The sequence below is a fragment of the Cynocephalus volans genome, chromosome 5 (genome assembly GCF_027409185.1).
Source record: "Cynocephalus volans isolate mCynVol1 chromosome 5, mCynVol1.pri, whole genome shotgun sequence".
Classification (NCBI taxonomy): domain Eukaryota; kingdom Metazoa; phylum Chordata; class Mammalia; order Dermoptera; family Cynocephalidae; genus Cynocephalus; species Cynocephalus volans.
In genome coordinates, this window is record NC_084464.1 from 42,031,458 (window position 1) to 42,088,083 (window position 56,626).

Consider the following 56,626-nt stretch of genomic DNA (forward strand, 5'->3'; position numbering starts at 1 on the left):
TAGAGTGTGGGACTGATAACATCAAAGTCAAGAGTTTGGATCTCCTTACTGGCCAGTTGCCAAAAAAACAAAACAAAACAAAATTTAAAAAACCAACAAAAAACCCCCAACCTCAGGGCCGGGACATGGCTCACTTGGGAGAGCGTGGTGCTGACAACACCAAGTCAAGGGTTAAGATCCCCTTGCCAGACATCTTTAAAAAAAAAAAAAAAACCCAACTTCAACAGGTCAAAAGTGAAACTTCAGAGGAAAGGAAAAGGCTTTTAGAACAAGAAGCCCCTCAAATTATGTAGCTGGCCCTAGTACACCGATAATCATTGTCAAATTATCAAAACCACGCTTTAACCTACTAAGCTAACCAGCCAGCCTCTTTGCTAAATTCTAAGAGAGAAGAGGTTGAAAATGATGGCCTGATACTCATTGACACGTGCCCTTGGGTAACATATAACTGCAATATAACTTTCACGAAGGCCGAGAATCTTGTCTGCTTCAGAGCCTAATATAAAGCGTGACACATAGCATTTGCTGTTAAATATCTGTTAATTTAAATTAATTGAAAACATTTTTGTTGCAATATAATAAAATAGATATTTTAAAAATTGAAGCAACCTAAATGTTCTGGAAAACTAGGTAAATAAGTATGTTACATTTATGCAATAAACTATGGTGTCGCTGTATAAAAGAACGAGGATGTTCTTTAGATACTAAGGAAGAAAGATTTCCATGATAAGTTGTTATTTATGTAAAAAGAAGGGGTGGGGGAACCTGTAAGTGCCATCTTCAGTTCTCACAAGCAGTGACTTTCTCCTGGAGCTCCCTCTAGTGGCCTATTTGCATATATGGAAGGTTTCAGAGAAAATAAAGGTTGGCTTTGGATGGCTGGGATATTTTCAAGGTGTGTTATTTTATAAGAATCAATTTTTTAAAGTACAAGAGCATTGAAGTGGACAACACAAGAAGCAGAACAATGTGTCTATTATTATTTGTGATAATGAACAACTAGTGTAAAAGTATATATTTTACACATATCTAGAAAAGTGTTTACGGGTAGTATTACTGGGTAACTACGTGGGTAAGCTACCATTTATTGAGCTCTTACTATCTCACATATGGACAACATGTTAATTAACATACACATTCAGTGTATTCAGAATATGTCACTTTGCATACATAACTGTGTGCATGGCCTGTTATTATACAGAACAAGAGATGCAGATTAAACTGAAATTGTTTAGGAGAGCAATTAGTCACACAAGAAGGCACTTGAGAACACTCGCCAGATCGCATAACATATGTTACACAAAATCAATTAAAATGGCATTTAAGTGCTGAAAGAAATGACCAGCTCTGATCAACACAGGGTGTTTCCACGTCTTAGACATCCACATCATGCTCCACACCCAGCAAAACCTGATGATGCTCCTGCACCCCGAATCTCGTAAATGGCAACACCATTGGCTTCATTTTGCTGGCAGCCCCTCTCCCTTTCCCTTGTGTACATCATCTTTGCCCAAAGACCATTTCATCCACAGGACTGCTTGCCACAGCTCCAGGGACCCACCTCTTTCAGGAGACTTGAGGCAGTTGAGGGCATGGAGGTGAGTAAGGGGAGCTCATCAGAGGCCGTGTGTGCTGTGGTTACAAGTGCCGGTTCTGCAGCTAGAAAGCCTGCTTTGAAATCCCACCTCTGCCACTCCATATCAGCGTTACCTTGAACAAGTTACTTTACCTCTATAAAACAAGGGTGGTAATAGTTTAACATTTGTTTTACTGATGGGAGGATTAAATGAGTTATGTGTGTAAACCACTTAGAACCATGGCCCATGGAAGCACTTAGTAAGAAGGTTGATTTTTTGCTTTTGTTTTTGTTTTTGTTTTTTAAAAATGCTGTGATTTCTCCAAAGTGGCTTTGATTGGCCAGCTCCTGACCCTCTCTGCTTCTCCGTCCCTCCACCCCCATCATAATCTCCCATGCAGCTTTTGACAGCTGGCCTGTTCCTGGACAACTGCAGTGCCCTTTGGCCCTGAAACCCTGCCCAAGAAAGCCTTTCATGCATACCTCTCCTACCTGAATTTGTGTCCTGGAGGAAGAGTGTCCCAGGATATCTCAGGTTCTGGAGAGTACCACTTGAGAGAAAGCCAGGGATGCACAGTGGCTCCTTTTCCCATGGGACTTATCGCTCCAACCTTGCCTTTCACCTACACAGCTCCAATGTAGAAACCCTGCATGTGCCCAAACTCTACCTGCCTTGCAGGGAAAAAGAATAAGAAAGCCCCAGACTCATCTGACTGGAATCTGTCCTTCTAGTCCCTTATGCCCATATAAGGGACAAAAGCAGAAATGTATATCCCAGTCGTGTTCCTACTCCTTGCTACCCAATCTAATTTTTTGTGTTGTCTAATATAATTGTTTGTGCTGATGAAAATGCTCTATACTGGTGCTGTCCAATGCAGTAACCACTAGCTGTGGTGCTATGCATTTGAAACATGACTAGTATAATCAAAACACTGAATTTTTAATTTTATTTAATTTTAATTAATTTTAACTTAGATGGCCACTTGTGGCTGGTGATTACTGTATCGGACAGCACGGCTTGAAATTGTTCATCCTTGTCCTTTTTTTCTTATTTGGTGAGGCATCCTTGCTATAAGATTGGGAAATATATTTTTGAAACTTGGTGCCAATGCTGGTCTCACCCTTGCAGTTCCCGTCTAGGGGTAAGAGAAAAGGTCATATTTCCATTCCAGATCTCCCTGTTAACACTGGAGGAAATCGGAGAAAGATGCCAAGACTGGGGACGTGTCCTGCATGCTGGCCTGTGTTGACTGACATGCTGCCGCCCTTGCCGATCTTCCTTCCTCCAGGCTTTCCTCTCTGAGCACAGGTGGCCATTGACTCCTGATGCTCCACTCATGACCTCCCTAAATGCATTCTTCAGGGGTAAGAAACTAACTAAACCCAAGCAACTTGTCACATATGTGAACATAAGAAAGGGAGTTTGGGTGTGCTGTAGGAGAGAGGGAGATTAGACATCAAGAAGGATGGTCTGGTAATCACAGTTGTGATACAATAGAAATAGGAAACAAAATCTAAATTTTCTTTCTTTTTTTTTTAACAGCCAACAGTTAAAGGAACTTTACAGATTCCATGAACGAGCCTCATCCTGACGTCCTCATTGATCAGTCCCTAGAAACCCAGTCAAAGGCTGGATCACCGGGAGGGAGTGGGGGAGCAAGGCCCAGTACCAGGCAGCCACTGCCCCGTGGCTCTGAGGGGGTGGGGAAGGCAAGCCCTGGTCATCCCCTTAGTCTGTAGCCCTTTTGTGTATGTGCCTGGCAAGGGCGATGTGGGACTGTTCCTGCAGGCACAGCTGCAGCAGTGGCCAGGGTGGAGGCAGGGCCTGGAGAGCACTGCCCTCCCAGATCCGTCCTCAGGCTTTTTCAGTGATAGGGGATATGCACCCCAAGCGCCTCTGCTTGGCCTGACCCCACTGAGGGGTCTCTGTCCCCAGTAACAGCAGAGATGGCAAGTTTATCGAACTCCTCTCTGCCCAGCTGCTTCCTCTCCCTCCTCTTCCTCCTCCTCCACCTGTCTTCCAGCTATGCAGGTAAGACATGTGTTTATTCTTGCCCGGGTGAGACTCAGAGGAGAAAGGCTAGTTCCCCAGGGCTCACTTCCTTAAATTGTCCTCAAATTGCCATGTGAGTTCTCTTTCTAAAACTTAGGTCTGCTGACATGGTTCCCCTTCACAGAAACCTTCAGTGGCTCCTTACAGCCATCAAAATAGAATCCAAACTCTTTAATGTGACTTTAACTCAAGGTTCTCCTTGAAGCAGCTCTTATCTGGCTTTCCAGTTTTGGTTTTTCAACTCTCAAATGGGGATAAAATACTAACAACCTCTTGGAGTTGCTGTCAAGGTTAGATGAGATGAGGTATGTAACATGCTTAGCAGTGCCTGTGCATACTAAATCTCAATAGTGTTTGTTGAATTATATTGTCCTGTCATGTTTGAGAGTTTGCTTGGCATAATCAGGCACCAATAAGTTTTTATAGGGGAGCCCTGCTTTCATGTGCAGAGGAGAAATAAAAGAAACCTGATTGATAGAGACAGCCCAGTCCATCCACTCTCCCTGGGGAAATCTTTCCACATACCACATGGGAAAAAGACTGGGAACATGGTCAGAGCAGGGTCTAGGAGCTGCAGTGAGGTTGAATGTACAGAGGGAAAGAGCCATCCCCAGGGTGGAAGATCTCAGAGGAGAATTTGGGGAAACAGTGTAAGCAAGGACAGAGGGCTGAGAAGTGGTGGAGAGGCAGTTTAAGTGGATGGAGTGACAACAGTAAGACCTCTGAGGGGAGAACAGGGATTGATTTGGGTATATGCTCAAGAGGAAAAAATTTACCCCTCCCTGGTTCTAGAATTTCATTTAAAAATCGAGGGTCTTCTTTCTTCCCTGTTTTGAAGCAATTATTTCCACGACATGCTTGTTTGTCAAGTCTTCCTCTAATCTTGTCTCTTCTCTTTGGTGTCTTGGACAGGACAGTTCAGAGTGATAGGACCAAAGCACCCCATCCGGGCTCTGGTCGGGGATGAAGTGGAATTGCCATGTCGCATATCTCCTGGGAAGAATGCCACAGGCATGGAGGTGGGGTGGTACCGCCCGCCCTTCTCTAGGGTGGTTCATCTCTACCGAAATGGCAAGGACCAAGATGGAGAGCAGGCACCTGAATATCGGGGCCGGACGGAGCTGCTAAAAGAGACTATTAGTGAGGGAAAGGTGACCCTCAGGATCCGGAACGTAAGGTTCTCAGATGAAGGAGGTTTCACCTGCTTTTTCCGAGATCATTCTTACCAAGAGGAGGCAGCCATGGAATTGAAAGTGGAAGGTAAGGAGTGTCACATAAGGTATTATCTGTCGGGTGGCCAAGACCTCCCTCTGAGACCTCAATCATTCTCTCAATTGAGATGAGATCCTTCAACCCAAACATCTCACTCCTGGGAATCAATTCCACAGACATAGGAGAGTACTCCAAAAAGTTCATGGAAAAACAGAATTAAAAGATAATATGAATCTTACCATGAACTCTTTGAAGACCACTCATATATGCATCAGTAAACAGTAACTTACATGCTCATGGCTGTCTGTTGCATCATTATTCAGAGTGAAAGGAGATTGGAATCAAAGTCAGTGCCCGTGAGTAGGGAAGTGGCTACATGAATGACGGTATCTATACCATAAATACTAAGCAGCCAGTAAAAAGATGGTTTCAGAGCTATCTCAGATGGCTTTGAGGCATTCCATGAAGTATTGTTGCGTGATAAAAGCAAGCTACAGAATGCAGAGAACAAAAGACCGTGTGTTTGTGAGCGTATATATCAGAGAAAAATATGAAAGGCCATCCATAGGAAAGTAAATATGAAGAACTTTGCAGGAAGAGGAGAAAGGAGGGAGGATAGGAGTGTGATCTAACCAAAAAATAAAAAAGAAGAGCTCATAATTATCCATATGATCATAGTTATCCATTCATATGAAAGCATGCATAATACGTACATCTGTGGGTACATGTAGAGAAATTCTTTTTTTAACTTTAAAAAAGGAAAAGAGGGCCAGCCCGTGGCTCACTGGGAGAGCGTGGTGCTGACAACACCAAGTCAAGGGTTAAGATCCCCTTACCGGTCATCTTTTTAAAAATAAATAAATAAATAAGTAAAAGAAAAAAGAAAAGAAAAACCAAAATGGAAAAGGTGAGAAATGAAGGCAGCAAAAATGCAAGAGTCAATTTCATGCCATGAAAGATAATTAAGTATTCAAGTGGACTTTTTCCCTTCTGTGTTTTGCTTTTTATTTGTTATAAACAAGGATATTATCCCTCCCAAGTCAAATTGATCAAATCCTGTTACAATGAATTCCTCGGTTGGTGGTATTTTGTTAGAAAGGGAATATTACTGAAAAGCACATTCCTGGTAAAGCACAGTCCAAGTAAATAAACAAGTAAAGCAAATGTCTGAATATAATCACAGAAAGAAAGAGATGTCACCTGTAGGTTTTACATCTGCTGCTTTCGTTCTCCAGAATTTCATTTTCAGTATGTTTTATGTGATATGTGATTTGGGAGTTTATTTTTTCTTCTATCCCAGGATGGTTAAGAAGCGGACAAGGTGGAATGGACAGGGGTGGGGGAGGGGGCAATATTGAAAGTTCATTGCTATTTAATTGAAGAACAAAAATGTTCTGAGGGCCGGAGCCTCAGATCCTTTCCTTTCTCTCCTCCCTACCTGCAGTGCAAACACCAGACAATCCATCACTTCTGTATCTCTGGGGTGAGGGTGACTGCTGCAGTGTTGGGACCAGCAGAGGGCATTGTATGCAGAATAACAAAGCACTGTTTCTAGAGACAGACTGCATATGAAAATAGCTTTGTGTGTCATGGAAAGTTCTTCATACAGCAGTTCACACTGGGGAATTTTTACCATAAAGAAGTCTGATAGTGAGGACCTTGCCGGTTTGTAGATTTACCTCCCTCCTGCTCAACTATTTTCTAGTTCAACAACTGCCTCAGGGGAGAAAGTTTTCGCTTGGGTTGGTTTCTACATTCCAACCCCCTCCGCCTATCTCTTAGTCTGCATGCCTAAGAATCTAAAAAAAAAAAAAATACTCTTTTACAAGTAAACAAGGGACCACTTGCCTAGCCTGGGGAGCCAGGAAGCTGAGACAAATATAGAATAAAATGCCATAACTGTATTATTGTAAGTTTCAGGTGTAATTACCTCCCCTCTTTCCCTAAAGAGTTTCTGATCTCTCTCACACCTTTTTTTTTTTTTTGTCATTTTTCTGATTTTATTACTAGTTGTCTCTAATCCTTTCTTTAAACTCTCCTTTATGGGCCGGCCCGTGGCTCACTCGGGAGAGTGCGGTGCTGATAACACCAAGGCCCCGGGTTCGGATCCCATATAGGGATGGCCGTTTCGCTCACTGGCTGAGCGTGGTGCTGACAACACCAAGTCAAGGGTTAAGATCCCCTTACCGGTCATCTTTTTTTAAAAATAAATAAACAAATAAATAAAATAAAATAAAAATAAACTCTCCTTTATGAAACTTAAATTCATATACAAAAGTAGAGAGAATTTTATAATGAGATGCCAAGTACCCACAGTGGCTGCAGCAGTTATCAAACCAAGGACAATCTGTCTCAGCTGATCCCCCCATTACCACCCTCCCTTACTGATTTGCTAAGGCAAATTTTAGGCAAAATTATCATTTCATTGCTAATGCTCAAGAATGTGTGACTCAAACATAAGAACTCTTTTTTAAAAAAATAAATGAATAACCACAACACTATTATCACATTTTTAAAAATTAACAAAAATTCCTCATTATCATCAAAGATCCAGTCTGTGTTCAAATTTTCCTGATTGTTTCATAAATATATTTTTATAATTGGTTTGTTTGAATTGGATCCAAACAAGATCCACCCATTGGTATTTGCCCTCAGGCTTTCCTACAGTCTGAATTTTGCTGACTGCACTCCCAGATTCCCAGTTCTCCACGTTAAATACAAGGTCTTGTATTTCCTGTAAATAGATAGATCTGGAAGCATGTTCAGATTCAGGTTTGATTTATTTTGACAAGTATACTTCATAGTTGATACTATATGCTTCTTATTGCTTTACATCGGGAGGCTCTTAATGTCTGCTTTTCTCTTTATTTATGATCTAGTCCTTTGTGAAAGTATATAATTTGTGCAAAAAAGAAAAGAAAAAAAACCACCTTAAGTATGTATCTGCTAAATCACATTGCTACAGGTAAATTCCAGCATGAACTTAAAAGTAAAGTTTGCTGCATTTTCTTCTGGGGAACACAATAACGGAGAAGAGCCTTAGGCTGCAGCTTGAAGTATACCTGAGAAACCCACCTAGACCAGATTAATGTGGCTAGCTGTGATTTAATCCCTACCTTTGGTGGCAATATCCTTATCTAGCCCCCCTAAAGCAAAGAACAAAATGAAAAGGGCTGCAACAGCAGCATGGTACATCGAGATCAGACAGATGGAGCTTTTGGATACTGAGGAGCAGATCTAGAGTGGGAAATGGATGGGAGCCAGAGCTGAAGATCATCCCTCCCTCATTGCCTGTCCTACTACACATCTGGTCAGTTACCAAGTCCTATGGATCTACCTTCTTAAAGGCTCCAGAAGAGGGGTGCTTAACTTTTTTTATGTGTCATGCACCCCTTTGGCAGACTGCTGAAATTGATGGGCCTTTCTCAGAAGAATGTTTTAAATACACAAAACATTTATACTGAATACCACTATCAAAATATTAAATTACAAGAGATAGAGTGGCCCTAGTAATTAATGTGACTTCAAAATAGTGATAAAAATAAGTGATATTTTGAGATTTCTCTAACAATTCTAATGTGATATGAAAATATTTGTGATTTTATGGGCTGGCCAGTTAGCTCATATATTAAAGAACAGCCTTGTAACACTGAAAGTCGAGGGTTCAGATCACTGCACCAGCCAGCCATGAAAAAAAGAAAAAGAAAAAATACATATATTTGTGATTTTTATTGATGATAAAAGTCAGTTTCTGTTCATTTTATTGTGGTGTTTTGCCTACAAACTACAAAGGTAGTTAAAAGAAACACTAAATTTCAGTTTAAAGGTTACTGAGAATTTATCCGTATTTTTTTTTCCCAATTTTATTTTATGGATCCCTTGACTTCCTACACCACTGCTGTCTGAGTTCAGGTTCATGTTGGTTTTTTACCTGTAACTGTTACCATGGCCTCCCCTCCCTCCCTCCCTCCTCCAGACTAGTCTTGCAATTGGTCGGTAAATCTGATCTGTCACTCCTCAGGTTGGAATCCTTCAGAGCACCCCTATGGTTTTGAAGACCAGATCTAAGTACCTTAACTGGGTCTCAAAACTCCCCAAGCCTCGACCAATACATAACCTTGACTTTAAACCACTAGCCCTTCCTAGAAACAAACCCACTTTTCCTTCAAGGCTAAGCTCAGATGTCAATTCTGTGTCACCTTCTTTGAATTTTGGTGATATCCATTCCTTTATTCAACCCGATTTACTAAGCCCCTGGCTGTGCTGGGTGTTCAGAGTACAGCTCTGGGCAGCATCGGTTCTGCCTTTCAGATCCCTTCTACTGGATCAGCCCCGGGGTGCTGGTTCTCATCGCGGTGCTGCCTGTGCTCCTCCTGCAGATTGCTGTGGGCCTCATCTTCCTCTGCCTGCAGCGCAGACTGAGAGGTATGGGGCAGAGGGTGGGTGGATCAGGGTCTTCCCCTAAGTGAACTGGCCTCTGAGAGCTAGGTCAGTTAACATTGATTTTTGAGTGACTTCTGGGTTCCAAACTCCATAGCGACAAGTTTTACATTTTACTGAATGCTTTCATATGGATAATAGGACCTTGCATTTCCCTATGAGGTACCTCTGATATAAAATAGCCCCACTTTAAAGAGGAGGCAACTGAGGTCGGGAGTGTTTCAGTGACTTACTGAAAGTGACACATGTAAGCATCAGAGCTCAGGCCCTGCACCATACCTAGCAGCTTCATGCAACTGGGAGAGTGTGAGCTTCAAAGTCAGACAAGTCTAGGCTTTTAGGAGTTTTAAATATACTGAAGTGAAAGTCCCTCCTGTTACAGGGGGACAGTGCTCAGCTCCTGGCTGAGGCTCCCCAAAATTGATATCAAATTCACAGGTCCAGCCGCCTGCCCCCAGACAAAAGAAAACCACTGAAAAGCCAATGTTGGTGAAAATGGAAGTCAGTCTTTATTCAGGAATACCAGTGACCTGAGGAGAGATGTTGAGCTAACCTTATCTCTGGTAAACCTGAAGGACAATGGCCAAGCTACAGCCATCTACAAGACAGTTTACCAAAAGGTTTATAAAGAGGGGGATGAGAGAACGGACTGTGAGAAAATGAAAAGCAGGAGGAGGGGCACGTGAGCAGTGAGGGCCTCACGCAAGGTCTCAGGTGCAAAGTCCCACCAAGACTCCATCTGGTTCCTGCTCCTGTCCTTATCTTGGAGTCTGGGTAGTACATGCAAGTCTGCAGCTTCAAACTGGCTGGAAAACAACTTTACATTCATGCAAATAATGTCATCTTGCCCCATAACCAAGGTCCAAAATATCAAATAACCATGGGAAAAGAGGGAACTCAGAGAAATACATGCCAAGGGGGGGGGGGAAGCTGTCTTTTTAAAATCTTTTAGAGCACATGTGGTTTTAGGTCCCAACATGGCTTCAATCCTGCTCACTCCAACACTACCACAGAGTAGGTGTTCAAAAATTGTTTCCTCCTTCTTTTCCATTCAACACTGAGGACTCCAGTTCAACTGTCCGTGAAGCTCCTCTTTTGTGCCCAGAGTTTCCATTTGGAGCCTTTTTCCCCCACCAAGTGTTCTCCCCGACACCAAAACATGAAGGACCTTCACTCTCCTAAGAGCTTAAAGCAGCAGCGAGGGCTGGGGCATGTGGGAGGGGGCAGGTATTGATGGGATCAACAACGGGGTCCTTTCTCTTGCTTTGATTTCATCCCAGATGCTTGGTTACCTATTTCTCCCACATGAAAAAGTCCTTTAGCCCATATGGCCAAGTAGAAAAAACCTGAATGATGGAGTTAGGTAGACTGGGTTTGAATCCAATCTCAGGCACTAAACTCTGAGCAAAATTCTTAGGTTCTCCACTACTTAGCACCTTGTCTGTCAAGTAGAGATAACATCCTCCCTCCTAAATTGTAGGAAGGATTAAAGCAGATAATGCTATGCAAAGTGCCTAGTACAGAGCCAGACACAAAGTAGCTGCTCACTAAATATTTCTTTCCTCCCTTCCTCATTCAGCTAGAAAGTGGCTTTAGATTTACAAAGTGACAACCCAGCAGGGAGGAGTGGCAATGGGAATAGAGAACCAAGAAAAGGAGCTTAGAGCAGTGGGGGAGAAAATAAGATCTTATGATGGTTTGAGGTGCTGCTATTTACTGAGGCTCTTGGCATTCTTTATTCCAGTATTTAATTCAGAAAACCGCCAGGAAAAGAGCCTGAACTCTTGGCTCCAAATCCAGTGCCCTTCCAACTCTCTCCTAAGGATGCTCCCAGGTTGCAGAGAAGTAACCTGCACAAAGGCCTAGGGCGCTGGGTTTGGAAGGGTCCCCACCTAGTGCCAGTGCAGGAACTAAAAATGTTGCCTTTTTCTATTTTAGGAAAACTTCGAGCAGAGATAGGTGAGTTCCACACACCCTCCACCCTACCCCCCAATTCTTCCCTTTTGGTCTTCGGTATAACTATATAGACATTTTCTCAAACCATCTCTGCCTCTCTCCCAATACCCTGAGCTCCTTTCGGGTGAGAAATTCACTATTTAAAATTCCTCCAACCAGCTGAGAATTGTAGACATTCTCAGTGCTCTCCTGCCTTCAGCCAGGGTAGGGGTAAAGTCCTGCAGCTTCCCTTCCTCTAACGTCTATCAGGACTAGAACCAATTTTAACAAAGACTCAGAGGAGAAAGAATCCCCTTTGACTGCCCCACTAAGTCCATTTTCATATGTTCCTCTTTCAGAGAACCTCCACCGGAATTTTGGTAAGTGCTGGTATATCCTGGCCCTCCTGGGTCAACTTGGTGTTTCACTCAGGTTCCAGTTGCCTGCGGGAACAAGGACCCCTGGCTCCAGGTTGGTCCCCTCCCTCCCTTCCTCTCTTTTTCTTTCTTTAAATAAGTTGTCATTTGCATCTAGGATTGGTAAGATAATAGCAAATACTTATATACCCCTTTTATGTGCCAGGCACTTTACTAACAGCTTTACAAATGTTAATTCCTTATGCACATTATTTCTTTTCGGGAATTACGAAAACGAGGTAAACAGATCCTTTGCACATAAACTTGGTGTCTAGTTGGAGAGGTGAAATATATACTTGAAGTAACAGAACAAAGCATATATATATTATCTACTGTATGTGCATGACGGAATGAGTTTTACACACAACTAATCAGAGAAGGCTTCTTGGAGGAAGAGTGAAGCCACCAAGCCCCACAAGAAAGTTGACTTTTCAAGGATATGGTCTCTGCCTTTTTTGTTCACTGCAGATTGCCCAGTGCCTACAACAGAAGGGCACTCAAATATTTGTTGAATGAAAGTTGCAGAAGAAATTATAAGAGGGAATCAGGCAGAGCACAGATAGTCCTTGCTCTGAGCAATCTTTCTGAATGGCCTGTCCCCCTGAGGCTGTAGGTGATCCTACTCTGCTCTCCAATTTATGACATTGGATCAGCATGCAGACCCCCCCCCCCCCACACACACACACAGTCTTTGAGCACCCAAAGAGGAGGAACAGAATCTTTTGTTTTGGAGGATTTGAATATCAAAGGTCTTAACTCTCTTGTACAATGATCTCTTCGGCAGTCTGGTAAAGTCTAATGGACCCCTTCCCAGAATAGTGTTTTTAAATGCACACATAAAACATATAGGATTATGGGGGGGGAACACATTGTATTGAAATAGTTATCAACATATAAACAAGTTTGTGATAGAGTAACCTATTTCTTTAAATAACAAAAGAAATGCATCACATAACAAAGTAGCAGCAAGTCTAATAACTTGTAATTTCAAAATATTGATTAAACATAAAGTTATTTCAAGATTTCTGTAACAACTCTAATGGGAATCAAAGCATCTGTGGTTTCCATTGGTGATAAAGTCCCAGGTGCTGCTGTACTATGGTTTTTGCTTATATTTTTAATGGAAGAAAATGCTAAATCCAGTTAGAGGTTAGTGAAAATAAAGATGTAGTGCTATTCTCATCAAGGCTTTCTAGATTCTGTCCCCAGAGTCCTTTGGGTTCTTTAACCGAAGGTTAAGAAACTCAGTAAGAAGGGTGGATGGGGCAGGAGGGCAACACATGTTAATCCTGTTTGTTCTGGATTGAACAATTCAGATCCCCACTTTCTGAGGGTGCCCTGCTGGAAGATAACCCTGTTTGTAATTGTGCCGGTTCTTGGACCCCTTGTTGCCTTGATCATCTGCTACAACTGGCTGCATCGAAGACTAGCAGGTGCAGTGGCTGGGCACTGAGCAGTTGGGGACCAAGTCAGCCTGGGAAACAGAGAGGAGCCTGGATTTCCTTCCTTCTCTGTCACCCTGCCCAATCCCAGTCCTTAGAGAAAATGTGAAGAGAACCACTTACTGAGATCTGTGGGGTTCCTCAGTGGAAAGGGACAGGTGGTCAGTTCGAATGTCCAGAGCGAGGATGTGGGGGAGGGAGCTAGTCCTCTTCCACTGACCACTTATTTGTTTCTTTGTTTTCAGGGCACTTTATTGAAGAGCTAAGTAAGTTCTCTTTTCTTTCTATAAGCTGAAAACAAAAAGCCAGGAAAGGGAGCAACAAGCAACAAGAGGAAGAGGGAGGCTATTGAGGAATCACAATCCCAAATGAGAGGCGGGAGAGCCTGGTGGAGGGAGGACCACTCCAGCGAGGTAGACGGGAAGGAGGTCAGCTGTTAGGGACAAGTTCACAGGTGGCAGAGAGGGAAGCTGGCGACGCACCCCCACCTCCTGCCTGATTCGCTCCACCTTCAGTGCCCCTCGGCAGGAACCCCGCTCCAGGCGGCCTCCTCCCACTCTCTATAGCAGCCGCCCTGTGCCTTTCCCCCAGGACTAGCCACTGAGGCAGGCACAGAGGCAAATGACCCCAAAGGGCTTTTTGTCTTCCTGGTTCAATGGTTTCACAATAGAAACTGCTGACATAGATTTTTCAGGTTATTTTCTCCTTTTTCTAGGAAACCCCTTCTGAGTGACGTCGCATCTTCGCAGGGCTGGAGAGCCTGGTTGTCTCATCCATCAAGTTGCACACTCACTGGCCTCTCTGCAATGGGACATTCCAATCTGCACTTCCAGGAACACTCTGAATTCCAAATAGAATTGATTTTCCATCTTCTATGTCTACCTTTTCTCTTCTTTGTCCTTTCCTCCTTTCCCCCTTTTGCTACCCACATCTTTCCACTCCTTTCTCTAATCTTCCATCTGGAAGCCCTCTCTGGCTAAGTTCAGGTGGGTGCCCCTCTCTCCATTAGAGGACCCCTGTGCTGGAGAATAACAGACAGGAGGGTCTGCCATGAACTGGACACCAGGAACCTCCTCACTGCAAATTACAGCACACCAACTTTGCAAATGCTTGTTTCTTCTTCCAAAACCCCAGCAGTGACTGGGCAGAGCTGAGAGCTGTGGAGGGTAGAAAGAATAGAAAGAGCCCAAACATGAGAGAGAGCTGAGTGAGCTGCAGAGAGATGATATGCGGAGCCCTAACCAAAACCTGGAGATGGGCAGAAACCCACCAAAAACTGGCCAGAGCTCTATCTCATCTTGGCAGCCAACTAGAAACTAGGGAAGCAAGGGATTTAAACTGGGCAGCACATCTGTTTCAGAATGTTCTCTTTCCCCTTTTTGGCGGGGGGTGACTGGCTGGTAAGGGGATTGGAACCCTTGACCTTGGTGTTAGGACACCTCACTCTAATCGCCCAGCCCCCTAGAATGTTTCCCTTCTACTTCCACATCTTCCGGGGGTCCCCCAGTCTCTTCTCTTACCCTTTTTCTCCCATCTTCTTACCTGTCAGAGCGCCACTCTTTCATTCAACAATTACTAGTTGGTGGTCTTTCAGACACAAAGAAACAAGCTAGGTGCTAATTAACAATAATATAAATATCCATGTACACATTTCTTTTCCCTTTTCTTTTTCATATTTCCTTCATTATCCACTCACCTCTCTCCCTCTATCCCAGCCTCCTAACCCTGGAGGCCAGTCCTCAGGAAAACCTAACACAAAGACCTCAGCTGGAAAGGTCATTTACTTAAAGACCCTCACTGCCTCCTTTGCCTTCTCCTTTGCATGCCTTCTCCCTCACCTCCCCTCTCCTAGTGGTATAGATCCTCGGAGGAGACCCCTTTCCTCCATGCTTCTGATCCTTCCCAGCCACAAGGGAGGCATCATGAAAGAAGCCAAGCCACTGACTCAGGGTCACCCAGCATTCAGGGGTGCTTCCCAGGCATAGTTCTTTGCTTTTATAGCCCTTCCAGTGATCCAAAAGGCCTTCCTTCTCCCCAAAGCAGAGGTCACAGACAGGGCAACAGTAGATCTTCTCCTTCCACTGGGTCTGCTGGTATCTGACCAGCCTGGGGAATGAGCTGAAGGGCTTGCCACAGTGGAAGCAGTGGTTGGGCTGCTCCATGAGATGTGCCTTCTGGTGGCTGGAGAGATAAGCTTTCTTGCTAAAAGTCAAGGGACAATGGGGGCAAGAGAAGACCTTGGGTCCTGAGGGCTTCACTGGATGAGAGTTAGATCTGGTATCCAGGCAGGAGGTTCTAGTGTTGGGTGCCTGGGTCCTGGTTACAGGCCCCGAGGTTGTAATAATGGGCTCCTGAGTTCTCCCAGTGATCACCTGGGTCCTGGCCATAGGTGCTTGGTTATTAAGTACAGGTGGCTGGATCTGGGCCACAGGGCTCTCAGTTCTAAATATGGCTTCTGGGTTCCTGATCACTGGTGCATAGTTCACATCCATGAGCCCCTCAGTGGACCTCGGGCTCCTGAGGATGGGTGTCTGGAATGCAGCTGTGCCTGGAATCCTCACAATATGCTCCTGGTTTCCAGCCTCTGGCTCCTGGTTCTGGTGTACCTTTTGGTGGCGTTTGAGCTCAGACTGGTCCCGGAAGCCCTTCCCACAAACGGGGCATGAATGGGGCCGGTAACCCAGATGGACACGGCGGTGACGACTCAGTCCAGAAGCATCACAGTAGGTCTTGTCACAGAGTGAGCAACAGAAGGGCCTCTCCCCAAGATGCATGCGTCTGTGGTAGCCGAGGGTCTTGGGGCTCCGAAACAATTTCCCACATTGGCTACAGCTGTTAGTCTGCTTGGGGCTGTGAACAAGCTGGTGGCTAAGGAGGTAGGAGCGCTTGCTGAAACACCTGCCGCAGGTGTGGCAGGAAAAGTTTGGCCCAGCTTGGGATGCTTGGAACACTGAGGTCTTGTCCACAGAGCCAGCTAGAGCAGAGGGCGGGCTTTGACCTGCCCCTCTGCTAGCAAGGGAGAAGACTTTGTCATCACTGGTCCTCTCATCTCTCAGTCTCTGACCTTGATCTCGAAGTTTCTCTTTCTTACCTCCTTTCGCAAATGAGGAAGAATAACATAAGATTCACTATGAAATCGCCAACACAAGCTCTCTGTCCAGCCCAAGCCACTTTCTTTCTTCCTGCCCTCACTCCCCCACCCAGTGCATTCGACCTCACTCTTGGACTTCACAGGCTAAAGATAAGAAACTTAGTTTTTCAGATTAAAAGCAAATAAAAATTGTGCTGGAGTCTTTCAAGAATGTCAGCAATCTAAATTTTAACTGTTTTTCCTGAAACCGTTTCCTCTCATTCTCAATATTGCTCACACTCCCACAGACATCCCAGACACCCAAAGGTGACCACATAATATGTCATGCAAATTGGGACATTTGAGAGTGAAAAGAGGTATTATTAATAATCAAACTGGGGGCCGTCCCGTGGCTTACTTGGGAGAGCATGGTGCTGACAACACCAAGTCAAGGGTTAAGATCCCCTTACCAGTCATCTTTAAAAATTAATTAATTGATTAATTAAATAATCAAACTGGGATGATGCATATAAACCAGGACTGTCCTGAAAAACTGGGAAGTGTGGCAAGCCTGGCCTGTTCTCACTCTCAGCTTGTTACTCTACTCCCAGAAACATGTCTCCCCTACTCTAACCTAGCATCAAGCTTATCTCCCTTGCTTCTCTTTTCTCTTGGACAGAACATTTTAATCAAAGCAGAATCACTGACATAAGCAACCTAAACATAATCTCACAATCCCTAGAAACTGAAAACATTCACTTGTCCTGAAAGGCTTAGATATTCATCTAAGTCAAGGAACTTGAGCCTGTGATCTCAAGGTCTCTTCCAGCTCCAAGTCTGACCAGGCTGGAAAGGTGTAGGCTAGGAGAGGTCATAGGGAGCCTTGATCCTCTCAATCAGCTCTCCATCCTTCCAGGGGTTGTGTGGGACCCTTTTTATCTTCCCCTCTCCTTTGCAATTCTTACCTGAAGGGAGGTCCTCTCTGCTTGGGGGATGCAGATCTGCTTTCCACCGTCCCTCTTCTTGCTCAAGCTTACTGACCAGATCTGGTTTATGCAGAAAAATTCTGGCTAGGGAGTAGGAATGAGAGAAAGAGTTGAGTTGGCCTTGGGCTTGGCCCCTTCACACCTGATGGGGATAACAGGCTACCTCTTATATCATTGGTTTAAGAACCATAACCTGGGATACTTAAGTACAGGGACAAGATATTCAAAAGGCCAGCTCCTAGCAAAGTTCCTGGCATACAGGAGTGACTTAGTAAATAATTGTCAAATGAACAGGTAAAGCTGCATATTTTAAGAACACTGTCACCATGTGTTATCTTTGCCTTCATGCAGGCTTTCATTTCTTTTCCTTTTTACCTCTGAGCTTAGTGCCCAGATCTTCCACACCTGGGAGGTATAAATCCAGGGGTCAGTGAAGCTAAATGTGAGCTAATCTACCTGTGCAGGGAAACCAGAGGATCCAGGGCCCTAGAACAGGGGGCTTGCTGAGGGACTCCAGCCTCTTACCAACAGACACCAGGTTCCTGAAGGTCTCCGCCATGACATCCTCATAAAGGACCCTCTGACTGGCATCTAGACAGTCCCACTCATCCTGGGTGAAATTCACTGCCACATCCTCAAAGGTGACTGGCTTCTGGAAGAGCAGGAGAGACTCAGTGAACCTATATATACAGAAACTGACATCCAGTCTCAAGGTTCAGAGAACTGAAACCTAAGAGAAAAATGAAACCACGAAAGAGAGAAATATAAAAAGACAGGCATAAAGCCAGCAACTGTAAAGAAAAGACAGCAAGGATAGAGAGAAAGAAACATGTAGGGGGGAAGGGAGGGAGATATATCGAATATAAATAGGAAAGAAAAGCAAAGGAAGAAAGGCTGCCACTCTGACATTTCAGGAAGCACTCCACAAAGGATGCCAGGGGGGTCCAGCAGCTACTTTTCCTGGTTTCGTTCAGCTTGGAACAATCTGAGGCTCCATTTGACCTGCAGGCAGGGGAATGGATGAAAGAGCCACTGGAGTCTGGGGCCTGGTCCCTCCCTCTCTCTAGCATGGCCTCCTCACCTTCACCCATGCCTTCTGCCAGCAGTCTCTTTCCATGGCTTCCTGCAGGGCAGCTGCCACTGTGCACACCTGAGGGAGCTGCTGCTGTACCGGTTCAATTGGCTTCAGCTGGTCAAACACCGTCTCTTCTGTGATGACTCCTAGCTTTATTTCCTCCTGGCCAGGCCCCCAGGGATGACTGGACTCTCCTGGGGCTATCTAACTTCCAGTAACTGGGAAGATAAAGAGGCCCTGCAAAGGTCCCAGGTTCGGATGTGGTTTACTGTGACAAATGTATCTACTCCAAGATGCAGTCTTCCTTTTTTGTTCTGCTGTCCAAATTCTCCTCTTTCACAACTGAGAATACCTTTGTTCCCTCAAAGCCTGGGCCGTGGATCTCAGGGCTCTGGTCACCCTTGGCTCAGCTACTATTGTCCAGAAATGCCAGGCTGGGGTAAGCGTCTGCCTTCTCGTCCACTCTGCTTCTAGCCACTGGATGGTGCCCACGTCTAGGAACCTGAAGTCAGAGAGAAACAAAACACATCAGCAAGAGGGAGAGTAAGAAACAACGGCTTTCTTATTTGGCCAAGAAATGCATGCTCTGTGTTGTTGAATCCTCTCAGCAGTGCCACATGAGGTACAAATTACTGGCAGAGATGCTGAGTAACTTGTACAAGGTCATTCTTGATCCACAGGAGAGTTGTGTTTAAATCTTAGACTAGGTACCACTGAACTGCACGTGCCTGGGGTAATCAGGCCTAAATCTGTCAAGAACACCTTGAATGAGCCTGACTTTGTTTCATAAGAAATGTGAGAATAAATTTTTAAAAAAACTCTGTAAGATCCCTACCAGGACCAAATATATATGATTCCGTGACCTGGATTTTTAATCTTTTTTTTTTTTTGGTGGCTGGCTGGTATGGGGATCCAAACCCTTGACCTTGGTGTTATCAGCACCATGCTGTGGATTTTTAATATATATAGACAGATCCTTGTAAAAAAATACTAACAACCTAACAGCAATCACTTACCCAGGGCTCACAATGAGCCCACACCACAGTTCCTGCTCACCCTTGGAGAGCTCCTGCAAACGCAGCTGAACTCCCGCCTCTTCCTGGAGACAGCCACTCAGCCTCATCTCCCCTCCCTCGAGATGGAAAGAAAAGAATAAAGACAAAAACCTGTTGCCTTTTTCCTCTCACTTTTTTGTAGCGGTAGTGGAATTGAAAACACCTGCAAGGAAAAAGGCATTTTTAAGAATAGAGTTAATTGGATCCCCAAAAAGTTGTCATGAAAGCTGCACTCCTAGGATCTGAAATTGATTTTCTTATTTTCTCTCTTCCACCCTTCTCTCTTCCCCTCCCTCCCTCTCTTCCTTTCAAGATTGACTATTCACAATCATTTTGTGAGGTTGTGCAGAGCCAGAATTATTCTCCCATTTTCTGGCCAACCACACATCAAACAGTCTCAATAACAGTGTCCTCAAGGACCTGGCCTTCCAGTTCCCGGACAGGGAAGACCTACTGCAGTCACTAAGTCCTCGGGGTGGCATTTGCTGAGGGTAGTAGGAAGAAGCCCCGCCCCACCCCCACCCATACTCACATGCACAATTACCTCCGATGGTTACTTTCTTCATCCTAAGGACTTCAGAGCTCAACCGGGCTGGAGGATGGAAGGACGTTGGATATAACTCCTCAGACTTTTGGTTAGGGGACTGGAGGTCGCATGTGGGCTATCTGTACCCAGGCCTGTCCCCACCCTTCCAGAATGTAAATTCCCCGAAGGAATGTGTCGCCATCTTCTAGTCCTCTGAGTCCACCCAATCTCTCTCCAACCCCAAACCCTCCAATGGTTCTTCACAGCACTTTTGAGGACGGCCTTTGAAATCCCCAACACACCTGCAGAGCCTCGCGGGGTCCACCCTCGACGCCCCCAATCCCGGTACTCCAGCCAGGTGAGTTTTCCGCCCCTCCGCCAAGCAATCCTATATTCGCCCCAATCACTCTGCCTTTAGGTTTTTGCTCAGGGCCCCAAGGACCCTCTCCAGCCATTGCCCTGCCCATGCTGACCAGATCGCGGGCCCTGATGGTCGCTCCGGGCCCGGGTCCTAAGCGCTTACCGTTTGTCATTGCGCGCCCAGCTCCCGCACCCCAGCCTGGAAGCTTCCCGCGGGCAGGAACGAAGGCTGTTTCGCTCACTCTTGCGTGGCACAGCGGCGCTTACCAACACCTACTGAATGGCCTTATGTGCTCAGAAATGGTCCCATGGGCTGGGACGGCACTGCCCGATGCCTGTCTGCCCGAAATTCCTCCTCTGGGATCCCGACTCTCTCAACACATGCTAGAAGCCCCTCCTGTGCGTCGAGTCCCCAGCGTGGCCACAGTGGACCGGGCACTGGGCCACACCCTTGACTAACCCAGGTTTCCCGAGGGACCCCAGAGGTCGGAAGCCCCTCCAAGGTTACAGACGCAGTCTCCCTTCGCCTGCCGAGGTGAGGGGCGGAGGAGTACAAGACAAACACAGCCATCAGCCTTTGGCATCGCAAGCGCGACTTCCCGCCGTCCCACTCACCAGCCGCACGCCGGGGACCCCGACTTCTGGGCGTAGGGTCTGCTGGGGGCCAGTGGCTGGCGAGCTCCAGCCCAGCGCACGCCGTCCGGGGTTCCCGCGGCCCCGCCCCGGCCCCGCCCGTTTCCGCTCCTCCCAATCGGCCGACCACAGCGAGCCCTTCTCGGTGACCCTGCTAAAGTGGTGGCCCCGCAAGGTCAAGAGTTCTCATCTGAAGAAGCCTAAAACCCAGAGAGCCCCGCCATGTGCCACCAGCTCGCCCCTCCTACCAATGATGATTGCTGGTCCCACCTAGCGCTGGGATTTTCCCTTATTCCCAATTTTAATTTGCTCTTGGAAAAAATGAAGACAAAATTACCTCTGATAAAAATACACACCTAGAGCCAAAGGAAAAAATGAGATCTTCGCAGACCCCCAGAATAAGTGGAAGAAACAGCATTTTAGGAAAGCAAAGGCAAAGGAAAACTTAAAATGATACTGAAATGACGACAGACACCGGATAGAGGTGAGGGAACACAGAGGACAGTGTCCAGGTAACGTCCGACCAGTTAGTCCTTGCGACTTCTCCAAACTCAGTTCAACCCTTTTCAGGGACGTCTTTGTTGTTGTTGTTGTTGTTGTTGTTGTTGTTGTTGTTGTTGTTGTTGTTGTTGTAATCAGATCAGCTGAAATCACAATATTTATTTTCTTCCCCCTTAATTAGAACTTACCATATTTCGTTTTGTATTGTGATCTTTTTTTTTTATATTTTACCTTTGCATGGGGGCTTACAATTTACAAAATGCTTTGGTAAACATAGGCTCTGTTAAATCCTGACAACCACCTTGGGTGGGAGACATTGCTATTCTGTCTTTTTGCAGGTGAGGAAACAGACCCAGAGGTGTTGAGCCTCGCCAAAGACCATGTCCCACTGCACCAGGACTGGAAACCAGACTCTGCTTTCAAATCTTTCAACTTGTGTCTTGGCTCCACAGTAAGCACGGGTTGCCTGGCAGGTGCAGGTTTTAAATCTCTTACTGTTTCCACGGTACTTGGGACAGTGCTCTGCAACTCGCAGGCAGACAATTCATGTCTGTGGGCTGAGGTGGCTCAGAGTCAGAGCAAGGTAGTGGAGATGAGGAGGCGGTGGGAAGTGCATGAGAGCTAATTCCAGAAATCCCAAAACCAGTGCAGAAAACTCATCTTTAAAATTCTGTTTCTCTAGAACCACTCCTGGTACCCGAATCTGTATTAGTCAGGGTTCTCCAGAGAATCAGAATTGATATGATGTATATCTGTCCCACCATTGTATATTGGGTGTTTTAGGGACAGATGACTTGTCTCTACTTCACAAATCTTCAATCCATGAGGAACTGTACATAGAGCTGTACTTAATTTAATATATTTAAGGAGCCTCATCTGCACCTGGACCTGATTCAGGTGTTGAGATTCTGGACTTCATTATGATTTCACGATATAATGAGATTTTTAAGGGCTTTGAGTAGAAGTTTATTTTGCATAAGGGAAGAATATAAACAATTTGTGTGGGCCGGTCTGTGGCTCACTCAGGAGAGTGTGATGCTGATAACACCAAGGCCACGGGTTCGGATCCCTTATAGGGATGGCTGGTTAGCTCACTCGGGAGAGCGTGGTGCTGACAACACCAAGTCAAGGGTTAAGATCCCCTTACCAGTCATCTTTTAAAAAAATAATAAATAAATAAATAATTTGTGGCCAGAAGGTGGACTGTGGTGGTTTTCAAATGTTCACAAATTCTTTTATAGTCAAGAGGTGGAGACTTTCCCTCCCAATGAATGTGAGCTGGACATACTGACTGACTTGTAGTGAACAGAACTAAACAGAAGTGATGGTGTACATGCTCAGAGAATAAGTTTTCAAAGGCACTGTGATTTCCTGCTTGGTCTACTCTCTTGGATCACTCATTCTGGGGTAAGTCACTTGCCGTGTTGGGTAGACACTCATCTAAGGAGGTACACACATGGCAAGGAACTAAGGCTTTTTGCAACAGACACATGAATGAGCTTGAAGCAGATCCTACCATGCCACTCAAGCCTTCCAATTCTGGCTGACATCTTGTTTGCAACCTCATGAGAGACTCAGTTAGAACCACCAAGGTAAGCCATCCCCACTCACAGAAAATGTGTAGGATAATATATCTTTGTTGTTTTAAGCTGTTAAGTTTTTGGAGTAATTTGTTACAAACCCATAGATAACTAATGCGAGTGAGAACAGCAATGCCATTAATGGCTGATTTCTCATTAGAAACACTGGGGGCCAAAAGAAATTGGAGTGATATTTTCAAAACCCTGATAGAAGAAAAGCTGCCAAAGAAGAATTCTGTATCCACTGAAACTGCCCTTCGAAATAAGTGATTTAAAAAATTATTTATATTGGTTTTAGAATTCCACTTGAATTTTCCTGTTAGCTTTTGTTTTGTTTGGTTTTTTTTGTTAATTTTGTAGTGGTTGTCTTAGGGATTATAATACACATCCTTACCTTTTCAGTCTACTTCGAGTTAATCATGTACTAGTTCACCTAAAGATAGAAATCTTGCAACCATTTAAACCTCTATGTCATGCCCATCTTTTATGTTATAGATGTTATATGTAAGGCATCTATGTAGTTACAAACCTTACAAGAAAATGTTATAATTTTAAAGTTATTTATTCATTAAGAGGAAAAAAATCACTCTCTCCCCAAAAACAAGAGACACTCTTTTTTATTTTATTTGTTTTTTTATTTTTTGCATTTAGCCATATATTTGCCATCTCTGGTGCTCTTCATCTTTTCTGAGAGTCTGAGTCCTCATCTAGTATCATTTGCCTTCAGCCTGAAGAACTTCCTTTACTATTTCTTATAGTACAGGTCTGTTGTTTTTTTTAAAAAATGCTCTTATTTTTGTCTTATCTGAAAATCTCTTTATTTTACCTACTTTACCTTCATTCTCTTAGTCTTTTTTTTTTTTTTTTTTTTGTGGTCTGGCCAGTAAGAGGATCTGAATCCTTGACCTGGGTGTTATCTATCAGCACCTTGCTGTAACCAGCTGAACCAGCCAGCTAGCCCCTACCTTCATTCCTGAGAAATATTTTTGCTGCATATAGAATTCTGGTTTGACTTCTTTTCTTTCTTTCAGGATTTTAAAGGTGTTGTCCCACTTTTTTCTGGTTCTGTGGTTTCTGATGAGAAGTCATCAGACAGGAAAGGAAGAACAGAAGAAAAAAACTAAAATAAATAATATGGCAGACCTAAAGCCTATCATAACAACTACAGTAAACCTTATGTATCACACTCCAATTAAGAGGTAGAAGAGGCTGGCCAGTTAGCTCAGTTAGTTGGAGAGCTGTGTTAATAACACCAAGGTCAAGGGTTTGGATCCCCATACCCGCCAATCTCCAAAACAAACAAACAAAAAAGGTAGAGATTGTCAGAACAGATTAAGAAACAATTCCCAACTATATGCTGTTTATTAGAGATGCATACTCAATATAAAGACATAGAAAAATAAATGCCATGCAAAAAAATAAGCATGAAGTGGCTGGTGTTGCTATGTAAATATCGGGATAAAAGAGATTTCAAAGCAAGATGTATTGCCAGAGGTAAAGAGGGACATTTTATAATGATAAAAGGGTCAATTTGACTGGAAGACCCACTAATCAGAAATAAATATAGGCCCAATAACAGAGCTTCAAAATATGTAAGGGAAAGTTGACAGAATTACAGAAAGAAATAGAAAATTAAATGAACATGGTCAGAGACTTCACTGTGTCCTCTTTGTGACTGAACAAAAACTAGAAAAAAAATTTAGCATGGACATACAAGAGCTGAAAAACACTATCAATAACCAAGACAACTGACATTAATAAAACCTATGTATATCAACAGCGGAATACTGTTGTTTCAAATGCAAATGGCACATCTATTGGGCTAGATCATATTTTGGAACATAAAATAATTCTCAATAAATTTGAAAAATATTATCCGCACAGAATATAGTTTGTTACTATAATGGAATTAAATTAGAAATCAGTATCAATAAGATAATCAGGAAAAGCCCAAATATTTGAGAATTAAACAACAAAATTCTAAATGAATATTGGGTCAAAGAAGAAATCACAAGAGAAATTATATAATATTTCAACTGAATAATAGTGAAATATAGCATATCAAAATGTGCGGAATAGTTTCAAATTAATAACTTAGCTTTAATCTTAAGAAACTAGAGACCCAAAGCAAGCAGAAGGAATGAAATAAATAATAAAGACAGAAACAATTAAAGCAGAAAACAGGAAGAAAATAGAGACAATTAATGAAACCAAAGCTGGCTGTATGAAAAATAAAATTTTATTAACCTCTACCTAGATGTATTAAGAAAAAAAAAGACACAAATTACCAATATTGGTAATGAAAGAGGAAATTACTACACTTTTTAGACATTAGAAAGCTAATAAGGGAATATTATGAATAACTTTATACTAGTAAATTTGACAACCTAGATGAAATGAACAATACCCTTGAAAGACACAAATTACCAAAACTGACTAAAGAAGAAAGAAAAAACTGAATCTGCTAGATATCAATTGTAGAAATTGACTGTGTAATTAAAAACCTTATAGAGGAAATTTCAGGCCCAGATACCTTCATTGGTGACAAACTTATAATTAAAACGTACTATCAATTTTATATAAATTCTTTTAGAAATAAAGGATAGAGCCTTTCCCAACTCATTTATGAGGCCAGCATTACCCTGATTCCAAAACTAGGAAAACACATCATAAGAAATGATAAACACAGATCAATATTCCTCATGGACATAGACACAAAAATCTACACAAAATGTTAGCAAATCAAATCCAAAAATACATAAAAAGGAATACACACCACTCCAAAATGGGTTTATCATATCATGGGAAAGCAAGATTGATTTGATGTCTTCAAATCAAACAATACATTCACAAAATTTGTAGAAGAAAGGACAAATGCTTCATTACAAGAGATGCAGAAATAGCATTTGTCAAAATTCAGTGTCTTAGAGTATAGGCTCTTATTTTTGTCTTATCTGAAAATCTCTTTATTTTACCTATTTTACCCTCATTTTTTTAGTCTTTTTTTCTTTTTTCTTTTTCTTTTTTTTTTGTGGTCTGGCCAGTAAGAGGATCTGAATCCTTGACCTGGGTGTTATCTATTGGCACCAAGATAACAAGTTTAGATCCCCTTACCATCCACCAAGAAAAAAAAAAATTCAATTTCATGACAAAATCTCTCAGCAAAATAGTAATGAAAAGGAACTTCCTCAACATAGTTAAGGGCTTGATGAAACACTTACTGCCAACATCATGCTCAATGATGAAAGGTTCAGTGCTTTCTTCCTAAGGCCAGCAAGAAGGCAAAGATGTCTGTTCTCATCATTTTATTTAACCTTTTTCTGGATGTCCTATCCAGTGCAATAAGGCAAGAAAATAAAATAAAAACCTATACATAGGGGAAAAAAAAGTAAAGTTACTCTTAATTACTGACAGCATAATTATGTATATAGAAAACTCTAAGAATCCTTCACATTTTAGAATTAATACATGAATTCAGTAAGATCACAGGATACAAGGTCAATGTACAAAAATCAATTGTATTTCTATATATGAGCAACATACACTGCACTCTGACCAACTGAGCTAACCAGCCTGCCCAGAAACTAACTTCCCCCCACTCCAGAAATTTTCTGTTAAGCATAGCTATTATGGATTTAATTGTGTCCCTCCAAAGTTTACCATGTTGGAGGTTTGGTCCCCACTGTGACAGTGTTAAGAGGATGGGAAATCCTATTATGATAATTGAAAGGTGGGGCCTTGAAGAGGTGATTAGATTTTGAAGACCATACCCTACTGAATGGATTAATAATGGTGGTCATGGGCGTGGTTCTCCAGGCTCCAAGAGGCAAGGGTCCACACTTGGCTTCCAGGGGGGTGGTGTTTGGACATCTGGTTTCTGGAGGTCTGGGGAGTGGTGTAAGGACCACCCTTGGGGTGTTGGGGATTTTTGGTAGACACCTGGCCTGCTCTTAGTACTGACCTCATTGTAGCACATGATAGTCACCAGCCTCCACACTACATCCCACCCTCCCCCTCTAGGAACACTGGTTCCCGGGCTGGCAACAGTCCAGCCAGCTCTCAGTCAGCGACCCTGGTGCCACTCATTAGCACAACGGCTTCCTCTTGGAGATGGAGATGTCCTTCAGGTAACTGAGGACTGAGAGCCAGGGCTGGGGACAGGCTGAGAAGTCTTAGCACAGGGAGTGGACCCCTGGAAACCCCAGAATCAGGGACCAGGGCTGGCCACTCCAGAGGCGGCACAGGCTTCTCTGCTCCTCTCTGATTCTTGATTCTTCCTGCCACCCTGGCATTGGGGGCCTGGGGGTTGGAGGAGGAGGTCTGGCTCTGGAAGAGGAGATCCCTTTAACCACCTCTCTTCCTCTCATCTTCTTTTCCCCTTTCTTCCTCTGTGTATGTGTGTAAATTATATATATCATCCCTGTAAGTACAGAAAATTGGCTAAAACTTAAGTGTAGTTTACTGTTTAATTATCCAGCCAACGCCTGTGTAATTACCACCCACGAAAAACAGCACCCAGCAGAAGCCCCTGCGCCTGCCACTAACAGAGCCCATGCCTTCTGCACAGGTGTCCACCAAGCTGACACATTCCCATCCCCCTTTCCTCTCTGGCTCCTTCCCTTCCACTCCTTTTAGCCTCCCTCTTCCTGGTGTCCCTATTTTCTCCCTCTCCTCATTCCTCCGGGAGATACCCACCTCCATCTTCCTAGGCCATTGCCCTGGGGATCTCCCCCTCGTCCCATCCTAGGGATAGAGAATCTGAGATTGATTCCCAAAGGAGGTGCCTGCATTCCTGCAAACAATATCAGGAACAAGTGACAGGGAACAAGTGTCAAGTGAGGTTGGACTCCCAACTCCCATGCCAGGAGACTAAAAGCACCCAGTATGTTTGTGGGGCCTACCCCAGACCTGGAAATCAGTTGTTATGGCCTGAAGACCTGGATGTGCCCTGAGGTCAGAGTTCATGGTCACTTAATGGGGAGGAAACATCTGTGTCAGTGTGGGTTTCAGGAAATACTTCTTACCCCAAACATATAGGGGATGGGGGCTCCCTGTTATAGACTGAATGTTTCTGTCCCACCAAAATTCATATGATTAAACTCTGTCCCCAAATGTGATGGTATTAGGAGGTGAGGCCTTGGCAAGATAAGTAGGCTTGAATGAGGTCATGAAGGTAGAGCCCTCATGAATGGGATTAGTGTCCTTATAAGAGTGAGGAGAGATCTTCTCCTCTCAGCTTCTGCCATGTCAGGATACATCAAGAAGACCATTCTGTGAACAAGGAAGTGAGCCCTCACTAGATGTTGGATCCACCTGTGCTTTGAGTTTGGACTTCCCAGCCTCCCAAACTGTGAGGGACACCTCCATTCCTTTGCTTCCACTCTTTCAGGAACCCTCCATGGTTTTTAGTTTAAATTAAAGGAGTCATTATTGTGGTGGGAATGTGAAATAAAGTGAAAGAAAACCACCACCACCCCCATGAGAAATATGAAAATGTTTATTGTTTATTGTTTATGCCACCCACTATTATATTTTTGTTATAACAGCCTAGAGAGACTAAGATACGCCTCTTTGTGTGCAGAACTCTGTCTGACTTCTGAAAGCTCAGGGAGACCCTGGGGAGGTCCCAGGAGAAATGAGGAGAAAGAGCACTCAGGTCTCCTGTCCTCAACTCTATGGCCACATGAGAGTGAAACTGCTGTAGTTTCTAAGACGCAAACTGACACCCCAGAGAGGACTGGGGTGTCTGTTGAGTTGGGCAGAAGCAGCTGACCTGGAGCCTGGGCATTGATGGGGGAATGAAGGTGATTTCTGAACAGCCCTAGTCTACATGGGAGTCAGAAGAGAGATGAGCTCTGGAGCTCTGCTCTGTGAAGTTTCCATCTCTTCTTGCCACAATTCCTCTTTCCAGCCCCTTGATGGCAAAACCCTGGAAAACTGAAAATTAGATACTTATTTCTTTGACTCCCTATGCATTTTCTGAGGGCTTTTTTTTTTTTTTTTTTTTTTTAAGATGACCGGTAAGGGGATCTTAACCCTTGACTTGGTGTTGTCAGCACCACGCTCACCCAGTGAGCTAACCAGCCATCCCTATATAGGATCCGAACCCGTGGCCTTGGTGTTATCAGCACCACACTCTCCCGAGTGAGCCACGGGCCAGCTGAGGGCTATTTTTTAAAGTAAGCTATTTTGTTTTAGAATACTTTTAGATTTACACAAAAGTTGCAAAGTTAGTGTAACCTAGGGTCCAGGGTCTCCTAAACACCCAGGTGCTCACCACCACTAAAAGGCCCAAAACAGGAAGTAAACCAGTCATAACCCTTTGTTCTGAGTTTCTGTTTTTACAGAAGGCAGCAGGAAGTCTGAGCCATGAAATACTAGACTGCCCTCAAAATATATCAGCTGAAACTGAAATACAGGCCCCAGAGATTAACTGTGGTGAAACTCTGCCCAAGGAGGAGCCGGGACCTCCACACCTACCTGCCTCTGTTTTATGTCATGAGTCAGCCATGACAGGAAGTGTCAATTCACCACGTGTGGACTGTAACTGTACTGGCCAAGGGCTCAAGGTTTAGCCCATGTGACAACTTCCTGAGGTCCCAAAGGCCACATTCTTGCCCGGGTCCAAACACAGATTTGGCTTCAGAACTGACCACTGAAGTATGTCCCATAGTCGACCAATCCAAATTGAACAATCGTGTATCCTTCATTTGCATGAGAGGACCTAAATGAGAACTTGGGCAGGAAGATAGGCAGGAGCTTTGTTTATATAAGATGACCCCTTTCCCTTGTTCAGGGAGATATTGCTTTGGGAACTATCCCCAGTGTTCTCCTTACTTGCTAGTAATAAAGCCTTTTCCTCCTACCCTGGTCTTGGTTGTGCTGTGTGAGAAACAGACCCTTGTAGTTCACTATCAGCAATGAGTAGTACATAGTTCCTGTACATCCCATACTCAGTTACTTATTGTTAACCTCTTACTGTCATTCATTTATTTGTCACAGCTAATGGAGCCATATTGATACATTATCACTAAACTCCATACTTTACTTGGATTTCATTAGTTTTTGCTAATGTCCTTCTGTTCCAGGATTTCATCCAGGATATCACATTACATTTAGTCCCAATCATATCTTCTTATTAAGGCTCCTCTGGCTTGAATCTGGTTCTTTTTGATGATCTTGATAATTTTGAGGAGTAATGCTCAGGTATCTTATAGAAAGTCCATCAATTTGAGCTTGATTGACTGGTACTATGGGTTTTGGGGAAGAAGACCAAGAGGTGAAATGTCATTCTCAATACAACATAGCAAGGGTACATAATATCAACTTGGCTTACCACTGGTGATACTAACCTTCATCACCTGGCTAAGGTAGAGTTCCCAGATTCCTCCCTGTAAAGTTCTTTTTTTTTTTTTTTTAACTTCTCCACATTTCCATACTGCAGTCTTTGGAAGAAAGTCACTGTGTGCAGCCCACAGTTAAGAAGTGTTTTGCTATAAACATTTGTGTTCAGGGTTTTGTGCAAATGTAAGTTTTCAAATTAGTTCAGTAAATATTAGGAGTGTGATCACTGGATTGAGCCTTATAAGAAACTGCCAAATATCATCCATAGTGGTTGTGCCATTTTGCATTCCTGCCAGCAGTGAATGAGGGTTTCTGTTGCTCTGCATTTTCATCAGCACTTGGTATGAGCAGTGTTTTAGATTTAGCCATTCTAACAGGTGTGTAACAGTATATTATTATTTTCATTTGCATTTCCCTAATGACAAATGATGTTGAGCATCTTTTCATATACTAATTTGGCATTTATATTTCTCCTTTGGTGATGTGTCTGTTCAGACTTTTGCCATTTTTCAATTGGGTTATTTGTTTCCTTATTGTTCAGTTTTAAGGTTTCTTTGTATACTCTAGATACACGTCCTTTATTAGATATGTGATTTGTAAGTATTTTCTCCCAGTCTGTGGCCTGATCTCTTTTACTGACATAACAGCATATTGATGCACAGATATATTTACCTGGAAAGAAAAATGAGAAATTGCTAACTGTGATGGTCTCTGGATAGAGGACCTGGCTGACTGGGGTTGGAGAGTGAGGACAATGTGACTTAGTTATCTGTGCATATCCTTGATTATCTTTTTAATTTTTAAATTTTTAACTTTAATTGTCAAAAAATGTATACATTTATCATTTACATGTTCTTAAATATGTTTACATTGTGGAATGGCTAAATCAAGCTAATTAACATGCATTACTTCACATGCTTGTTTTTTGTTTCTTTTTATTTTTCTTACGTATGCATTATGTTTTCAAAAAACATTTAAAACCCCTTCCACTTGTAAAACACTTGACAGATAATGTCTAGATCATGTGTTGAGACTCAGATTCTGATCCTCTACTCTAAGATCTTCTCCCTGAACTACTTTACCTTAGAATTTCCATTTCTGGAAAAGGTGAGATAGATCATGTGGACAAATCTTTCCACTAAAAAAAGTTTAAAATGCCATGTAAAAGAGGAAAACCATCTTCTTAAAAGCATTAAAGAGCTCACTGGGGCTGGCTGGGTAGTTCAGTCAGTTAGAGCAAGATCCAGGGTTCAATCCAGGTACTGGCAAGTGGCAAAAAACAAAAACAAAAAAAAGCTGACAGGACAGTAATAAATGACCACACCACAAAAAGAAAGAAATGATGCTGCTTGGCTTCCATAGAGAATAGTGTTCTGAGAAATAGAAAAAGGCTCTGGAATTTTACTGTTCCAGAGCCCAGACATGGAGACCCCACCCTTCCTGCTCTTTGTTCCAAGCTCTTGACTTTTTCTATCCATCTTCCTTCCCTCTTAAAATTGCAGATATAGCTTTTCTTTTCTGATTATAATGTATATTCACTGTAGAAAAATTATAAAATGCTGAAAATGATAATTGACAAATTAAAAATAATCCATAATCCTTACACCAGAGATATTTTGTTGAATTTCTTCCTAGTCCATTATGTATCCTCCTGCTGCTGAAACACTCTCTCTCTCTCTGTCTCTCTCTAAGTTGATGAGCACAGTCCTCAGTGGCCCCCAGCCCGGACTCTCTAGATGCCATTTCCTGGGTCAGTTCACTCTCACACCTCCTGAGGGGGCTATTTCTCCCGTTTTCCTCCCTCCTCACACCCCCCTCCATTCCTGGCTCTTATGTAATGAATTGATTTCTTTTTTTACCCCCCAGAAAAGGACTCAGGTGAGAACTGCATCATCATCTCCCCACAACCCCGGCATCTACACCTGTCTCCTCTTCCTTTCCAACAGTGATGATGAATGGTCCTCTCTCCTGCAGGCCACCCCTACACTCAGGCACAGGATTGGGTTCCTCCCTCCCCTGCAAGTTCATGGAAAGATTTGCATTATCTTTCAATTCTATTTTTCCATGAACTTTTTGAAGTACCTTCATATTTCTACTCTCTGCTGGCTCATTCATTCCAGCATACAAACATGATGTAATGTCTCCCATTAAAACAAACAAAATTAAATTCAATAAAAACAAAACCCTCCCATAAAAATCCACCACTTGATCCCATGTCTTCCTCCAACTACTGCCCCATTTCTATGACACTCCTTATATAACAGTTCCTGGGACCATTTTCTCATTTACTATGTTTTTTTTTTTTTTTTTTTTAATCAAATAGATATATGCACATAATTTTAAAAGTCAGATATTTCTACAAGGCTGCTTATAAACACAGCTGTTCCCAATCTTCCGTGCACCCCTATTCCCTGAATCCCAGAGGCAACCAGTCTTACTTCCTTTAGCTGATTCTCTAATTGTGACTTCTGTGCCTCTAAATAACACACTTACAGGGCTCCTTCTTTGTTTTTCAGTATTATGTGTCATCTTTAGTGGATTAGCTATCTTTCATACTTTCCTATCCTCCCAATGTACTTATTTTATAACTTTCAATGTAAAGTGTTTACATTATTATGACCATGTGTATGCAAATTATGACTGGGCATGTGGTAGACAATGATTACTTTTCTATTATTGAATCAATTTTTTTTTAACATTCTCTGTAGTTACAAATGTGTTATTCCTTTATTTGCTTAATTCCTGTTGCACTCATCATGAAATCACTTTCAAATTCTTCCAGGGGGTCTACTACAACCCGAGCGAGGCCGGTGAGTGACCCCGGATCCAGGTCGCAGGTCGTGACCTCTCCTCCTCCCCACGGACGGGACGGGGTCGCCCGGAATCTCTGGGTCCGACCTTCACCCCGAGGTTGCAGGACCCTCCTGGACCCTCGACCCGGGAAGAGCCTGCTGGGATTAGTTCCGAGTTTGTTTTCAGTTTTATCTAAAAGTCTCTGGTCAATCACCGCCCGTCGGGTCGGCAGCCGGGGCGGGGCTGAGCGCGGGGCGGGGCCAGGGTCTCACACCCTCCAGTGGGTGTCCGGCTCCTCCTCCGCGGGTACAGTCATGCGACGGCGTATGAGCCCATTACATCGCCCTGAACGAGGACCTGCGCTCCTGGACCGTGGCAGACGCGGCGGCTCAGATCTCCCGGCCCAACTGGGAGGCGGCCAGTGTGGCGGAGCAAGAGCGGGCCTACCTGGAGAGCAGGTGCGTGGAGTGGCTCCACAGATACCTGGAGACCGGGAAGGAGACGCTGCAGCGCGCAGGTAGGAGAGACTACGAAATTCCCCCTTGATCTTCGCTCCAGCTGAGGCTGGCGTCCCATGAGGAGGGGAGGAGAGTAGGACCCATGCCAGAAAACCTCCTCTTTCCTTGTTCCAGAGAGGTGGGAGTCCTCCTGGGTTTCCAGTCCTGTACCACAGAGTGACACGCAGAAGTCCTATCCTTTTCTGAGGAACAGTTAAAGGATCCAGTCTTTTCAGAAGTGGAGGAAGAGACTATGCCTGAAATATCTGAATAGTAGTTATCATTGACCATGACAGCAACTTTCTCTCAGCCTCTCAGCCCCACACCTAACGTCTTTGGAGGTCTGACTCCAGCTTTTCTGAGCCACTCAGCCTCTATCCAGGTCAGGCCCAGAAATCCCTTTTCTCCTCAGAGACCTGGAGCCTCCTATCCTGGGCCGTCTCATCCTGATTCTAAAACTTACCAAGGAATAGGAAATCATCCCAGATGACTTGTGTCCGGGCTGGTCTCTGGGTTTGCACTCCCTCCCCCACGGCGACTGTCCTGTCTGTTCAGGATGGTCACATGAGTGCTGCCGTAGTGTCCCATGAGGGATGCACAGTTCCTGAATTTTTTGACCCTCCTCCTCAGACCCCCCAAAGACATATGTGACTTACCATCCCATCTCTGACCATGAGGGCTTCCTGAGGTGCTGGGCCCTGGGCTTCTCCCTGTAGAGATCACCAAGACCTAGCAGAGAATGGGGAGGATTAGACCCAGGACACAGAGTTTATGGAGAACAGGCCTGCAGAGGATGGAACCTTCCAGAAGTGGATGGCTGTGGTGGTGCCTTCTGGACAGGAGCAGAGATATACATGCCATGTGCAGCACGAGGGGCTGCCTGAGCCCGTGACCCTGAGATGGGGTAAGGACAGGGATGAGGGCAGAGAATCTTAGGGAAAGCAGGAGGCATTCTAGATACCTTCAGCAGGGCAGGGGTGAGACTTGGGGGCCAGGGCCTCTCACCTTCCCTTCCTTTCCCAGAGTGGTCTTCCTAGTACACTGTCTTTATTCTGAAGATATTCGTGGCATGGTTCTTAATGGAGCTGTGGTTATTGGAGCCGTGCTTACCATGGTGATGTGGAGGTAGAAGTGTTTATGTAAGGAAAGGAGGTTGTGTGGGTTTTCTTGTCCCATTGGGAGATTTCAAGCCCAGGTAGGAGCTTGCCTGTCTCTTGCCTCGTAGTGAGACACCATCCACACATGTGCTTACCCAGTCACAGGTCCTGTTTGCCAACATTTACTCATTTGTATAGCACATGTGAAAATGAATGACAAATTTTTCACCTTGATTCTATTGATGGGGACCTAGTCTCTAGCAGTCAGAGGTCAGAGGGACAGGTTCCTGTTGATGACAGACATGTAAGAGGGTGGTTGGTCCAGTCCCTGCACATCTCCTTTCCTCATGTCTCCTGATTCAGCCCTGGGTCTGCAGTTTGTTTTGGAAACTTCCTGGGGTCCAGAACTACTCATTTCTTCTAGAACCTCATATCCCTGCCTCCTCCCTAGCCTCTCACTGGAGTTTTCTTCCCATAGGTGGAAAAGGAGGGAGCTATGCTCAGGCTTCTAGTAAGTGGAGGTCAGGGGGCGGTCCCTGAGACCTTTGGGACAGTGTAGACAGGAGCCTATGGGAGAGCTCACCCACCCCATAATCCCTCCTTTAGCTGTATCTCCTGTGGGCTCTGACCAGGTTCTGTTTTGTTCTTCCTAAGGCAGCAACAGTGCTAGGGCTTTGATGTGTCTTTCATGGCTTGTAAAGGTGAGATCATGAAGTTGGAGGAGGGGGACAGAGGGGATACTACTGGGTTATGTGAGTTCTTTAGATTTGGACATTTTGAGCATGTGGTGGGCCATTCAGTGTGTCAAGACTTACAGTGACTGACCTGATTTTGTTCCTAGTTATTTTCTTCTATAGTGTGAGCCAGCTGCTTTGTCTGGAACTGAGTGGTGCAAAACTTGTTCACAGCCCCATGTTGTGACTTCAAGAACCCTGACTCTGCTTTCTACAAAGGGAGTCTGAATGTGTCTGCCTTCCTATTAGGATAATATGAGGGTGTGGGAAAACCAGCCCACTCCCTACCCCCCATGACCTCTCTGCACACTGGCCTGTGTTTTCTTCCCCCCATGAATGACTTTCCTGTTCCAGCAGAGATGGGCTTGGGTCATCTCCATCCCTATCTTAACTCCATGTCGCACTGAGCTGCAACTTCTTACTTCTTTACTGAAAAGAAGAATCTGAATATGGATTTATTTTTTCAAATTCTTGCCATCAGTTGGAGTCAATGGGTTAAAGCAGTGGAAGACTTATATTTGAGAGAGGAAATAAATGGAAGACCTCAGAACTTCCAGAATTTGTGTGTTTGTTGTGCTGAATCTGTAGCAGGTGGTGACAGGAGAAGGCTTTGAGGAGCCAAGCATGGACAGGACCTGTGCCCAGTCAGTGCTCAGTACATTCTGGGCTTTGCCTAAGTCACTTCTTGCCTAGGTCATCTTTGTCCTTGTCCCTTCAGTAAAACCTTGTCCCACCAGGACCATGATCATAGGGATTTGGACCTTGCCCAAGACTTGTCCTGTTTGAAGCAAAGGCTTCATGTGGCCTGGTCAGCCAAGGCTTAGGCCTGGGACAGCCCTCAGCCTCCATGATTTGTGCATTTGTTTTGTTGTTACTTTGCTTTTATAGAGGGGACTAGGCCTGTTCTTGTTCTTGTATGTGAGTTCTGGTCTCATTTTCCCCTGCTTATCTCCTGTCTCTGACAGCAGCAGCTTTTCCTGTCATTGTCCTCCCAAGGCATGGGGTGGCTCCTGCACACAGGAGTCTCTGTGGTATAGGGACAAATTTTTAGACCCATCAAGCTCTTGTCCTCCTTTCAGGGCTGTTTTCTGGTTTATTCTTTCCACATATTCTCCAACCTTTTTAAAGGAACCAGGTTCTGTAATTAGAGAGCAGATCCCATATTTTCCTGTCTTAGGTAAATTCTTGTTAAGTTTCTATCTTCTCTGCTAGCCTATTCCCCTCCCTGCCCTTAGCTCTAGTAATCCTCTTATTGGCTCCAGTCTAGACTTATGGATTTGTAAAGCAGAGTCTAAGTTAGATTCACAGTTGGTTGGAAAATAGAGTCTATAAGCCTACGATCATTTTTTTCTGAAAAGGGAAATATGTGTGCTGTATTATACAGGAGGGTTATTGTGGGAGAGAGGGGAGAGCAGCACTTGTGAGAAAAGCACAGGCAGCAATGATGTCAACATGAGTGGATGTTGTGCTGCAGCTGCCATAAAACAGCATTTGATAAATTTTAAAAAATTTAAAAAACCCAAAACAATAGCATTTTATCTGAGACTACATTAGTAAAGATATTGTCTCTAGAATAGGGTGGTGCTATAGGCTGATCATTCATTTAGCCAATATTTGTTGAATGCCAGCTATATGACATGCTATTTTACATCTGAAAGCAAAAAACAGGCAAAAATTGCCAACCTTGTGGAGCATATGTTCTAGTGGGAAGAGACCGACTATATACTATAAGCAGAGTAAATAAGGAAAGTGTTTATGTTAGAAGATGGTCAGTGCAATGGGGAAGGTAATAAGGATTGTGGGTGTGGGGAGGAGGAAGAGGGCTATTTTATTAGGGTGGTCAGTGTGGGCATCATTGAAAAGGTAACCTTTGAGGAAAGTTTTGAAGGATATGAACTATCCGTGAGGGTGTCTGGGGCAGGTTCTTTGCAGGCAGGGGAACTTGCAGTGCAAATGCACTGGGGCAGGAAGGTGTCTGTTCCAGGAAGAGTGAGAAGGCTGGATGGCTGGAACAGAGAGTGACCGAGATGAAGTCACAGGTACAGCCACATCATGTAAGCCTGGGGGATACCAGAAGGGTTTTGACCTTTGCTCTGGGTGAGATGGGGATTTGCAAGACAGTTCTGAGCTGAAGAAAGACATGGTGCATCTTATCTTTTAAAAGGATCACTCTGGCTGCTGTGCTGAAACAAAATCAAGGGGTGAGGAGTGAGCAAGAGTGTGGGGAAAACAGTAGGAAACTAGTGCAATATTCTAGGCTAGAGATGTTGGTTGCTTCCCCTGGGGTGTGAGCAGAAAAAAGAGTGGGAAATTATTAGATTTTAGATATATTTTGAGTATGTATTTTACCAAATATTCTAATGGATTAAATCTGGCTTATGAGAAAGAGGGAGCCGAGGAGGAAACCAAAAATTGTAGACTGTACAAGTAGAAAGATGAAGTTGCTGTTAGCAGAGACGGGGATGATTCCAAAAGGAGCATATTTGAGGAGGGGGTATCACAGACACTGAATTTAGGAGATGTTGAATCTGAGATATCTATTAGAAATTCATGTGAGATTGTTGGGCCAGAGCAATAGATTTGGGAAGTGATGCCATATAAGTGATATTTACTTATTTATTTATTTTTTTTAAAAGATGACTGATAAGGGGATCTTAACCCTTGACTTGGTGTTGTCAGCACCATGCTCTCCCAAGTGAGCTAACCGGCCATCCCTATACAGGGATCCAAACCTGTGGCCTTGGTATTATTAGCACCACACTCTCCCAAGTGAGCCGTGGGCTGGTTCTATAAATGATATTTAAAGCCTTGAGCATGGATGAGATTGTGGAGGATACCAACATTAATAAAGCAAATGTATTTCACAGGGCCTAGCACATAGAATTGTTAAGCTTGGGAAAGACAGAAAACTTTCCCAGGGCTAAAGTCTCTGTTGTAAATAAAAAATTGTAACACAGTAGCAAAAATGCTTGCTCTAAGGGCAGATGTCCTTGGTGCAGCTAAACCTAATGAATGTTGCCATGATAATTATCTCGTTCTTTTTGTAACCACCTATGTTCCTTTTCTGTAACTTTCTTGCCTGGATGATAAACACTGAGAGAAAACCTTATTTGGGGTTATTTCTGAGGAATGCTTCTCGCTTGAAGGTTCTGGAATCAACCCTTTTGGACCTCTCACTGTTCAGAAGAAATGGGCTTTGAGTAATCCTTTGCTTCTACATCACCCTGGGAGAGGTGGCACAGATACCACTGCTAACACCACTGACACTCTGATGCTGGACACTGGACCCTGCGGCTAGGACTGTTGTCACTGCTGCTTCTGGAAACTGGACATCGCTACTGTCTCTCACACCACACTTGCCAAAATGTGTCTGCATAGTCCCATCCTGTCCGATTCACCATGTCCTGAGTCAGAATCCAGTATGTGGTCATCTGACTGGTGGAGCCAAAGCCAGATACCATATCCAGCTGCAAAACTGGGAAAGTGAGTTTTCCTCATTTATGGAGAGAGTTGGTCTCTGCCTCCTACCACGACTCTCTAAGTGCGGCATTCTAATGTGGAAAGAGAGTTCAGGTGCTGGGACATAGGAGTTGTGATGTTGTGAAATATATATTTGATCTTCATCTCTGTATCCTGGCATACAACTCCTAAAATTCTTAGACTCTCCAAGGTTCTGTCTTTTCATATACTAATGACTTAACTGATGGCCAGCAGCTCCTAGGTAACTTCAAGATGGGAGCTGGTCACCAGAAAGACCAAGGCAGAGACTTTCAGTCCCACCCTCCAACCTCTGGGGAGGGGAGAGGAGCTGAAGGCTAAGTTGACCACTAATAGCCAAAGATTTAATCAATCATGCCTATGTAATGAAGCCTCCATAAAAACCAAAAGGACAGCGTTCGGAGAGCTTCCACACAGCTGAACATGTGGAGGGTGTCATACCCGGGGAGGGCGTGGGAAGCTCCATGCCTCTTCCCCCAAACCTCGCCCTATGCGTCTCTTCATCTGTATCCTTTGTGATATCCTTTATAATAAACCAGTAAATGTAAGTATTTCCCTGATTTCTGTTAGCCACTCAGTAAATCAGTCTAACCCAAGGAGGGGGTTGTGGGAACCCCAGTTTATAGCTAGTCAGTCAGAAGCACAGGTGAAACAACCTGGAACTTGGAATTAGTGTCAGAACTGGGAAGCAGGGGTGGTCTTGTGGGACTGCTCCCCACTGTGGGATCTGACACAGTCTCCAGGTAGATAGTGTCAGAATTGAATTAGAGGATACCTGGCTGATGTCCAATGGAGAATTGCTTGCTTGCTTGTTGGTGGGGAGAAGTCCCCACATACTCGGTCACAGAAGTCAGTCTTCTGTGTTGATGATTGTTGTGCTGGGAGACAAGAGGAAAAACACAGTTTGTGTTTCTTTTTTCCCATTCCTACAGGGGTGATAGGGTGGAAAAGGAAAGAAAAAAGTCAATTGTGGAACAGTGATCTGAGGCTAGGACTTTATGTCGTGTATTGCAGGCAATTGGGTTTGTTTGCATGAATGAGTGACTAGTATATGACATCTTTCAACTTATTCCCTTGATAGTTTATGAGGAACAGCTGTTGTCTGTACCAGTTTATACTCTCAGAGAAGTGAAGTGACATTGTGAGATGGTGAAATGATTACTTAAAACTTGTTAGAACTTTGGGGCTGGCCCGTGGCTCACTCGGGAGAGTGTGGTGCTGATAACACCAAGGCCACGGGTTCGGATCCTATGGCGGGATCCTGAGGGGAAAAAAAAATAAAATAAAGTAAAACTTGTTAGAGCTTTAAAAATTCAGATCTATAAGACTTCAGAGGATCTGTGTATACACCGGCCTTTTATGTTAATATTTGTATTTCTTTGTACATGCACAGTTTTTATGTGACCTTTACTGTCTTAGTCTATTCAGGCTACTATAACAGAATCCTATCAACTGGATGGCTATAAACAACAGAAATTTGTTTCTCACAGTTCTGGAATCTGGAAAGTCCAGGATCAAGGTGCCAGCGAATTTGGTGTCTGGTGAAAGCCCATTTCCTGATTCATAGACAGCCATCTTCTTGAAGTGGCTTCATGGTTGAGGAAGTTCTTGAGGTCTTTTTTTGTATTAGGGCAATAATCCCATTCATGAGGACTCCACCCTCATGACCTAATCACCTCCCAGAGAACCCACCTGTAAATATTATCACATTGGTGATTAAATTTAAACGTATGAATGGAGGGGGTAGGGGGCAGGACACAAATATTCAGTCTATATAGTAGCCACAAAAGTCTAAAAAATCATCCTAATTTTGTCACCCTGTTATTCAAACTCTGGTCTATGAATAGCTGACAATCAAACTTTTTTTTTTTTTTTTGTCTTTTTTTTGTGACCGGTAAGGGGATCGCAACCCTTGGCTTGGTGTCGTCTGCACCACGCTGAGCCAGTGAGCGCACCGGCCATCACTATATAGGATCCGAACCCGCAGTGAGCGCCGTGCTCCCAGCACCACACTCTCCCAAGCGCACCACCGGGTCGGCCCGTAATCAAACTATTTTAAGCAGACCCAAGGACATGATATAAATGCTCATCTTTTGTTCAGCTGTTATCAGTCTGGGACAAGATAAGGTAGAGGTTTACTTTCTTACTCTTACTCTCAGTTTCTGTACGTATCTCATTTTGGGCTGGTACCAAATAGTTCATAGACCAGTGCTGCCTCACAGACCACATATTGATTAACATTGTTCTAAATGGACTTGGATTAACATTGTTCTAAATAGAGTTAAAAGATAATATGAATCTTTCCATGAACTTTTTGAAGTACACTCGCTCAGTCTCTAGTGTCTTCCCTGGTGTTAGGTAAATAACAGTAATTAATCAGTAGTTAATGGGGATTCCATTTCCAGTAATATGATATGCTAGATTTTTAAGGTTGCCTGTTCCATTGAAAATGACTAAAAATAATAGATAAAATATAAAAAGCATCCAAAAGTATAGAAGAACAAGCAAGAGAATAATCATTTAGGCCAAAATATAAATGTGGGCAGGAATCCAGAGAGAAAAGTTGCTTTTATCATGAGTGCATTTGCCAAATCTGGAAAAAGCTTTGATTTTCTCAAGCTTACAAGCTGTAATAGACAGGAGATGACACCCAAAGCTTGTTCGTATAGGGAGCATAGTAGGAGACACTCCCCCACCCCAGAAAATCTGAGAAATCAAGGATTCAAATCCTCAAAGGGTAAAATAAAACAAACTCTGCCTCATCCTCCAATACAGGCATATTCTAAGGATATTTGCCTTTGAGCCACCAAAAATGTGAGTGAACAACAGTTTCTGAGAATTTGTCATCACCAGTCAGTACTCCTGTAGATTTATTGTCCAAATTTCCTTTACCATTGTGGGTTACAATAACCTCAAGCCATAATTTTAATTTATAATTTGCCTGGATTGGTCATGACTCAAAAATTGAAAGAAAGAAGGAAAAATCTCTAGAGAAATGCAGACTTAACCTATGTGTGAAAAAATTTACATAAATAATTATACTAGGAAAGAGAACACAGAGCAAGAAATGTATAAATACAGATGTAAAGAAAAAGACATTATGATTAAGAACTAGAAGAGACAATAGATAATAAGAAGAATCTCGTAAAACTTCAACATTGGAATTATGAGACATAGTATATAACATAACTAGGATTATTACATATAAAGAAAAAATGGTACACTTGACAATTACTGAAGAACATAGGAAACTAAAAATGATGTTTTTCAAAGGAAGCATATATAGTTTTTAGAAATTAAAATTCTGAAATTTGAATTAAAAATTTAGTTCATGGACTTTTGCTTTGGGCCATTGTATTAGTCTGCTAAGCCTTCTAGAAAAAAATAACACAGACTGGGTGGCTTAAACAACAGAAATTTATTTCCTCTCATTTCTGAAGGCTGGAAGTCCAAGATTAAAATGTTGTCAGGTTGGGTCTCTCCTGAGGCCTCTCCTTGGTTCACAGGTCACTGTCTTTGCTCTGTGATCTCACAGGACCTTCCCTCTGGGCATGTACATCCCTAGTATATCCACCTCTTTTTATAAGGATATCAGTCATATTGGTTCAGAGCCCCCCCTGCTTATGCCTCAATTAACCTTAATTACCTCTTTTCAAGACCCTTTCTTCAAAGAGGAACTCTCCTACATTGTTGTTGGGACTGTAAATTAGTATAGCCATTATGAAAAACAGTATGGAAGTTCCTCCAACAGCTACAGATAGAACTGCCATTCATCCAGCAATCCCACTGCTGGGTATATACCCAAAGGAATGGAAATCATCATGTCGAAGGGATACCTGCATTCCCATGTTTTATCACAGCTCCATTTACAATAGGCAAGAGTTGGAACCAACCTACATGTCCATTGACAGATGACTACATAAGGAAAATGTGGCATATTTACACAATGGAATACTACTCTGCCATTAAAAAGAATGAAATTCTGCCATTCACAGCCACATGGATGAACTTGGAGAAAATTATGTTAAGTGAAATAAACTTGGCACAGAAAAATACCACACGTCCTCACTCTTAAGTGGGTGCTAAAAAAATAAACAAAGAAAAAAAGATACAACAATCACAGTAATTTGTTGAACATTCAGAAGGAGAGAATAGAACTGAGGCCAACAGAGGTGGGAAAGGGGGAAGGAGTGGGGAAGTTAGTGAGAAATTGGTAAAGGGCCACAAAAAATGACTACATCATATAATGTTGAATATACTAATTATCCTGACTTGAGCATCACATATTGCACACAGGTATTGATATTCAATGCAGTACCCCACAGATATGGCAATCAATTATGTTTCAATAATTTTTTTAAAAGGCCCTTTCTCCTAATACAGTCACATTGGTGCTTAAGGATTAAGCATACGAATTTTAGGGGGACACAATTCAGCCTATAATAGCCATGATGAAATAACAAGGACCAAATTTACTCTCCTGCCATAAACAGCTACAAATTCAGATAAATATATAAAACAACAGTATCCAGACATTAGATAAAAGGACAAAGATTGTTATCCTTGTGAGAAGGGAAACAGAAGAGGTGAGGCCTACAATTGTCCAGCTTCCTTCTTGGAGAGTTTCCAGGACACAATGCAGGAAGGAGAAATGCTAACAAGGCCCAGAGTCTCACTGAGTTGAGGGAACAAAGTTTTAAATTGGGGAGGCCAGGACAGCCAAGCATATGCAAAGCAAAGGCACATAGAGAAGACAGCTGAACAGAAAAATCTCTGGAAGTCTGCAGAGGTTCCCCCTCAAATCTTCAGCTCATCAGTGCATGCATGTAAAGGAAACTACCCAAGGACAGGGAAAGAATAATCCAAAAGGAGTACAAGGAATAGTATCTTGTGTTCCACAGGGGAATAGTGTCCATTCCCACCAGCCAGACTGGGAAACCTAATAACTGACTGGGTATTAGGTATTCAGAAGGGTCTTGTGTCAGTAGTGGGGAATAATTAGCCCTGGACTAAACACCATCTGATTTTCCCTAACCAATTTTAAAAGCAGGACCCAAAGGTATCAAACAGCTTTCATTTTTATTTATTTATTTACTTTTGGGGGAGGTGGCTGGCCAGTAGGGGGATCCAAACCTGTGACCTTGGTGTTACCAGCACCATACTCTCCCAAGTGAGCTAACTGGCCAGTGCTCAAACAGCTTTCAAATAATTTAATGTGTCCCAAAAATAAATACTCAAGAACATTTATGGAATGCAAAAATACCTAGCACATAATAAGGTAAAATCGGGTGGCTGGTTACCTCAGTTGGTTAGAGTGCAGCCTTATAACACCAAAGCCATGGGTTTGGATCAGTCAGCTGCCCAGAAAAAGTAAATAAAATAAAGTAAAATCAATGTTTGACATTAAATTAAAAATAATCACGTATGCAAAGAAAACAGGTATATATGACACATAAGGCAGAGAAAAGCAATCAATCTAAACTAACCCAGGACTGACACAGATGTTAGAATTGGCAGATAATTACATTAAAACAGTCATTGTAACTGTATTCCATATGTTCAAAAAGTTACATAAGACATAAAAGATATGTAAAAGACCAAAATTAAACTTTTAGTAATGAAAGTGTCTGAGATGAAAAATACAATGACTGTGAGATAGGATTAATGGTAGATCTGATACTGCAGAAGAAAATGTCAGTGACCCTGTGGACACAGCAATAGAAACTTTCCAAAATCATAAAGTAATAATTATTACAATGTATTCTTGGGTTTGTAATATATTTAGATATAATATGTATAAAATAACAGTACAAAAAGGAAGAAGAGGAAATAGAGCTATAGAAAAGAACATTTCTATATCTCATTGATATTAAGTTAATATAAATATGAAGTAGACTCTGATAAGTTAAGATGTATATGGTAAGCCCAAGAGCAACCACTAAGAAAGCAACTAAAAAAAAAAACCTTTAAAATATAGTGAAAAGTCATTAAAGGAATTAAAATAATACATCAGAAAATATCCAATTAATACAAAAGAAATCATCAAAGGAAAATAGAGGAAGAAAAAGACATGAAGTACAGCAGGGCTAGCTGGTTAGCCTAGTTGATTAGAGTGCAGCCTTATAACACCAAGGTTACAGGTTTGGATCCCCATACTGGCCAGCCACCAAAGAACGAAAACAAACAAATGAACAAAAACACTAAACTTTAGGGGGCTGGCCAGCTAGCTCAATTAGTTAGGGCACTGTGTTGTAACACTAAGGTCAAGGGTTTGGATCCCCTTACCAGCCAGCTTCCAAAAAAAAAAAAAAAATGAAATGTCAGACATAAATCCAATTATGTCAATTTTAACATTAAATGTAAATAGATTAAACAAGCCAATCAAAAGGCAAAGATTGTCAGATTGGATAAAAAACAAGATCCGGGCCAGCCCGTTGCTCACTCAGAAGAGTGTGGTGCTGATAACACCAAGGCCACAGGTTCGGATCCCATATAGGGATGGCCAGTTGCTCACTGGGTGAGTGTGGTGCTGACAACACCAAGTCAGGGGTTAAGATCCCCTTACCAGTCATCTTTAAAAAAAAAAAAAAAAAAAGATCCAACTATATGCCACCTAAGTAGATACATTTGAGATTCAGAGTTACAGATAGATTAAAAGTAAAAGTAAAACAAATAGATTAAAATTAAGAGGATGATAAAAATAAAAACAAACAAACAAATAGACCATAACAATGCTGGAGTGGCTACATTAATATCAGACAAAATAGACTTTTAAAAAATTCTAGTAGAGATAAACAGGGATTTTATAATGATAAAATGTGCAGGGGCGTGCCTGGGGTCCTCCCGCAGACCTAGAAGGAGAAGGAGCCAACAGGATTACACTCAGTGTTGGGACAGAGGGATCTCAGGGAAAAGTGAGCCTGCTGCCCACCAACCCAGCCGCATGAAAGAGACACTCAGACGCAGCAGGGGTTCTGTCAGGGCAGTTCCACTTTATTGCCGTTACACTGCAATTTATATAAGCAAGCAAGTAGGGGCTTTCCATGAACTAACCAATCAATTAAAAGATCACGCGGGCATGCATTTTGTGCTAACATGTTGAGCATAGCGATCACGCTGGGTTCACGAGTGTGGAAATACTGGAGAACCAATAAAAACCTTTTGGAGCTATCTTGGGTTACACCTCCCCTACTTCCCGCGGGCGCCATCTTCATCCTCCACCCATAGGCACCACGTGGCTCACAGATAATGTTTGCTCCTAAAAATGGGCCCAACAAAAATGGTCAATCCATCAGAAAGATATAATGATTATAAGCATATATTCACCTAATGACAGAGCGACAAAATACATGAAGATGAAACTACTAACAGAAATGAAGGGAGAAGTAGAAATACAATAATGACTGGAGAATTCATACTCTACTTTCAATAATAGAACAACTAGGCAGATCAACAAGGAAACAGACTTGAACAACACTTAGAGTCAACTAAACATAACAGACATCTATAGCCCACTTCACACAACAGCAGAATCTGCATTCTTCTCAAGTGCACACAGAACATTCTCTGGGATAGAGCATATGCTAGACCATAAAGCCAACCTCAGTACATTGAAAAGGAGAGAAATAATACAAAACGTATTCTCTGACTACAATGGAATAAAATTAGAAATCAATCAACAATAACAAAATTTGAGAAACTCACAAATATGTGAAAATTAAACAACACATTCCTACATAACCAATGGCTCAAAGAAGAAATCAAAATGAAAATTAGAAAAGACATTGAGATTTATGACAATGAAGACACAACATATGAAAATTTATAAGATAATTTGTCTAAAGGAAAATCTGTAAATGTTTACATTAAAATAGAAGAAAGTTCTCAAATCAACAATCTAAACTTCCACCTTAACATATGAGAAAAAGAACAAAGACCAAAGCCATCAGAAGGAAATAGGAAAGATTAGAGTGAAAATTAATGAAGTAGAGTATAAAGAAACAATACAGAAAATCAATGAAATCAAATTTGGTTCTTTGAAAAGATCAACAAAATTGACAAATCCTCAACTAGACTCACTAAAAAGTAAGAGAGAAGTCTCAAGTTTCTGGGATCAGAAATGGAAGAGGGGCTTTTACTACTAATGTTACAGAAATAAAAAGATATAAATAATTATATGCCAATAAATTAAATAAGTTAGAAAAAATGGAAAAATTCTTAGAAAAACACAATCTACCAAAGGTGACTCACAAAGAAACAATCTGAATATAACTATGACAAGTGAAGGGATAGAATCAGTAATCAAAAACTACCCATAAAGAAAAGCCAAGGCCCCAATGGTTTTACTGGTGAAGTCTACTAAATAGAAGAATAGAAGAGTCTTATAACACCAAGGTCACAAGTTTGCATCCCTGTACTGGCCAGCCACCAAAAAAATAAAAAATAAAAATTTAAAGAAGGATTAAAAGCAATTCTTCATAAACTCTTCCAAAAAGGAGAAGAGAAAGAAATACCACCCAACTGATTCTATAAGACCAGTATTATTCTGATACCAAAACCAGATCAAAAAAAAAAAAAAAAACTACAGACCAATATCTCATGAATATAGATGTAAAATATCTTCAACAAAATACTAGCAAACTGAATCCAGCAACATGCAAAAAGAATTATACACCATGACAAAGTGGGATTTATCCCAGGAATGCAAGATTGATTTAACATCCCAAATCAATTAATGTAATACATTATATCAATAGAATAAAAAAAGAGAATCACATGATTATCTCAATAGAAGCAGAAGCATTCGACATAATTTGATACTTTTTCATAATAAAAAGAGTCATCAAACTAGGAATAGAAAGAAACTTCCTCAACCTGATAAAGAGCATCTATGAAAAACCCACAGCTAACATCATATTTAATGGCAAAAGACTGGTTGCTTTCCTCCTAAGATCAGCAACAAAACAATATCTACTCTCCCCATGTCTATTCAATATTACCGAAGGTTCTAACCAAGGCAATTAGTCAATAAAAAGAAATAAAGTGCATTTAGATTGGAAAGAAAGAACTAAAACTATCTATTTGCAGATGACATGATCTTCGATATAGAAAATGCTAAAGAATCCACCAAAAATCTCTCTAAGACTAATAGATAAGTTCAGCAAAGGTGCAAGATATAAAGTCAATGTACAAAAATCAATTATATTTCTATACACCTGCGTGTCAGTCCGTTTTTGTGTTGCTATAACATAATACCTGAGACTGGGTAATTTATAAAGAAAGGAAGTTTATTTGGCTCATGATTCTGGGACAGCTGCATCTGGCACAAGCCTCAGACTGCTTCTACTCATGGTGGAAAGTGGTAGGCAGCTGGTGGGTAAAAGCAGATCACATGGCAAGAAGCAGCGAGAGAGAGAGAGGAGGTGCCAGGGTCTTTTTAAATAAGCAGCTCTCATGGGAACTAATAAAGTAAGAACTCACTCACTACCCCCACTCCCCAGGGAGGGCATTAATCTTTACATGAGGGATCTGTCCCCATGACTTAAATAGCTCCCAACACTGCCACACTGGGGATCAGATTTCCACATGAATTTTTTGGGGGACAACACATCCAACCTCTATCATTCTGCACCTGGCCCCCCAAAACTCATGTCATTCTCACACACAAAATATAATCATTCCATCCCAACAGTCCCGAAAGTCTTAGCTTGTTCCAGCACCAACTTAAAAGTCCAAAGTCTCATCTAAGACCAAAAGCAAAACTCCTTTCAGCTGTAACCTGTAAAAATCAAAAACAAATTTATCTACTTTCAAGACACAATGATGGGGGGCTGGCCCATGGCTCACTTGGGAGAGTGTGGTGCCGATAACACTGAGGCCATGAGTTCGGATCCCTATATAGGGATGGACGGTTCGCTCACTTGGCAGAGAGTGGTGCTGACATCACCAAGTCAAGGGTTAAGATCCCCTTACCGGTCATCTTTAAAAAAAAAAAAAAAAATGATACAATGATGGAACAGACATTGGGTATACATTCCCATTCCAAAAGGGAGGAATAGGCCAGAAGAAAAGAGAAACAGGTCTCAAACAAGTCTGAAACCTAGCAGGGCAGACATTAAGTCTTAAAGCTCCAAAATAATCTTCTGTGACTCCAAGTCCTGTATCCTGGGCACAGTGGGGCATCTGGATCCCCAAAGACTTGAGCAGCCTTGTCCCCACAGCTCTGCCAGGTGCAGTGCCAGTGCCTGTGGTTTTTCCAGGCTGGTTTGTATGTTGCCAGTGGCCCTACAGTTCTAGAATCCTGGCAGAACCCTGCTGCCTTGGCTGTAGTGAACATTTCCCTGGTGGCAGCTCTCTGTGGGGACTCTGGCCTCACTTTTCTGCTCCACAATGCTCTAGTATATGGCCTCTGCAGTGACTCCGCCTCTGCAGTGGCTCCACCCCTGCAGCAGATCTGTGTATGGGCCCCCAGGCTTTTCCATACATCCTCTGAAATCTGGGTGGAGGCTGCCATGCCTCTGCTGCCTCATGTTCTACTGGCCTGCAGACAACACAACATGGATGCCACCAAGGTTTCTGGCTTGTGCTCTCCAGAGCTGCTGGATGAACCACATTTGGGGTCACTTGAGGCAGGCCTGCTCCAGCCAGAGCAGCTGGGATGCAGGGAGCATGTTCCCAAGGGCAGCTATGCCCTAGTTCTCTCCTCTAGAACAACTTGGTCCTTCTAGGCCTCGGGGTCTGTGATGGGAGGAGCACCCTTCCAGATTTCTGAAATGCCTTCAGGGCCTTTCTCCCATTGTCTTGGCTATTAGCATCTGGCTGCCTCATAGCCATGTTAATATCTTTAATAACCAGTCCCTCTGCTGCACCCTTGGATTTTTCTCCTGCTCGCTGCTTCTCTACCACATGGCCAGGCTGCAAATTTTCCAAATCTTTGTGCTCTACTTTCCTTTTAAATTCTGGCTTTACATAACGCCTTTGCCATCATAACTCAGCACAGGCTGTTACAAGTAGCCATGCAGCTTCCTTAATACTTTTCTGCTTGGAAATTTCTTATGCCAGACATTCTGGTTTGCAACTCTTAAGTTCCACCTTCCACAAAGTTGTAGGCCATGGACACAATGCAGCCATGTTCCTTGCTATGGTGTAGCAAAGGTGATCTTTTGTCCAATTCCTAATAGGTACCTCATTTCTATCTGAGACCTCATCATCCACATGGTCTTTACTGTCCACATTTCTATCAGCATTCTGGTCACAACCATTTAACCAGTCTCTAAAATGTTCCAAATTTTCCCTCATCTTTTTGGCTCCTTCTGAGTCCTCCAAACTCCTCCAAACTTTGCCCATTACCCAGTTCCAAAGCCACTTCCCCATTTTCAGGTGTCTGTATAGCAACACCCCACTCCTAGTACCAATTCTCTGTATCAGTCCATTTTTGTGTTGCTATAACAGAATACCTGAGACTGGGTAATTTATAAAGAGGAGAGGTTTATTTGGCTCATGATTCTGGGACAGCTGCATCTGGCATGGGCCTCAGGCTGCTTCTACTTATGGTGGAAAGTAGTAGGCAGCCAGCAGGTACAAGCAGATCACGTGGCAAGAAGAAGAAAGAGAGAGAGGAGAGGTGCCAGGGTCTTTTTAAATAAGCAGCTCTCACGGGAACTAATAAAGTAAGAAATCACTCACTATCCCCACTCCACAGGGAGAGCATTAATCCTTTCATGAGGTATCCACTCCCATGACTCAAATAGCTCCCAACACTGCCACATTGGGGATCAGATTTCCACATGAGTTTTTTGGGGGACAACACATCCAAACTCTATCAACCTGCAATAACCAATCCAAAAATAAAATTAAGAAAACAATTCAATTTGCAATAGTTTTAAAAGGAAAAAATACTTAAGAATAAAAAGGAATAAATTTAACAAAGTGCAAATCTTATACTTTGAAAACTACAAAACACTCATGGGAGAAATTAAAGATCCATGATGTTGTAACGCCAAGGTCAAGGGTTTGAATCCCCATACAGGCCAATTGAAAGGAAAAGAAAAGGAAAATAAAGAAAAATTAAAGATTGAAATAAACGGGGAAAAGTTGATGGATTGGAAGACTTAATATTGTTAAACGGATATATTCCCAAATGGATCTACAAACTCAACACAATCCCTATTAGATTAGTGACTTCTTTGTAGAAATTTACAAACTGATTCTAAATTCATATGGAAATTCAAGAGACACAGAATATCCAATCTTGAAAAGAAGAACAAAGAAGGAGGACTCACACCAATTTCAAAACATCCCATACAGTAATGGTAATCAAGACTGTGATTCTTGCATAGGAACAGAATGATCAATAGAACAGAATTGATATTTAGAAATAAAACCATGTGTCTATGGTCAACTGACTTTCAACAAGAGTGCCAAGACCATTCAATGGGGGAAAGAATAGTCTTTTCAACAAACGACGCTGGGACAACTGGATAGTCACATACAGAAGAATGAAGGTGGATCCTATCAGTTAAATTATGTACTCCAAAAGGTATATCTAAGACCTAACCACCAGTACCTGTGAATGTGACCTTATTTAGAAATAGTGTCTTTGCAGATGTAGTTAATGTTCTCAAGAAGAGATCATCTTGGATTTAGGGTGGGATCTAAATCCAATGACTGGTGTCCTTATAAGAGAAAGGAGAGGGAGACTTGACATAGATACAGAGAAGAGACAAAGGGAAGGCCATGTGAAGATGAAGGCAGAAATAGTGGTGTTGCATCTATAAGCCAAGGAACGCCAACAATTGCCAATAGTTATCAGAAACTAGGAAAGAACCATGGAACAAATATTCCCTCAAAGCCTCCAGAACAAACCAATCCTACCTACATCTTGATTTCAAACTTCTGACCTCCAGAACTGTGAGAGAATAAATTTCCATTATTTAAAGCCATCAAGTTTGTGGCAATGTGTTACAGCAGTAGGAGAAAACTAATATAGACCATTACCTCACACCATATATAAAAATGAACTCAAAATGAAACAAAGACCTGAATGTAAGTGCTAAAATTATAAAACTCTTATAAGAAAACATAGTAGGTAAATCTTCGTGAGCTAAGATTGGGCAATGATTTCTTAGATATTACAACAAAAGCACAAACAACAAAATAAAATATAGATAAATTTGACTAAATCAAAATTTAAAATTTTTTTTGTTTCTGGTCAAGATGGCAGAATAGACAGACCCCAGCATCACTCTCTCCCACAAATCAACCAATTTACAACTATTAAAAAGCAATAACAGCCAAGCAGGGCCACTAGAGCTCAGGGGAAGAAGAGAGACCTACAAAGTTCATGAAGGCAGGAGAAGCCACAATGAGAGAATGAAAGGATCACTCCCACCATTTCAAGCCCCAGCCACTTCAAGCCTTGAGTAGGTGAGCACATGGAGCAAAAGCTGGCAAAAGCCGCAGCTGTGCCCTTCATGTGAAGTTGCTTGGAGGCAGCAGGGGAGAAGAGGGCCTTGGTGGGCCCCAGGCCAGAAAGACCACTAATAGAGTTCCTGTGGACCCACATAGGGGTAAGGAGCTATAGACAACTGAAAAATGAAGTCACTCACAGGCCGATGAATCATCGCAAGGGATCAGCACCTGGCCCACCCCATGGGAAGTGTTTGGAGTACTGGCAGTGGGGGAGACAGGCCCATTGGGGGAACATTAGGGCATAGCATGGACAGCTGATTTGTCCCCCCATCAGCACAGGACCACTCAGTGGAGACTGGTCAAGAATATAGAACTGCAGGGGGGTACAGTTTGCTGAAAAGACTCAGGACCAGACCAGAGATTCTACACAATCCAGGTGCACCAGACCTCAAGAGACCCAGAAGTCAACAATTAAAACCTGAGCTGCACGAAAAGCCTTCCCCAGGGAATCAGCAGCAAAACAGCAATTTAGGTCTACCACAGAGCTCAAGTGCTGGTTCCCACAGGAAGTTCCCCCATTTTAGAAGTAACCAAAGGACAAAAAATTAGTTCCAGTGCAGACTTTAAGTGGTGGGAGCAGAGAATAATCTAATACAGAACTGAAAGAAAAAACAAAAAACCCACAAATCAGAGACGTCTGATATTAACTAGTAAAGGTCTAACACTACCAAAGAATACCTATAAAACCTAGAAGGATGGGAAGCCCCCTGCGCTCCCAAGCCAGGGATGAGGGAGGGCTGAGGGCCTTAGCCACACACCCCATAACCACAGCCCAGCAATGACCACCAGGCTGTACCTGGAAGCACCCCAGGCTCCCAGGCTTGGGCGGTGGGGTGCCAATGGCCTCAGCCATGCTCCCTGACATCTGCAGCCAGCCCAGTGATGACCACCAGGCCGCTGCTGGAACCCCCCCCCCAGTCTCCCCTGCCAGCAGGAGGGATGTGCCATGGGTGTTGACTAAGCCCCCCCCCTCCTTCCTACTCCTCCCATCCTATTTCCTTCCCCCTTCTCCTCTCCCCCTCCTCCAAAAGAGAAAAAACAAAATTTTGTATTTCAAAGGACACTATCAAGAAAGTGATCTAGGGCTGGCTGGTTAGCTCAGTTAGTTAGAGCATGGTGCTGACAACACCAAGGTCGAGGGTCCAATCCCTATATCAGCCAGCCTCCAAAAAAAAAAAAAACCCAGAAAACAAAAATACAAATGTGATCCACAAGGGTATGTGTGTGTATATGTGTGTGTGTGTGTATATATATATATATATATATATATATATCTCAAAACATCATACTGTACCCCATATATAATTATTTATAAATTAAAATAGAGGTGGTGTTCACACAGCATTATGAATGTAATTAATTCCATGGAATTGTATGTTTAACAATCCTTAAAGTTGCAAACCTTATGTTATATATATTTCACCACAATAAAAATTGAAAATTTTAAAAAATAAATAAAAATAGTTATTTAAAAAAATAATTTTTTAAAAAGTGAAAAGATGACCCACAGGAAGGGAGAAAATATTTGCAAGTCATATATCTGAAAAGAGGCTTGTTTCTATAATACGTAAAGATGTCTTGTAACTCAGTAATAAAAACACAAATAACCCAATTTAAAATAGGCAAAGGATTTGAATAGCCATTTCTCCAAGGAAGATATACAAATGACCAATAAGCACATGGAAAAGATGGTCACCATCATTAGGGAAATGAAATTCAAAAACACAATGATATAAGCACTTCACACCCACAGAATGGCTAGAATCAAAAAGTCAGATAACAGAAAGTGTTGCCAAGGATGTGCAGGAATCAACCCTCAGATACTTATGGTTGGAATGAAAAATGGTGCAGCCACTTTGGATAATATTCTGGCTGTTCCTCAAATGATTAAAAATGGAGTTACCATATGACTCAGCTATTCCACTCCTAGGTATATATCCAAGAGAACTGAAAACATGTCCACACAAAAAATTTTACATAAACATTCATAACAACATTATTTGTAATATCCAAAAGATGGAAATAACTCAAATGTCTATAAACTCATAAGTGGATGAACAAATATGGTATATCCATACAATGGAATATTATCTGGCCATAAAAAGAAATGAAATACTGAAACATGGTACAATATAAATGAAGCTTGAAAATATTAAGTGAAAGAAGCTAGTCAAAAAAGACCACACATTATATGATTACATTTATTTATCATTTATTTATGGGGGCGACAGCTAGCCAGTACAGGGATCTGAACCCTTGACTATGGTGTTGTAACATCATGCTCTAACCAACTGATTATATTTATATATGAATTGTCCAGAATTAGGCAAATCCATAAAGATAGCATGCAGATTAATTGTTGCTTAGGGCTTGGGGTGATGGATAGTGTAAGGCTATACAACTACACCAGTTTCAGGTTGAGGCAATAGCTAATAGCTACACCAATTGTATTGTTAAAGCAATTCATAACTAAAACCAAAATGTCTCATTATTGTCAGGGCTACGGTTCAGACCCTTCAAACCCACTGTACAGACTGGGTCACCAGACCCCTCACATGCAGGTCCACAAGCTCTAGGTAATTGGGAAAGATCCAGGGAGCTGTTAGCGGACGACATGAGCTCAGTCCTCAGCAGCAGCAGCTTACAGCAACAGCAGTGGCGGTGGCAGCCTTTCAGGGCATCCCAGGGGCACTGGAGGCAGCAGTAGCAACCTCCCTGTAACCCCCCCCCCCCAGTGGCATCCCAGGGGCGGGGGCAGTGTGGATCAGATTCACTCGTCCTTTATACTTTAGTCATAAAACAGGACACCTGGGCACACATACTCAATTGCATTAGACAATAGCCAAGGAACACCTGGGTGCAAATGCATATATGTACATCAAATGCTCAGCAAGATTCTGAACATCTGAGGGGCTCTGACCATTTTCCTGTATTTTCACAAAAGATGGGGCTGGGGTGGGTTGATGAATAAAGCAATAATAGCTACAGAGTAATGAGGGTTTTTTTTTTTCAGGTGGTGATGTTTTAAAATTGAAATGTAGTGATGATTGCATATACAGTATTTGTGACTATTCAATTGTCCCTCAGTATCTGTGGGGAATTGGTTCCAGGACCTCCTGTGAATACCAGAGTCTGAGTATGCTCAAGTCCCTGATATAAAATGCAATAGTATTTGCATATAACCTATGCACATTCTCCTGCATGCTTAAATTATTTCTAGGTTGTCCAGTCAATATGGTGGAATAGACGGTCCCCAATGTCATTCTATCCCACAAATTAACCAATTTGCAACTATATAAAAAAGCAGCACCAGCCAAGCTGGGGCCACTAGAGCTTAGGGGAAAAGGTGGAGAGATCTATGGAGTGCATGAAGGCAGGAGAAGCCACGATGAGAGAAAGAAAAAACTGCTCTGATCATTTTGTGCCGTGGCTGCTTTAAGGCTGGAACTGCTGAGCACATGGAGCAGGAGCTGGCAAAAGCCACAGCTGTGCCTTTCAGATGGAGTTGCCTGGAGACAGCAGGGGAGAAGAGGACCTTGATGGCCTCCAGGCCAGCAAGACCACTAATAGGAGCGAGGAGCCACAACATCTGAAAAAATGGAGCCACTCAGAGGCTGATGAGTCACTACAAGGGACTGGTGCATGGCCCGTCCCAAGGGAAGTGTTTGCAGCACGGGCAGTGGGAGAGATGGGACCACCAGGAGAACACTGGGGCACAGCAAAGACAGCTGATCTGCCTCCCAATCAGTGCAGGACAACTCAGAGGAGACTGGTCAGGATATAGAATTGCATGGGGTATAGTCTGATGAAAAGACTCAGGCCCAGATCAGAGTTTCTATAGAACCCAGGTGCACCAGGTCTCTGGACAGCCAGAAGTACCTATAAAGTCAACCATTATAACCTGTGCTGCAGAAAAAGCCTTCCCTAGGGAATTAGCAGCAAAGCAGCAATTTAGCTCAACCACAGAGTTCAAGTACTGGTCCCAACAAGAAGTTCCCCCACTTTAGAAGTAAGCAAAGGAGAAAAAAATTCATTCCAGCTCAGACACACCACCAGCGCCTTGGATCCACCCAGAGGTATGAGGTATGGAGCTGGGGATCAGAGCCCCCTCCCCTCAACCAGGCATACTGGGCCAGTGCCTTGGGGCCCTCCTGGGGACCCGAGGGATGGATCTGGGCTCCGGACCCCCCCCCACAACCAGGCACACTGCCAGCCCCAAGGAGCATGCCAAAAACATCACCTCCACGTGGGTGGCCCACCACAGCTACCACAATAACCATGGATGCCGCGAAAGCAGCTAGACCCCCCAACCACCACACAGATGGTCTGCTAG

At 42.9% G+C, this 56,626-nt stretch overlaps 2 protein-coding genes and 1 pseudogene across 4 annotated transcripts; 2 read left to right on the forward strand and 1 right to left on the reverse strand.

The window, feature by feature from the left end:
- Nucleotides 1–3,523: 3,523 nt before the first annotated feature.
- MOG (myelin oligodendrocyte glycoprotein) lies at nt 3,524–14,054 on the forward strand. Of its 3 annotated transcripts, XM_063097506.1 has the most exons (8): nt 3,524–3,608; nt 4,542–4,889; nt 9,153–9,266; nt 11,220–11,240; nt 11,576–11,596; nt 12,949–13,065; nt 13,320–13,336; nt 14,022–14,054. In XM_063097506.1, exons 1-8 carry the CDS (start codon nt 3,524–3,526, stop codon nt 14,052–14,054), a joined length of 756 nt encoding a protein of 251 aa, XP_062953576.1. The 3 variants fall into 3 exon arrangements, with proteins under 3 accessions (XP_062953576.1, XP_062953577.1, XP_062953578.1); XM_063097507.1 differs by lacking the exon at nt 12,949–13,065; XM_063097508.1 differs by lacking the exons at nt 12,949–13,065; nt 13,320–13,336 and having other exon boundaries at nt 14,026–14,054.
- An 804-nt stretch (nt 14,055–14,858) lies between these two features.
- Nucleotides 14,859–18,325, reverse strand: ZFP57 (ZFP57 zinc finger protein). The gene is made up of 5 exons (XM_063098260.1): nt 18,212–18,325; nt 17,656–17,782; nt 17,110–17,214; nt 15,447–16,165; nt 14,859–15,383 (listed from the first exon to the last, which is right to left on the reverse strand). Exons 1-5 carry the CDS (start codon nt 18,245–18,247, stop codon nt 14,859–14,861), a joined length of 1,512 nt encoding a protein of 503 aa, XP_062954330.1. The 5' UTR covers nt 18,248–18,325.
- A 1,484-nt stretch (nt 18,326–19,809) lies between these two features.
- On the forward strand, nt 19,810–35,131 carry LOC134378985 (patr class I histocompatibility antigen, A-126 alpha chain-like; annotated as a pseudogene).
- Nucleotides 35,132–56,626: the final 21,495 nt, after the last annotated feature.

Excerpts from the sequence above, each read along its gene's own strand:
- MOG (XM_063097506.1), top strand. The coding sequence starts at position 3,524 with ATGGCAAGTTTATCGAACTCCTCTCTGCCCAGCTGCTTCCTCTCCCTC. Across the intron at positions 3,609-4,541 it reads CCTGTCTTCCAGCTATGCAG|GACAGTTCAGAGTGATAGGA; the intron begins GTAAGACATGTG and ends TGTCTTGGACAG. Across the intron at positions 9,267-11,219 it reads CCTGCAGCGCAGACTGAGAG|GAAAACTTCGAGCAGAGATA; the intron begins GTATGGGGCAGA and ends TTTCTATTTTAG.
- ZFP57 (XM_063098260.1), bottom strand. The coding sequence starts at position 18,247 with ATGGAAAGAGACTGCTGGCAGAAGGCATGGGTGAAG. Across the intron at positions 17,783-18,211 it reads GGCAGAAGGCATGGGTGAAG|AAGCCAGTCACCTTTGAGGA; the intron begins GTGAGGAGGCCA and ends CTGCTCTTCCAG. Across the intron at positions 16,166-17,109 it reads CAGAGAGGACCTCCCTTCAG|GTAAGAAAGAGAAACTTCGA; the intron begins GTAAGAATTGCA and ends TTGCGAAAGGAG.